Source organism: Panthera leo, chromosome B1 (assembly GCF_018350215.1).
Source record: "Panthera leo isolate Ple1 chromosome B1, P.leo_Ple1_pat1.1, whole genome shotgun sequence".
Lineage (NCBI taxonomy): Eukaryota > Metazoa > Chordata > Mammalia > Carnivora > Felidae > Panthera > Panthera leo.
Window position 1 is genome coordinate 146,872,562 of NC_056682.1, and position 72,089 is coordinate 146,944,650.

The 72,089-nt window shown below is 35.6% G+C and overlaps 1 pseudogene; it reads left to right on the top strand.

Moving 5' to 3' along the window:
• The first annotated feature begins 9,587 nt into the window (after positions 1–9,587).
• LOC122218485 lies at positions 9,588–34,032 on the top strand (annotated as a pseudogene).
• Positions 34,033–72,089: the final 38,057 nt, after the last annotated feature.

A 72,089-nucleotide genomic window follows, 5' to 3' on the forward strand; every position in this document is an offset into this window, starting at 1 on the left:
AGGTTAATACTTCATTGGTTTTGGAGTTAGCAATTTTTTTCCTTTCCTAACTAGGCATTTTCATTGTTTAAATTATGTCTCTTATTCATTTACTTATTCATTCAAGAAATATTTGTCCAACAACATTGACTGTGTGCCAAGCACAGTGATTAGCCCTGAGGACAGAGTGAAGAAGACTCTCAAAGGACTCACAATATTGTCTTTCAAGAGAATATTTTGGAAACCAATGATATCATTTTTATAAATCACACAGTATAAATCTTCCCAGAGGAAAAAGTGCTCATCTACTGAGTGATGAAACGCTCACCTACCAATGCTGAAGGAATGTTTACCAGAGCAGGCAGCTAACCATCCAGCCAGGCCCCAGAGATTACCGTGGTGAATTTATAAAGGTCTAGGTCACAGCTCTCAACTTCACAGGCTGATAAAAACAATATTGTCAGTGCTCTAAACTCAACCAATGTCAAGAATGCCAATAGCGTTCAAGGAAGCAGGTTATGTAAATGTACTCCATCATAGGGAGAAACTGAAACTTCAGGCAAACTGAACAGTTGTGACAGCTGACACATTCCATGTGGGAAGCCACGTCCTAAATCAATCACCACAAATATTGTTCTCTGGGTCCCTACCTTTTCTAATGCTTTCATCACTGGTCAAACCTTCTTATCTTCAGTCTTTTATCCAGATACAGTGGATATTCATATTATCAGTGAGGTTATACCCTAGCCCTAAGTGGACAGAAAATCACTTGAGACGAAATTAGAAGTTTTATTAACTTTAAGAATTCCTTTTGTTTCTAAAACTTTCTTCTCAGCTTATTGTCTATCAAATGCATGCCTATAATCACTATCTTAGAGACATTTAAAGATTTATAGAGAAGAAACACTTGAGAACCCACCTGAATTTAGACTGATTTAAAATAGCCATAAAAAGCTCTAATCTTGGGGGAACTGAGGTGGCTCAGTCAGTTGAGTGCCTGACTTCAGCTCAGGTCAAGACCTCACAGTGCATGAGTTTGAGCCCTGCACCTGTCTCACTGCTGTCAGTACAGAACCCACTTCAGATCCTCTGTCCCCCTCTCTGCCCTTCCCCTACTACTTTCTCTCTCAAAAATGAATAAACATTTTTAAAAAGGCTCTAATTCTTTAGTTAATGTAAGACCTGTAGTAAATGCCATGCCTATTTTTCCTCAGCTCTATAAATTCATTTAAAAATAAATCTCTTAACTGTGTAGCATCTTTAAAGGTATTTTCTCTGCAGAACTGCCTTTGAGTTCTCATCAGAGGAAATATCTTCTCATCCATTTTCCAGGGGTGCCATTCAGGGGGAAAATATGTAAGTCTTTAAAAATTCTGCTTGCAGGAGCAAAACTTTTTTAAGAAGTAGATACAATTTTTATTTAAGTATAGCAAATATTTGGTAAAGTACATAAATCAAGTTCTATTTGATGGATTTTAACACATTTTTGTAGCAATATATACATTATACTACTTCAGGGGAAATTAAGCACAGTGGAAAACCTGTGTATTTCAGCAAATAAACCCTTTTCTAAAAGCTGCATAAAGCCAACATTTTTAACTTGCGTAAAATATGCTCTAAAGTTTTCTGCTTCCAAAAAAGGAAAAAAAACCCTAAAGCATTTTTTTAGAAATTGAATCTCTATATGATAGGCACAAAAGGCTTCAAAAAGGAAATGAAATTTCTATTAATTTTTCCACTGCCTTTGGGTGTGAAGGTAAGCAGGGATCATTTCCTACAAAATAATTAACATGCTTACATTAGCCACAGTAAAATGAAAAGTATATTTACTAGGTTTAATAGCAGAAGACTTGAGTTCAAATATGTGGTGAATGACACTGAACCTCAGTTTACTCATCTTTAAAATGAGGGTAAAATACACTAATGGTAAGCATAATCTGTAAGAATTAAATGAGATAACGTAGGTGTCATAGAACATACTGCACAGTCCTTGACTGATGGTAATCACACACTAAAAGTTCATGCCCTTGCTCATATCTCTTAACACAGGTATGCTGATTTTTTTTTTTTTTTTTGTATTTTCATGCTGTGATATTAGCAGCCTGCCTGAATTTGGAACTCATTCATAACCCTTTCAACAACATGGTTTTAATAGCTCTAGCAGGATACATTTATCTCATTTGAAATTAGCAAATTTCCTGGCTTCAGTGCAGAGCATTTGAAACTCATATTAGTCTCAAGAATAGCCAAAAGCATATTACTCATATTTTTGCTTTTACTTCTTCAATAAAAGATTAAATTTCCTTAGCAAATTAATGCTATTGTTGTTTGTTTGGTTTTTTTTAAATACTATCTTTAGAGAGAAGAAGAGATAGGAGATGATTGTTAATGAATTATTCTTTTGCCTCCAACAGTACAATGTCACTGAGTCAGTTTATAATTTTATTATTAATCACAATTTGCTATTCCTGCCCCTTCTGCTTCTGACAATACTTATAAAAATTTCAATTTAGTGAACTTCACAGAAATTTATTAATCATCACAGTGTGTGTGTGTGTGTGTTCAGGTTTATGGTTGGATGTAGCAGAATGCCTCCTAATCAGAATTATACTACTTGGATTTTCCTGGAACCTCAGTTTTTAGCAGATATACATTACTGTTTTAAAAATTCTCACTCTAGGGGTGCCTGGGTGGCTCAACTGGTTAAGCGTCTGACTTCGGCTTAGGTCATGATCTCACGGTTCATGAGCCCTGCGTAGGGCTCTGTGCTGACAGCTCAGGGCCTGGAGGCTGCTTCAGATTTTGTCTCCTTCTCTCCCCCCACCCTCCCCCCATGTTCTCGCTCTGTTTCCGTCTCTCAAAAATGAATAAATGTTAAAAAAAAATTCTCATTCTATATACCAGTGAAATTTAATATCCAAATCAAATAATTAACTGTGTATTTATATCTGTTTTGTATATCCTACAGGTTTCTTTTATCAGATATTTTAAAAAAAATGGTTCTTTTTCTTTCTGACATGAGATTATCCCTTTTCACCAACAACACTGCCTGATGCAGGAAGGAAATGAGAAAACTATAGATTTTCTATTTCTGTAAGCTACCTGTTGTTTCTTGCCTTCTCTCCAACCACTCCTGGAAATGGAGAAGGAATTTGTTGCTGGATTGCCTCTTTGTTATTTTTTGCCCTATATAATACATCAAGTCATGGATAATTTTATCATTAAATGTACTCTTGCTAACAACAAGAAGATAGCATCAAGGCTGTTAATTATAATAAGAATATGACAAGGAGTGAAAATTATTTTTGATAATTTTTCATTTTATTTGCCAACAAATTTTGTCATGTTTAGTATAAAGCAATTAAACAGATTGCATAAATTATTTTAACACGTATTAAATATTCCCTTTATAAAATTTCTTAGAATATTAAAAATATCAAACCTCTAGTACTAACCTCAAATAAATAAATCTAATATTAATGATGACAGATATTACTGGAAATGTATAATGGTGCTTATTTTCTTTTGACAAAAAGACTTTGGAGGTTTTAAATGAAGTTTTTCCTTCCCTATTCAACCTCACCCTGTATATTGATAAGTTTTTCCTCATTATATAGAATTGCTCTAGTCTTTTCCTGTGTTTAAAAATTCTTTCACTACAAAATATTGAAAATGAGCAAAGTTGGAAGACTGACACTACCCAACTTCAAGATTTACTATAAAGCTAAAGTAATAAAAAAAAAAAAAAGCACAGTATTGTTGAAAGAATAGACAAATAGATCAACAGAACAGAGAGCCTAGAAATAGAATCACGTAAATACAGTCCACCCATCTTCTACAAAAGAGCAGGCAATACAATGGAGAAGATACAGGCTTTTCAACAAATGATGTTGGAACTGGACATCTACATGCAAGAAGTATACACAGATGAAGACCTTATAGCCTTCATAGAAATTAAATCAAGACCTAATTGTAATCATAGACCTAAATGTAAAACACAAAACAATAAAGCTTCAGGAAGATAGCCTAGAAGAAAATCTAAACAAATTTAGGTATGGTGATGACTTTTTAGACACAACATCAAAGGCATGATTCATGAAAGAAATAACTGATAATCAAGATTTTAATAAAATTAAGAACATTTGCTCTATGAAAGACCATGTCAAGAGAATGAAAAGACAAGCCACAGATTGGGAGAAAACGCTTGCAAAAGACCTATCTGATAAAGGACTAGTATCCAAAATATACAGAGAACTCTTAAAATTCAAAAGTAAGAAACCAGCCCAATGAAAAGATGGGCAAAAGACGCAAATAGACATCTCATGGAAGAAGATATAGAGATGACAGATAAGTATATGAAAAGATGTTTCACATGATATATCATTAAGGAACTGTACATGAAGACAAGGTACACCCTATTACAATGGCCAAAATCCAAAACACTAACGCCAAATGCATGCAAGGATGTTGAACAGCAGGGACTTTTATTCATTGCTGGGAGTAATAAATTGCTGATAAAATGGTATAGCCACTTGAAAGATAGCTTAGTACTTCTTACAAAACTAAACCTAATGTTACCATATTATCCAGCAATTATGCTCTTTTGTATTTACCTAAAAGAGTTGAAAACTCATGTCCAAACAAAAACCTGTACGTGGAGGTTTATAGCAGCTTTTTCGCACAGTTGTCAAAACCCGGAAGCAACAAAGACGTCTTTCAGTAGGTGGATGAATAAACAAACTGTGGTATATCAAGATGACAGAATATTATTCAATATTATTCAAAATGGAGTTATCAAGCCATGGAAAGACATAGAGGGAACTTAAATGCATATTACTAGTGAAAAAGCCAATATGCAAGTCTATATACTATGTGATTCCAATTATATGACATTCAGGAAAAGACAAAACTATGGAGACAGTGAAAAAACATCAGTGGTTTCCAGAAATTAGGGGGGGAGGAAGGAATGCATTGGTAGGGCAAAGAGGATTTTCTAGGGCAATGGAAGTGTTGTATATGTTACTGTAATGATGGACACATGTCAGTATATTTGTCCAAACCCACAGAATGTGCAACACCAAAACAGAACCCTAATGTAAACTATGAACTTTGAGTAAAAATGATGTGTATAGGTTCACTGATTATAACAAGTGTACTACCCTGGTGTGACTATAGAGAGAAGGGTGGGACAGTGTGGGCGGGTGGGTAATAGGAGTATATGGAAACTCTCTGTAGTTGCCACTCAGTTTTGCTGTGAACCTAAAATTGCTCTAAAAATTAAAGTTTAGAATCATTTTTTTTAATCCATGTAACTACAGTTGAAGAGCTTTCACTTAACCTTCAATTGGAAGTGATTGGTCTGCATTGTAAATATATGCTAAGAGGAAAATATCAAGAGAAGCATTTAAAAGAATTCTTAAATTCAGACTTCCAAATGATGAATATTTTCAAAGTAAATCGTATGGTCACAGACTGAGAGCACTATTTGACAATACACATCTGTGTGAAAAGACATTTTTAAAGACAAAACATGTAAAATGCCATTACAGATCAGCACTATTGGTGAATATTTGGAATATATTTTGATAACAAGGAACACTAACTTTGAATCCCAAATAAGCACAATCTGTCCCCCAAAATAGAATTCCACTATTCTCGTTAGATTTGTATTTAAAAAGTTATACTCCATTACCATTATTTGAATTACTTAAATTTCATTTTAAAATTGTGGAAATTAAATTTAAAAAACCCCTTTCTAGACACATGATTCTTTTCTTTTTTGAGTCACTGCTTCTTAAAGTGTGTGTGTGTGTGTGTGTGTTGTTTTGCCTTTCATCTATGTGACTTATTTATAACTGGAAGGCTGGCTTTTTAATCCTCTTCAAAGAGATGTCTTTATTCTCCTCTCTAGTCACACTCAACCTCATCCCTCTGTCTTTCACCACCTTATCTGCACAACACCAACCTGTGTCCTGATAAACTCTTGGGGACCCTGCCACTTTCCCACTACAGCCAGTGGATATTGCCAGTCTTATTTCATTTGCTGTATCATAAGCGTTCCTCTCCTTAAAATGGCCTTTTTCCTGTGGCCATCTCAATATCCTTGACCTTCCTGCTGCTTCTCAGGCTTTTTCCTTGTCTGCCTCTTTTACTTACATGTTCTCCAGAGATGTCTTTTCTGCCCTCATCTCCATCAACATTGCCTCCTGACTGATTTCCTCAATTCCAAAAACTTCAATCTCCAATATCCATCTTGATTGTAGTGAATCCCAAGGATATATTTTTAGGATATATCACACTTTCCCCTGATATAACATATTATCCATATATCTAGCATCCTCATGGTTATCTCCCTTTGGGGGTCTCATAGAATCTCAACCTTGGTATGCCCAAATTTGAGCTTATTATTCTCAACCAGGAATGGTGATTCCTCTTCAATTTCTTCAGTGAAGGACGTTATCATTTCCAGTTATATGGCCACTAACTTGCGGTCACTCTCTTCTTTCTCTCACCACTAACATCCAGTCTGATACTGTTGATTCTTCCTCCTACATATGACATAGAGTCTAGTTCCTCTTTTGTACATCCCCGGGACGTGAGGATCTCACCATCATCTTTTATCTGGATCATGGAAATAGCCTCCTAATTGGTCTCTCTGCCTCTAGCACAGCGTCCACCCTACACCGAGCATTTTATTCTAAAATTTAAATCCTGTGCCGGCCATGCTATTTCCAGGGGGCACTAGAGAAAAGAGAAGATTTATTTGTTATTTCTTAGGTTGTTATGTAAAAGAATTTTTCCCAATACATCCTTGCTCTCTTGCGCTATCCTGCGGCATTCACATCTCCCCAAATAAGTGGAGTTTATTTCCTTGGTGACTTTGGAAAAGCCACTGCTCATTGTGACTCAAATACTTCCCTTCTCATCCTCTTGGGAGTCAGATTCTTACCAAAGGCATCCCTGTTGATCCGTTCCTCCGCTCCTGTTCCTCTAGGAGACTGTGATTTTCTAGTACTGCCTTATATCCATATATCCAATTCTGGCATTCAAAATAAGGAAGCATATATTGTCTGTCTGCATACCTAAGCACCATAGGTCAATCTAACCATTCAGTAATAAAAGGGACATTTCATTTTCAATCTTTCTTACTCCATGTCCAATTTCACAATTAGTAAAAAATTCCTGTGGGATAAGTCTTGCTATTTATTGAGCTCCATCAAGCCCCACATCTGCTGTTTTTTTGCCAGAAAAATTAAGAGACAGACAAGGATGGCATTTGGGAAGAAAAATTATAGATTGGGACTACTGTCAGGAACTCAGTTTTGGTGACCGTTTAACAACTGGGTCACTTTTACCTCAGTTATTTGCCGAGGCTTATGTTGTATCTTATAGTTGTTTTTCACAGGTGTGAGTCTGGCTTTTATCTTGTGCCGTAGGCAGGCAGCTTCAGACAGTCCACCAAAAGCTGTTTTTCTAGAGGCAGAACTGAACTTCTATGAGCAGGTTTATTGAAAGTTTAGCAAATACGAGCCTTATTCTGTGGGCTGTGACAGTCAGGCCTTGGAAAGAGTTGCAGAAAGCCTGCCCAAATTCCATCTCTTTGTAGTTACTTTCTAAATTAAAAAAAACAATATTTATTTTTGAGAGAAAAAGCATGAGCAGGGGAAGGGCAGAGAGAGAGGGAGACACAGAATCCAGAGCAGGCTCCAGGCTCTGAACTGTCAGTGCAGAGCTCCACACAGGATTCGAACTCACGGACCACAAGATCATAATCTGAGCCAAAGTTTGACTGAGCCACCCAGGCGCTCCTCTTTGTGATTACTTTCAAAGTATATTCTGGTCCAGAGGAGGGGACAGTGGAACATCTAATCTTATGGATTCTAGTGATTGAAGGGCCACACTTAGCATGTGATTTCAGATTGGCTCTTGATTTGTTAAGTATAAAATCTTTGAACACGGCTCTAGGATTCTAATGTCCAACATTGTCTTTACCCATAGAATGTTGTATGATTTTATAAATAGACAAATAATAAAGAATAAAGTCCCTTGTTTTGAAAAGAATCTGTGATTTCCTTTTTGTAAATACAAAGACAGTTTACAGAGCCTTTGCCTGAAATGCCATCTCTTTGATGGTTTTAAAAAACACGCTTTGATTTTACTATCAGAACAGAGAATGAGAAAATTAAAATAAAAATAAAATAGGAAGGAAAATCTTTCTTTAGGAAAAAGATTGAGATCTTAAGGAACAGATTAGATAATGGCAATGAGGTTGTGGGATGCCAGGATAGACCTGACAGGCAAATATAACAGGGAAGAAGAAATGTACTAGGACAAATTGGTCTTAATTAAGCTTTTAGAAAATGAGACTATTTCTTCCTTTACTATGTTGGTAACTAATTGAAGGCCTAAATAAATTTGACAGAGGAAAAGAAGCAAAGTCTCTGAGAGCAGTTGTCAGAATCATGAGCACAATGAAGAGTGCCTTCTGGAAGTCACAAGTAGAGCCCATAGTACCAGTTATTAGGGAAGAGATCCTTCAAAGACTGAGGTAGTTATAACAAGAGGTTATAAAACATCAAGCATATTTGTGAAAGGAAAAAAAAGTCAGCATAACATTTTCAAGGTATTATTAGATAAGTCTTTAAAGTAATACAGTCATTGTAAGTAGAATTTACATCCCTAGCCTGGATCACTTCTGTGAACTCCAGATTTATATCAAATGGACTACTTCTATTTCCCTTTGCTCTCAAATAGGCACCTCACTTTTAATATCTCCTGAGCAGATCATATCTATGACTACGATGTCACCCTCAGTCTTTGTCATCGTTAGTTGATCAGGCAAAATCTTTTTTATACCCATACCCAATCTCTCAGCACGGAGTACTGACCAGGCATTCACAACGTGTCTAGAATCTAGCCACTTCTCTTCACCTCCACTGTTGCTATTCTGGTCAAAGCTCAGATGACTATAGTTGCTCCCTGACTAATCTTCCTGCCTCCACCTTTACACCCACATAATTCATCCTTAGCAGAGGGGCCAGACTGGAGCTTTGAAAGCAGATCATGACACTTGATGCATCTCTGCTCAAAACCTTCCAGTCCCTGCTGTAACTCTTACACATATACAAGAAAAAGTGAAACAAAATTTGTGAAACAAAATTATTCAACATTTTACCTGTATCTACAAAGATAAAAATGTCTGCATATTCTTTGACCTAGTAGTTCTACTCCTAGGTATATAACCAATACAAATGTGTACAAAATATATGTGCAAGAATATGTATAGCATCACAAATAGCTCTAAACTGGGAACAAACACAAATATCCATTTATAGCAGAATATATGTATGAATTGGGGAACATGTTGATTTATATCACTCACTATGAGAGATTTTACAAGAGAAACATTGGGCATGGCAAAAAAATAAAAAGCACTAAATTACAGAAAATAGTAATTGCTTTAAAGGTATTAGAAAAAGAAAGAAACGAACTTACGCATATTAGAGTATTTGAAATTCAACTGAGCCCTCTCACAAGTAATGGGGGACAGCATAATGGAACAACAACAACAACCCCAAAAAACACTTAAGTAAATGAGTGCAGAAAACATGGACCATAAAGAAACGCAGCTTAAAGATCTGGAATGTAAATACAGGGAAGAAAACAGTGTGCGAGAAGAACATGACAGAGTTAGTGGTCCCCAGCAAGTACTTAAGGTTCCAAACCCTTCATTGTAGCTGTAGATTAGGATTCTGATTAAGTTTGGGAATATTTTCAGTTTGGAGAAATGTGGGATCAGGAAGGAAATCTCAAGGCATTAGGTTTTACAGGTCTAAGCAACCTCCTGTGCAGCAAGAGCATTCGACTATGCCACTGTGTCAGAAGACACAAGATATTCACAAGACACAATAAAGACTCTGTGGCCAGTAGAGCCCACCTCAGTATCACAACAGGCTGCCAGAAGTATGGAGTTCAATGAGGAAGTGGGAAAGAAATGGGAAAGAAAGGCATATCTAAAAAGACTTGGTAACTGTGGTGGCCACCACTGAAAATGTGTAAACATCAATAAGGCAGATACTATTCTTTCACAGCAAAAAGAGCATGCAGGTAGTTTTTTCCTCTACATCTGTGAAATTTCTAATACAAAATTATCTTCTTGATGAGATATTTCCCTACACTGAATATAAGTTCACTGGGCATGAATTCCAGACATCTGCCAAGGCTGAACAGAGAAAATTTTCTCCTTTATTCCCATGTTCCTTTCCCCAGCACATTCTTAAGATTACCAACTGTAAAGTCAACACAGCTGTCATGGATGCCAGGGAGGGAAGAATGGAGCTGGGGAGAAGAGTGTTTACATGAATATTTCAGGCAGAATCACTAAGCCATAATTTTTATTACTTAAACCAGAAATAGTGGAAAATGAGTAAGCATTCCAGTATTTCAGGATTTTATTATACACATCACCACTCAGCTGCCATACAGAAGTAAACACTGGCATTTTACAAGCAAAATAACTCCAAGTTGTGACAAACCAATAGTTTTTGTCCGCAGTGATACCACACAGCAATTGCCACATGAGCTGTTTCTCTTTGCCTTTTACTTTTATACACATAATTTTGTCATTCTTGGAACAAAATTAGTGCCCAAATAAATATGTAAATTCTAGCTGACCATTTGAAAGTTTTTTGAGAATCCTTATAATAGTGAAATAAATAGAATTTCTTTTTTTTTCTAAAACCAGTCTGAAAATAAATAAAACCTAACATTACAGGCTTTGGGTATTAGAGATTAGAAAATTTCGATTTTTTATTTAAACCACTAATTTTCAGATCCCTGTTTTCTTAATATATTTTATATGAACATATAAATTTGTATTCATATCCACTTCAGAAATGAACCCCTTAAAATTACATGCATTTGTAAAATAAAACATGCATTTATCTGAAAAGATAAACAAAACTGGTAAACCCTTAGCCAGACTCATCAAGAAAAAAAGAGAAAGGACTCAAATAAGAAGTGAGAGAGAAGTAACAACTTATATCATAGAAATACAAAGGGCTACAGAGAGTACTATGAAACATTATACACCAACAAATTGGACCTCCTAGAAGAAATGGATCAATTCCTAGAAACATACAGTCTTCCAAAATGGGATCGAGAAGAAATAGAAAATCTGAATAGACTGATTTCAGGTAATGAAATTGAATTGGTAATCAAAAAAAAGTACCAAAAAATGAAAGTCCTGGATCAGAGGGATTCACAGGTGAATTCTACCAACCATTTAAAAAAGAGTTAATATCCATTCTTCTCAAACTATTTTAAAAAAAACAAAACAAACAAACAAAAAAACTGGGAAAGAAGGAAACCTTCCAAACACATTCTACAAGGCCAGCATTGCCCTGATACCCAAACTGGACAAAGACACCACAAAAAAAGAGGACTATAGGTCAAAAACTGTTATAAATGCAAAAATCCTCAACAAAATATTAGCAAACTGCATACAACAATACATTAAAAAGATCCCCTTCATCATGATCAAGTGGGATTTATTGAAGAAGTGTAAGGATGGTCCAGTATTCACAAATCAATGTGATACACATTAACAAAATGAAGGATAAACAATCGTATGATAATCTCAATAGATGAAGAAAAAACATTTGACAAAATTCAACATCTATTCATGAAATAAATTTCAACAAAATGGCATTAGATGCAATATACCTCAACATAATAAAGGCCACATTGAAAACTCAAGACTAACATCATACTAAATGGTGAAAAAATGAGAGCTTTTCCTCTAAAATGAAGAACAAGACAAGGATGTCCACTGTCATCACTTTTATGAGACACAGTACTAGAAGTCCTAGCCACAGCAATAAGAAATAAGAAGCATCCATTTGGTAAGGAAGAAGTTAAACTGCCACTATTTGTAGATAACATAATACTGTACATAGAAAATCCTAAAGCCTCGATCAAAAATTAGAAATAATAAACGAATTCAGTAAAGTTGCTAGATACAAAATTAACACCCAGAAATCAGTAGCATTTCTACACTAATAGTGAAGTAGCAGAAGGAGAAATTAAGAAAACCATTCTCTTTGCAGTTGCACCAAATATAATGAAATATCTAGGAATAAACTTAACCAAAGAGGTAAAAGACCAGGACTCTGAAAGCCATAAAATAATGATGAAGAATATGGAAGATAACACAAATGGAAAGATATTCCATGCTCATGGATAGGAAGAATAAATATTGTTAAAATGTCCATATTAGTCAAAGATTACATACAGATTTCATGCAATCCCTATCAAAATAATAATAACATTTTTCACAGAACTAGAACAAGTAATACTAAAATTTGTATGAAACCACAAAAGACCCTGAATAGTCAAAGAAATCTTAAGAAAGAACAAAGCTGAAGGTGTCACAATCCCAGATTTCAAGATATTCTACAAAGCGGTAGTAACCAAAACAGCATGGAATTGGCATAAAAATAGACTCATAGATCAACAGAACAGAATAGGGAGCCCAGAAATAAACCCACACTTAGATGGTCAATTAATCTATGCCAAAGGAGACAAGAAAATACAATCGGGAAAAGACAGTCTCTTCAATAAATGGTGCTAGGAAAACTAGACAGCCACCTGTATAAGAATGAAACTGGATCCCTACACATAAATAAATTTGAAATGGATGAAAGACCTAAATGTGAGACAGGAAACTATCAAAATCCTAGAAGAGAACACAGGCAATAATTTCTTTGACATAAACCATAACAACATTTTTCTAGATTTGTCTTCTAAGGTGAGAGAAACAAAAGCAAAAATGAACTATTGGGACTACATCAAAATAAAAGATTTTGCACAACAAAGGAAACCATCAACAAAACCAAAAGGAAACCCACTGAATGGGAGAAGATAGCAAATGCTATAGCAAATGCTATATCCAATAAGATATTAATATCCAAAATATATAAAGAACTTACACAAATCAACACCAAAACAAAAATAATCTCATTAAAAAATGGACAAAGAACCTGAATAGAATTCTTCCAGAGAAGATGTGTAGAGGGCCAAAGACACACAAAACAATGCTCAACATCATTAATCAAAAGGAAAATGCAAATCAAAACCACAATGAAATATCACATTTTACCTGTCAGAATGGCTAGAATCAAAAGACAAAAAGTAAGAATTGGCAAGGATGTGGAGAAAAGAAACCCTTATGCACTGTTGGTGAGAACATAAATTGGTGCAGCACTGTGGAAAATAGTATGAGCTTCTTCAAAAAATTAAAAATAGAAAGGTGCCTAGGTGGCTCAGTTGATTGAGTATCCAACTCTTGATTTCTGCTCAGGTCATGATCCCAAGTTTCTGGAATCAAGCCCTACATCAGGCTCCATACTGCGTGTGGAGCCTGCTTTAAGATTCTCTCTCTCTCTCTCTCTCTCTCTCTCTGCCCCTCTCCCCCATTTGCACTCTCATAAAAAATAAGCATACAAATAAATAATTAGAAATGCCATATGATCCAGTGATTCCACTACTGGATACTCACCCAAAGAAAACAAAAACACTAATTTGAGAAGATATATATGCTCTTACAGATATTGAAGCATTATTTATAATAGTGAAGATATGGAAGCAACCTAAGTGTCCACTGATAGATGAATGGATAAAGATGTGGTCTGTGTGGCGCCTGGGTGGCTCAGTCGGTTGAGCGTCTGACTTCGGCTCAGGTCATCATCTCATGGTCTGTGAGTTCAAGCCCTGCGTCGGGCTCTGTGCTGACAGCTCAGAGCCTGGAGCCTGCTTCCGATTCTGCCTCTCCCTCTCTCTCTGCCCCTCCCCCGCTCATGCTCTCTCTGCCAAAAATAAATAAACATTAAAAAGAAAAAAAAAATTAAAAAAAAAAAGATGTGGTCTGTATGTACACATACACACACACACACACATGAATGCAACAGAATATTATGTAGATATAAAAAAGGATGAGATCATGCCATTTGAAACAACATGGATGGATTTAAGGGTATTATGCTAAGTGAAATAAGTCAGACTGAGAAACACAAACATACAATTTTACTCTTGTGGAATCTAAAAAACAAAACAAATGCACAAACAAAATGCAGAATCAGATCTATAAGAGGAGAAATTGATGGTTGCCAAAGGGAAGTGGGGGTGGGTAGGCTAAATGGGTGAAGGAGAGGAAGAGACATAGACTTCCATTTATAGAATGAGTAAGTCACGGAAATAAAAGTCACTACATAGGGAATACAGTCAGTGATACTGTAATAGTATTGTGTGATGATGTAGGTTATCTACACTTGTGGTGAGCACAGCATAATGTCTAGAGATGTTGAATCATTATGTTGTACACCTGAAACTAATGTAACATTGTGTGCCAAGTGTACTTTAAAAAAAAGTGTAAACCACAAAAAAACATGGATTTATCTAATATATGTCAAAATAAAATAGATATATCAAATTTCAGTTTTACTGATATATATATATATCAATTATTGGCAAATTATTAATGAAAATATTTCAACAGATTGATGATATTCCAACATTATGTGATTTTATAATCTAAGTTTGGAAGCTAATGGAGATAAGAGGCTTATAGTTTTTTGAGTTAATTCATTCCATTAGACAATTATTTTTTTAAGGTTTATTTATTTTTGAGAGAAAGAGAGAGAGAGCGAGCAAACAATCATGAGCAAAATAGGGGCAAAGAGAGAGAGGAACAGAGGATCCAAAGCAGGCTCTGTGCTGACAGCAGAGAGCCAGATGCAGGGCTTGAACTCATGAACTGTGAGATCGTAACCTGAGCCGAAGTTGACGCTTAACCGACTGAGCCGTCCAGGTATCCCCCATTAGACAATTCTTAAAATGAGTGAATTCCTTAAGTAGAGATTATTTCTGGTAAATATCCACCTAGTAATGTGTCCTCTATTGTTTACAGTAACAGATGTAAAATCTGCTTCTTCTGCCATAAAAATAGTCTGTCATTATATAAAAGCAGATAATACAATCCTGGAATTCCAGAATATTGGTTATTTAGCCAAAGTCCCTCTTAAGTTGAAAGCATAACCAGATACAGTCTTTCATATGTAGTGTGACCAGTGTGGGGTTCAAAGGACTAGTCTCATCCCCTGCGCCATACTGCTATCAAATATAAACTCCATAGTACTTTGTAGTGTACTGTCAGTACACTAATAAACAAATTCAGTAAAGTTTCAGGGTATATACTAGCAATCAATAATCCAAAAAGGAAATTAAGAAAACAATGTCATTTATAATAGCATTAGAAAGCATAAAATACTTATGGATAAACCTAAGCAAGAAGGTGAAAGCCTAGGGTGCCTGAGCGGCTCAGTTGGTGAAGTGTCTGACTCTTGATTTCAACTCAGATCATGATCTCACCCTTGAGATTGAGCCCCAAGTCTGGCTCTGCGCTGACAGAGTGGAATCTCCTCTTTCTCTGTCCCTCCCTCACGGATATGTGATCTCTCTCTCAAAATAGTAAACAAACTTTTAAAAAAAGATGAAAGCCTAAAAACTACAAAATATTGATAAAACAAGTTTAAAAAGACACAAATTAATGGCAAGACATCCTGTGTTCATGGACTGGAAGACATAATATTGTTAAAATGTCCATACTACCCAAAGTGATCTAAGAATCAATGCAATCCCTATCAAATTTTTTCAAGAAGAAAAATCTATTCTAAAATACATTTAGAATTTCAAGGGACTACAAATAACCAAAGCAAGCATTAAAAAGAACAATGTTGGAGGGGCTCCTGGGTGGCTCAGTCGGTTGAGCGGCCGACTTCGGCTCAGGTCACGATCTCGCGGTCCGTGAGTTCAAGCCCCGCGTCGGTCTCTGTGCTGACAGCTCAGAGCCTGGAGCCTGTTTCAGATTCTGTGTCTCCCTCTCTCTGACTCTCCCCCATTCATGCTCTGTCTCTCTCTGTCTCAAAGATAAATAAACGTTAAAAAAAAAATTAAGAAAAAAAAAAAGAACAATGTTGGAGGTTTCACACTTCCTTATTCCCTAAAACATTACAAAGCTACAGTTATTAAAAGACAAAGTTGGATCAAACTATATACTAAAATTAACTCAAATGGGTTAAAAACCTAAATGAAAGACCCAAAAACTGTAAGATCCTAGAATAAAACATAAAGAAAATCTTCACGACATTGAATGTGACAAAGATTTCTTGGACTTGACACTGAGAGCATAGGAAATAAAAGCAAAAATAGAGAAATGGGGCTACATTATACTTAAAAACTTCTGTGCAAAGGACACAATCAATGGAGTGAAAAGACAACCAACCTATGGAGTAGGGGAAAATATTGGCAAATCATGTATCTGATAAAGCGTTAGTATCCATAATATACAAAGAACTCCTATAACTCAACTACAAAAAAGTAAGTAGTGTGATTAAAAACTGAGCCAAAAACCTGAATAGGCAGAAGTGCTGCTGAAGATATAGAAAGGGATAGAAAACGTGGAACCTCTGTGCACTTTCGGTGGGATTATGAAATGGCAAAACTCACTTTACCTCTAAAACAGTATAACAGTTCCTTAAAAAAAATTAAGAATAGAATTAACATAAGATCCAGCAATACCACTTCTAAATATCTATCCAAAAGAGTTGAAAGCTGTGTCTTGAAGAGATATTTGCACATCATGTTCACAACAACATCATCCACAATAGCCCACTAGAAACAATCCAAATACCCATCAACAGCAATAGCACAATGGAAAGTTATTCAGTCTTAAAAGGAAAGGAAATCCTGTTACATGTTACAACATGAATGAATCTTGAGGACATTATGCTAAGTGAAGTACGTCACAAAAGACAAATTCTATGCTTCCACTTATATGAGGAATCTAAAGGAGTCATATTGATTAGAAACAAAAAGTAGAATGTCAGGTACTAGGGGCTAAGGGGAGGAAGAAAGAGGGAGTATTGTTAAATGGCATAGAGTTCAGTTTTGCAAGGTGAGAAAAGTTCCAGAGATGTTACACAACAACATGAGTATATAGGTCAACACCTTTGAATTGGGCCCTTAAAAATGGTGAAGATGGTAATTTTATACTATATGTTTTTTAGCACAATTTTTTTCATGTTTTTATTTTAATTCCAGTTAGTTAACATACAGTGTAATACTAGTTTCAGATGTGGAATTTCATGATTCGTCACTTACATACAACACCCAGTGCTCATCATAAGAAGTGCCCTCCTTAATACCCATCACCCATTTAATCCATACCCCTGCTCACTTTCCCTCCAGCAACCCTCAGTTTGTTCTCCACAGCTAAGAGTCTGTCTTCTGGTTTGCATCTTTTTTTTTTCTCCAATGTTTATCTGTTTTGTTTCTTACATTCCACATGAGTGAAATCACATGGTATTTGTCTTCCTGACTGACTTATTTCACTTAGCGCCATACACTCTAGGTCCACCCGTATCATTGCCAATGGTAAGATTTCATTCTTTTTTATGGCTAATGTTCCACTGGATATGTATAAATTACATCTTCTTTATTCATTCATCAGTTAATGGGCCTTTGGGCTCTTTCCCTAATTAGGTTATTATTAATAATGCTTCTATAAATATTGGGGTGCATGTATCCCTTCAAATCAGTATTTTTGTATCCTCTGGATAAACACCTAATAGTGCAATTGCTGGATTGTAGCATAGCTCTATTTCTAATTTTTTGAGGAACCTCCATAACTCTTCTCCAGGGTGGCTGCACCAGTTTGCATTCCTACCAACAGTGTGGGAGAATTCTCATTTCTTCACATCCTCACCAACACCTGTTGTTTCTTGTGCTGTTGATTTTAGCCATTTTGATAGGTGGGAGGTGATATTTTATTTTACTTTTGATGTGCATCTTCCTGATAAGTGATGCTGAGCATCTTTTCAGGTGTCTGTTGGCCATGCGTATGTCTTCTTTTAGAAAATGTCTGTTCACGTCTCCTGATATTTTAATTGGATTATTCATTTTTGGGGTGTTGAGTTTCAAAAGTTCTTTAGATATTTTAGATTCTAACCCTTTATCAGATTTGTCATTTGCAAATCTCTTCTCCCATTCCGAAGGTTGCCTTTAGTTGTGTTGATTGTTTCCTTTGCTGTGCAGAAGCTTTTTACCCTGATGAAGTCCCAGTAGTTTATTTTTGCTTTTGTTTTTCATGCCTCAGGAGACATACCTGGTAAGAAGTTGCTATGAACTGATGTCAAAGAGCTTACTTACTGCCTATGTTCTCCTCTAGGATTTTGATGGTTTCCTGTCTCATATTTAGGTTTTTAAGCCATTTTGAAATTATTTTTGTGTATGGTATAAGAAAGGGGTCCAGTTTCACTCTTTTTCAGGTTGCTGTCCAGTTTTCCAAACACCACTTTTTGAGGAGACTTTTTCCATTAGGTATACTTCTATCCTTTGTCAAAGGTTAGTTGACCATATAGTTGTGGGTTCATTTCTGAGTTTTCTATTCTTTCCATTGGCCTATGTGTCTGTTTTCATGCCAGTACCATACTGTTTTGATCACTACATCTTTGTAATATAACTTGAAGTCTGCAATTGTGATGCCTCCAGCTTTGCTTTTCTTTTTCAAGAATGCTCTGGCTTTCAGGGTCTTTTGCGGTTCCATACAAATTTTAGGATTGTTTGTTCTAGCTCTGTGAAAAATTTTAGCACAATTTTTAAAAACCCTGTTATACTTGATGTTCACTAAGAACATGCACCCATAAAATATGTTAGTTTATTATGTATGAATTGTTATCCAGTTTTCCAAAGCAGAAATCATTCTTTTTTTATTCCCATTTCTTCTTTATCCAGGCTGGGACTGTAGTCAAGGTAAATGTCTCTGATGCAAAGTTTAATGAGGTGTCAAAGAACTCAATAATTATGAGAGGTAGTATTTTAGTGCATTATGTTTAAAAACATCCAAATTAATGCTGAAAGTTCCATCATGAACAGAATTTTGACGTTTATATAAAGACAAGATCAGTGAAAGTACCATGCCAACCCATATTGGAGCCTAAGGCAAAAAGAAAAATAGATACTATTGATCCAGGGTTAAATCTTTTTCTCTCTATCCACTCTTAGATGACTTTGCCCCAAACCTACTCATAAGACTGAATTCATCTGATCTAAACCTCATCCCTTTCCTCCTCTTCACTTTAGAACCCAGAATCCACTTTTCCTTTATTCTCATCTCTGAGATGTTCCCCCTGCAAGAATTTGGTACACTTGGACTCCTCTTCTGTCCCAGTGTCAGTCTTTCCTTTATTACGTATTTCTGTTCATGGTACAACCACACTCTCAGATACTCAAGAATACAAGTCTGAATCTGCTGAATATATATATATATATATATAATATAATATATTATATATATTATAATATATATTATATTATATATATTATATATATTATATATATTATAAATATAATATATATATTATATATATATATTATAATATATATATATTATAATATATATATATGAATTCATCTGAATCTGCTGAATCTGAGCCTTAAATCTGCTAATAAGTCTGCTTTCTCTGTCAGCAGCTATAATAACCAGTAAATTGTAAATTCTAACTTTAACTCCAGATTCTAACCCAATTCAACATTTCTGTTCCTGCTGATGCTCGCTCCTTATTTTATGTAATGGTTGTGTTTGCAACCACCCTTACCAACACAGTCTGCAATGTGTTGCCAGTTAAACACTGTTAAGGTACCTACTTTCCCATGTCATGCATTCATGGCTACAGGGCAATCTCTGGAAGGAATTTTCTTTTTCTCTTCACTTCTGGCCATTTTAACTACTTCCCAAGAGCTAGCCACCTCTTCTATTAAATCTTCAGGGATAAATAAAGCTAGAAATAACCTCCCTGCCTCTATAGGACTATGGGATTTTTGCATTAGTCACGTGTAGTTTATTTGTTTGCTTATTTATTTGTTTATTTCAGAGAAAGGGGGGAGGGGCAGAGAGAGAGAGGGAGAGAAAAAATCCCAAGCAGATTCTGTACTGTCAGTGTGGAGCCCAGCTCAGGGCTCAGACTCACAAACCATGAGATCATAACCTGAGCTGAAAGCAAGAGTCAGACGTTTAACTAACCGAGCTACCCAGGTGCCCCTAGTCGCATGCAGTTTAAATTACTAGTTTTGATCTTATTTATGAAATGTCTCATCTCTTATAAATTGTAAGCTCTCAAAAGGCATATATATATATATATATATATATATATATATATATATATATATATATATATATAAAAGGCACGTATATATATATACACACATATATAGTAAAACCTCACTTTGCAAGCATCATTCCAGAAACATGCTTGTAATCCAAAGCACTTGTGTATCAAAGTGAATTTCCCCATAAGAAAAAGTGGAAACTCTGATGATTCATTCCACAACCCCAAAATATTCATATAAAAATGATTGCAGGGGCACCTGGGTGGCTCAGTCGGTTAAGCATCCGACTTCAGCTCAGGTCATGATCTCACGGTCCGTGAGTTCGAGCCCCGCGTCAGGCTCTGTGCTGACAGCTCAGAGCCTGGAGCCTGTTTCAGATTCTGTGTGTGTCTCTCTCTCTGCCCCTCCCCTGTTCATGCTCTGTCTCTGTCTCAAAAATAAATAAACGTTAAAAAAAAAAAATTAAAAAAAAAATGATTGCAATACTGTAATTAATACAAAATAGCAAATAAAATACAAAATATAAAGAAATATAAACAAATGAACCTGCACTTCCCTTTGAAAACCTTCGTGGCTTGTGTGAAGGAGACGAGAGAGGAGAGTTATTGTCTAGGATGACTTTCTCTATCACTAATGGATGTTGACTATAGTACAGTATTAATAAACTCTTATCATATACTGTATTTAATGTAACTGGCAATAAGACAGCAGAGGGAAGTGGCTCTATCTGGAAGCAGCCTAACCTGGAATGAAGCAAAGCATTCCTAACATTACTCTTGTATGGAAAAGCAAAGGACTGTCCATAGGTGCTTTGAAGTAACAAAAAAAATACACTAGTACCAGTTGTGGGCACATTGCAACATTCTGAAAAATCATTGATTTCTGCCAAATACCGCGGCCAGAGATAAGCATCTGAGCATGGGAGACGATCACCCATATCCCACAGCGAGAGAGAAAGATCAGAACCATTGGCTCAGTTGTGATCATATGATATTTGGCATCACATGCTACTCATATTGCAAGACATCACTTGTTTATCTAATAAGTAAAATTTCTTAGAAATGTTTTCTCATTTTGCAGAACACTCACAGAACAAGTTACTCCCAATCCAAGGTTTTACTGTACCTTCAATGTCAAGCTAAGTGTTGAAACTTCCTCTGTGTGCGTGAGAGAAAGATAAATGAGACAATAATAACTTTGAATCTCCTCATCTCATAGTTTCCCCACATTATAGGTTATATAGCACTAGCCACTTAAATGCTGTGGGTCCTGAGGAGAAAACGGAGAGCAGTTCATAAAACTTCAGAAATAAAATGTCTCCCTAGGGAATTAAACATTTTTTTTTATTTGTTTACAGGTTAGAAAGCTAAAATGTTCAACATGTTTTCAGCCCAAGGGAAACACTAGAGTGCAACCAAATACATTAACACTGTCACTTTAAAACAAATTGGATATTTTTCAAGCTTTGGATGATTATCTCAGGTATGCTTCTGAGAACATGAAAGAATTTTTACATTAATGTAATTAATGTAAAATAACATTCTATCAAAAATTTTTACTTGGATATAATATTATCCATATTAGTATCCATGCTTATAACCATACAAACCAAAAACTGTTATCTTCCACAGAATAAGTGGGCTTATACTGCAGATGGAGAAATAGCTTTTGTACTTTCTCAGATATTCCAGGGAAAAAATTACTCCTTAAAAAGGGAGCCGTCCAGAAAAAAATGGCTTAGAGACTTCTAACTGCAGTTTTAAGAAACAGCCAGTTATTTGACAAGTTTTTATTGAGCTGCTCTACTGACCCCTCTACCAGGGTGGGAGCTATATACAGGAAGGAGAAACCATGATCCCCGCTTTCAAAGAGCCTACAGTTTTGGGTGAACAAAATCCTAAACCATGATATCTATGATGTCTAGTCAGAAAGAGTAAGAGGCGGCTAGCACACTGGAAGTCCTGGTCAAACTGTGCTTCAGAAAATAGGAGATTAACCAAATGAAGAGTCAATTAATTTCATAGGAGTCCACTGGTGAGGAATCCACTGGCATCACCTCAGAATTAGTATTAGACAAATTTCTGCATCTTGCATGCCCTCCTTAATTTAAAGGAAGCAGCTCGATAATGGTAGGCATCTTTACATTCTGGAGGCAATTCATTGCACACCTAGTGTCAGTTGCATTGACACTAAAAGCTGTCAGCTTGAGTAGAGCCTGGAGCAAAAAGAGCCCTATAGCAGATTCAAACTGTGCTGGAAGCAGATTTTCCACTTAGGCTATACAATAGGGCAGAATCTATGGACTCAGATGTGGAAGGGCTATTGAGATACAGTGTTAAGTTTATGTCAGGCTCCATTAAGATAATCACAGTGCAGATTGTTAGGTTGTGCAGGTTCTGCAATAAGGCTACTCCATCTGCAGCAGTGAATCAGGTGCCTTTTGAAAAACAAATCCTGGCATGCTCCCGACCCTGATAACATGGCAATGGAACATTAATTCAACACGTGACCACAGTATCCATTTGAGCTGGATTATGTTGACATGCCGAGTCATAAATATGGATATTGTAAGCAGTAGTCCATTAAAAGAATATATGAGTAGATAACCCAGACCCCATTTCACCCCATAGAGTTGTACCAGCACCCCACATTTAGGTCCTATTTACAGGCACGTGTGTGGGAGTGTTCTATAGGTGCAGCTGAAAAAGAAGAAAAAGCTCTGAGCTTGGATTTCAGATAGTTCAAGTTAGTATATGGATGTAAGCTAAAAATGAATGGCAGCTGAATTATAGCCACACGCAGGGGTGACTTTGAGAGACAATGAAAGGGAAAATATTCCCAATGGACGACCTTTAAATGGTGCACCTGGCATCCACTTTGTGTGGAAACAGAAGTAGGCAGAAATGGAAACTATATATAGATTCCTGGAAAGTGACCAGAAGCCTGGCCAGCTGGCCAGGAACCTGGAAGGAAAACACTGGAATATTGGACACAAAGAGTTCTGAAGTGGAAACATATGGGTGTACATATGGCAATGGGCAGAATGTCCCTCCGGAATGCAGTACACAAACTACAGCTAAAAACTCTATGTGGTTGTCTCTGTAGAAGAAAGACTATGTGGGCCTAGGAATCAAACGTTGACGTGTTAAGTAGTCCCACTCACCATCTTTCCCAATGACTCACTGGGGGAATTTGTGCTTTCATCCACCTCTCTGGGTTTTGTAGAATTACAGGTCCTGACTCCTATGGTGGGGTGAACTCCTGCCAAAAAAAAAAAAACACAGTGAGGGTTTTTTTGAACCGTAAGCTATGGCTATCCTTTCAGCATTTTGAACTTCTCTTGTCTGGAAACCAGCAAGCAAGAAGAGACTTCAATATCTTGGAAGAGATAATTTGCCTTGATGATGAAGAGGAGGTAGGGCTGCTTTTACTAAGTGGGAAAGAATGTGTAAAATTCCATTGATCCACTTGGTTATCTCTTGGGACTCCCTTGCCCAATTATAACTGAATGGACACATGCCTAAAAAGTAAATAGTTTCCAAGGGCTGAGATCCTTCAAGAATGACAGTTTGGGTCATACCACCAGGTAAGCCAACATGACATGCAGATAAAAGCTAAGGATGAGGAGCATTTAGAATGGACAGTGGTGGAAGGAGACAGTGAGTACTTGCGTAGGCCCCAAAACCAACCTCAAAGGCAGAGTCTGCAGTTAGTTCACTAAGCCCTCTCTTCTAAGTTCCCCCTCAAGAAGATAGACCCATGGGGAGCTGCTCCATGTACATGTATGGAGAAGTGGAATTATAATTTGTAAGGTTTAGACTATGGCAGCCATGGAGTTGGGTCCCTCAAGTCTCTTTTCAAGAGAGCATTTGTTGCAAACAGTGTAGTTAACCTCCAGACATAGCATCTTCCATATCCCTTCTGCTGCAGACCAAAAACTGTCGTTAGCCAGAAAGCTAGGGTAAGTGTAGAATTCACTTTATGCATTCCCCCTCTTGCAGTGACCAGTCTTGCACTGCCTGCTGTCAAAGTCTGAAAAATAGCTCTCATAATTTGTCCAGTATTTTAGCTGTTTTACATGGGAGAATAATTTCCATACCAATTAATCCTACTTGGTTGGAAACAGAAAGCCACTGAGATCTTAACGCCATGTTTAATAACAGCTTCATCAGAAATCACAGTATGTCTAAATGCATTCAAATTATAGTAAGAATGAAATTCCCAAGTGTTAACTCTACTTTGGTTGCTTTGATTCAGAGGATCATGCATATAATCTCTAAAACATTTCTTATCCATAAATCTATACTTAGATGAACATTAGGATAATTTGAACACACCATGTCGCTTTGTTATTGAAAGTTATTTGAATAAATCCTGCTGTTAAAGTAATACCTGATAATACCCACAGCTAAAAAATTCACAGAAATGTTGGAAAATACAAACATACAACTTTTTCAGAAAACTACCTAATTCAAATTGATATACAAGTCAACCAAATATCAGCTCCTGAAAATTTTTAAATGGATCATAATGGCACACAATGGAGATTAAATGCAGCCCTAAGAAATTGCAATGTCATTAAATCATTTAATGATCATATAACAGAGAAATTGATTTGGAAGGAAATCTAAAGATCACCAACCCAATTTCTCTTATTTTTATTTATCAATGTTTTGAGGTTTTCTGGTTTTGACTTTGTAAGTATTTATTCATTTTTTTAAGAAAGAAAGAGGGTGCATGTGTGCATGCAAGAAGGGGAGGGACAGAGAAAGAGGGAAAGAGAGAATCTCAGGCAGATTCCATGCCCAGCACAGAGCACCAAGCCAGACTCAGTCTCATGACCATGAAATTATGACCTGAACTGAAAAAAAGAATCAGATGCTTAACCAACTGAGCCACCCAGGCACCCTGTAAAGTTCATTTTGAATTTAACTGAAATTAATATTTAAACATTCTTACATTAAGCCATGATTGGACGTGTCAACACAGATAAAAACAGAAAGCTCAGTTCACTGTGGCTCATTTTAGTCAATCTATTTCTTGTAGTGCTGTTGGAATTGTTTGAGCCACTAAATATTAAAAATTAGCTAAGGTAATCAGCTGATTAATCTAGTGATAAAGTGGTATATTTGTGCAAAGTTTATAAAGTCGACATGTAAGCTTCTTGGGTTTAATATTAAATTGTGCTTTATTTTATCAGTTTCTATGATTCCATTATTGACCTGATCAAGTAGGTAACATTGTGATCTTACTATAATTTTTAAATTAAAATTAACTTCAATTAATTCAAAATGGATTTTACTTTAATGTCAGAAGATTCCAATGCCAATTTTAAAAATAACATACAATTGTTTTTCATGTAAATTCTCAAACCTCTTTGGTTGTATACTTGTAATTTGGATTCCTTCCATCCATGTTTTATAATAGTGAGATTATCTCATAGTAATATACAAAACAAGTTTCTTTGTAAGAAACAAATATCAAATATGTTAAAAAGAAAAAACAATTCTGTCAATACATTAAAATATGCTCTAATATTCCCTCCAAAATTAGCATATTTATCATAACCTGCCTATATTTTGTTATCTCATTTCTTTACAAACATCAGTTTTCATATACAAAACATGAAAATAATGTTTGACATAAAAAATTCAAGAGTGGGTTTTTGCAGTATCTTTTGTTGATGAACTATTTGTTATGATCACACTATTTTTTTTAAATGTTTACTTATTTATGTTTGAGAGAGAGCAAGGGAGTGTGAGCAGGGGAGAGGCAGAGAGAGAGAGAGAGAGAGAGAGAGAGAGAGAGAGAGAGAGAGAGAGAGAATCCCAAGCAGGCTCTGCACTGCCAGCATGGAAGCCGATGTGGGGCTCAAAACTCATGAACCACGAGATCATTACCTGAGCTGAAATCAAGAGTGAGACACTTAACCAAATGAACCACTGAGACACCCTAAACCAAATATATTCAAAAGAGAAAAAATTTATACACACAAAGCATCTCAATAGATACTGATAAGAAATTTTTAAATATGGATGTTTGGCAATATTCAACATTCACTCATTTAAAACTATCTTGGTTAAGTGAAAATATAAGCTATGTACTGAATATGATAATACATCATCTCAAAGCAAAATTCAACCCTATGTGTATACTAAAATTAAAAAAGACCCTCCCACTAATGTAAAAAAGACTTGAGTATCTATTTTCATGTTTCTAACTGTATTTAGAAATACTGTCTCTTAGGCGCGACTGGGTGGTTCAGTCGGTTGAGCATCGAACTTCAGTTCACATCATGATCTCACAGTCTGTGAGTTCAAGCCCCGCATCGGGCTCTGTGCTGACAGCTCAGAGCCTGGAGCCTGCTTCGGATTCTGTGTCTCCTTCTCTCTCTGCACCCCCCCTCCACTCACGCTCTCTCTCTCCTTCAAAAATAAATAAACATTAAAAAAATTTTTTAAATAAAAAAAGAGAAATACTGTCTCTTCAATATTACAAGAAAAATAGATTTTGAAAAATATTTTCACAAGATATGATTATTATCTAAAGAAGTAAGTACACATAGTAAGAAAACTGTTTAAGTTTTTAAGGTAGTCATTTGTTAAATACCTAGACAAAAATCCATGCCATTTTCTACATATCCATGTCATAATTTTGAAAACACGTTGACAACAAACTCATGGTAAAAATGGGATGGGACTTTGGAGTTATTGAGGAATTTAAAATTTTTGAAGGTGCAAAACAGATGAAAATTTATTTCACAAATGAAATAAAGCGAGCTGAGGAAGCCAGAGATATATGAATACGTATCGAAGTGTTGAACTGAAATTTGGATTCAATCTGCCTACAAGAATCTTTATGAGGCTGACAACTCCGAATGAGTAGAGAAGAGTGAGAAAGTTGCAGGTAACCAGTTTCCAATGTGCCCTCCCTACGTGCTGCACAACCCAGGAATCCAGACCTACAGGCAGCCTAATGTTGATCCCCACAAAGCACAGATAAATACTAGAGAACTAGAGAGGATTACAGTCTGAAGGTGCATTTTTGAGAAAAAGTTTCTAGAAGCCTATGCGGTGATGAGCTGTCTCCCCTCATTTCTGTAACACATATTGTTCTACCCTATACCACGGTGGTATATGCACCCAGATCCTGTCAACTGGCAGCAGAGCGTAATTGTGTGAAGTCTGGGGAAAACCGATCTGGCCAAATTTGGGCAGGAGAGTCTGGGCTGTGAACAGGTGACAGGCCACACGTGAGAGGATGCACATTTCCCAGGATGTTATCAGAGTAGCAACTGACACCACAGTCACAAATTCTTTGCCAAAGAAGAAATTTCCTTGACACAGTAGACCAAGGTTTATGAAGTTATAAATTTACAATTCTTAGAGAAATTTTTAACAGGCAAATCCTGCTTTTTAGTAACTTTGTTCTAAGTAACCTTACTAAATAATGCTTATTATGAAATTAAATTTATTAAAAATTAAGTCAAATGATTGAACATAATTTATTACATTGGTAATATGGATGGGACTGTGGAAAAGGACATTAGGTAAAAACTAAGGAAATACAAACAAAATATGGACTTTAGTCAATAATAATATTGGTTCATTAATTATAACACATTTATCATACAAATGTAAGTATTGTTATGGGAACTTTCTATGCTACCCTCAAATAATTTTCCATAAATCTAAAACTGTTCTTAAAAAATGCAGTTTATAAGAAAATTATAACTAAAACTTTGGTATGATTAAATTATGAATTGGGTTTACCCATGGGTATGCCTTAGGGCAAATTCACACTCAGTTCATCATTTTTCTTTTGTTTTTGTGAAACCTATCAATTTATTTCATGTTAAAGTGTAGCAAAATCTCTCTCTCTCTCTCTCTCTCTCTCTCTCTCTCTCTCTCACACACACACACACACACACACACACACCCCTACGCACCCCACTAAAAAGTAATCTTTCACATGGTTAGAAGAATATTAAAAGATGAAAAGACTTTTCCAATCTGGTATCTGATTGATAATATTTACTGGGCCTTTGCAATGTTCCAAGCACAATTCTAAAAGTTTGGTTCTGTTTTATGTTAGCAATTCACTGTGCCAATTAAAATCCCTATGAGGATGTCCATCCTTTGTTACAATGTAGAAAGTTGCAAGGGCCTGTTGCTTTCACCCTAGCAATAAGAGTAAGATATGCTACAACGTCACAGTTTTTTTTTCCATTTATAGCCCTGATGATACAAAGAAACATATACAGATTCCAAACAGCAAAGAGTCTTCTCTAGAAGGAAAGAAACATGAATGTTTTTATTTCTGCCAGAGCTGTAGAAATACGCCATCGAAATCTTCACATAGAAGTTAACTGGTTGAATGTAGAGTGTGCTTTTAGTGGCTGCCATATGTATTAGATTCCTTGAGGAGCCCCAGCAACTCAGTAAATCTGCAGACACACACGCAGACTCTTTCCCTTGGACTGTCCTGGAATATGCTGCAGGCTGGTAGAAAGACACAAAAGCTGAGAAAGAGTGCACTGAAATCCATAGTGCAAGCCAGCAGCCCACTGAAAACAGAGGAGCAGAAGAACTGAGAAAGAGGCCTGTATGTGCTCCAGGTCTTAACCAAATGCACTTCCCTCAGTGGTCCCTAAAGCCTGGAAGCAGGGCATAGAGCAGAAAATAAACTCCCTAAGTTCAGAAAACTGAGAGTAGAATGGAAAAATTAAAGAGCCCCCTAGCTAGAAATATTTTAGAAAAAATAAAACTGTCTTTATTAGCAGATGACATGATTGTGAGAAAAATCCTGAGCAATCTACAAGAGGCTACAGTAAATAAATTTAGTAAGGTGTCAGGATACAAGTTCAATGTACAAAAATCAATTGTATTCTTACATACTAACAACAGTTGAAAAATAAAAATTTTAAAATCCATCTCATAATAGTTTGAAAATTACTTAGAAATGAACTGAACAAAAGACATGAACGACATGCATTAGAAACAATTATGGACATCATGTAGGAACTAAGGGCAGGCTGCCCCAAAAATATGCCACATTGGCATATTGATTAAATAAGAAACAACCCATGCAAAACCACCCAAGCTCTTCCTCTGACTCCCTGAAAGCAGGAAGCAGAGCTCCCATATGAAAAACATCCTCCCTATACTACGAAGTAAAAAGACATCCTTATCACCAGAGATAGAGACTTTAAAGCTGAGAAAATTGTAAACACAAACCTTATTTAATCACCTGCTACCTCAGCCCAAATTCTGCTTAGAATTCCTTACTCATTAAAGGTCCTAAACATCTGATTTACTTATCCTAGAAATTCTCACAGATTCATGGTCTCTTTATCCAAAATGTATAAAAACTGCCTGCCTTGGTTATTTCCTTAGGTCCAATTATCGGGCCACTGTGCACACATAATAAAACTTCATGTTTTTTCTCCTCTTAACCTGTCTCATGTAAATTTAATTCTTAGTCCAACTGAAAGACCTTGAGGGTAAAAGAAGAATTCTCTCCCCACAACAGGCAGAGAGAAATGAAAATAAAACCCAAATAAATGGAGATATATTGTTGTCCCTGAATTAGAGATACAGTATAAGTAATCTCATCAGTTCTTTCCAAACTGATTATAGATTCGTTATAATCTCAGTCGTGATTTCAGCAGGCTTCTAATAGAATTTGGCAAGATAATTTTAAATGTTATAAAGAAATACAAAGAATATGGAGTAGATGATAACAATTTTTGAAAAACAAGAGTTTTAGGCTATACCTACATGACTATACTACTTGATTTCAATACCCTCTATCAATTCCCTATGGTATTAGCCTTAGGATAGACATATAGATGAAAAGGAAAGAATAGTAAATCCATCGTAGACCACAACTGAAAAAAATCAGGTAATTTTTCAAAATAGACTTATTTAGAACACTTTCAAATTTAAAGAAAAACTGAGAAGACAGGGGCACCTGGGCGGTTCAGTCAGTTAAGCATTTCATTCTTGATTTCGGCTCAGGTCATGATTTCACAGTTTCATGGGTTTGAACTCCATGTCAGATTCTGTGCTGACCCTGAAGAACCTGCTTGGGATTCTCACGCTCTCTCTGCCCTCCCCTGCTCACATTCTCTCTCAAAATAAATTAAAAAAAAAAATAGAGAAGATAGTATGTGAGTTCCCATATAACCCACATCCAATTACTCCTACTATTAACGTCTAACATTAGTATGCTATATTTGTTATAATAAATCAATATTCATACATAATTAACTAAACTCCATATTTTACTCACATTTCTTTAGTTTTTATCTAACATCCTTTTCCTGTTGAGAGTCCCACTCATAATATCACATTACATTTAGTTGCCGTATCTCCATAGGCTCCTCTTAGCTGTGATAGTTTCTCCACTTTCCTTGCTTTTGATGATCTTAATAGATTTGAAGGCTACTGGTTAGGTATTTTGTAGGATGCCTTCTATCGAGACTTGTCTGATGTCCTTCTAATCATTAGACTGGAGTTATGGTTTTTTGAAAGGAAGACCACAGTGGGTAAGTACCATTTTCATCATTATATCAAGCCTACCTAATACTAAGATGACTTACTCTTGATATTAATATTAATCACCTGGTTGAGGCAGTGTTTGCCAGATCTCTCTACTACAGGCTTGTTCTTTTTCCCTTTTCCATATTGTACTCTTAAGAAGGAAGTCACTATGTATGGCCTACACATAAAGGGTGGGATGTCAGGTACCATCTCCTTAAGAGAAAACATTTACTTAAATCTGGAATTTTTCTGCACAGATTTCCCTCTTCCCCATTTAATTCCTTTATGAATCATTTATTTATAGCAGAATAGTTATTTTATACTTTGGGTTATAATCCAGTACTACTTTGTTTTTTTTCTCAGATTGCTCTAGCTCTGGCCATCAGGAACTCTTTTGTTTGGCTTTCATATACCTTTGACATACGTCTCTCAATAAGGGCTTTGAGAACTTCCTGACTTGCAGATACTCTAGGGTACTCCAGTTCATCTTGTGTATTTCCTGCCCCAGTTTTAGAATGAGACTTTTCTCTAAGGAGCCCAGGTTTCTTTTATTGGAGAATATTAGAAACCAAGTTCTGAGTTGTTATTGGCACATCAGGCTTTTCCAGTTGACAGAGATAGGAAACACACGTATGTCTACTAACATATACATGATATACATAAAATATACATGTACACACAAACCCTAAAATGTTCTACATATGTGCTTGTATGTATAGTATACATATACTATACACACATAAGTATTTCTATGTGTAACCATCTGTGTCTGTATTAGGTAGGATGGAAGTCTTAAGCCACTGATATAAAGCCTACTCTAGGCAATGGTCTCAGAAGTCTGATGAGGACAGCAACAGAATTACTGGAAAGGGAAGGGTGAATATACAGAGTATAAAAAAAGTAAGTGGCCAGCTGCCCACTGAAGACCAAATTAAAATTCTAAATCATACAAGGAAATCTGATAAGGCAACAAAATAAATAATTGAGGCTCACAAAACTCAAGTAATAGAAAATAAATGAGACTTTAAAATAAGTATGCTTAAAATTCACAGAGAGATCAACATGGAATATTAAAACTATGTCTGTTACAAACAGATGAAAATGTTGGATAAATGAGATAAAAAAAATAAACATAGTAACGTGGCCTGGCAGGAGCTAAACTGTGGCTTTACTGGAGTGTTAGTACAGAAGCAGAAAGTAAGGAATTTGGCTTCTGGAAGGTGAAAAGAACCAAAATATCACAGCAAGAAATGGTGGAACAGACACAGGAGGAAGCCAGAAAAGAGGCAAGCCCACAATATGTTAAAGGGTAAAAATTCTCCCCAAATCTCTATGATACTGACAGGGGCTAGACAGGCAGACAGCACACAGTCGGCCTCTTAGGAACTGAGCCAAAGCACCTGCTGTTTCCATGAGCACCTCTGTCAGAGCCCCAAATCCCTACAGGGCTGGTAATGCCAAGCCATGATTATTCAGCCTTGTTGTGCACTGTAAAGAAGGATATACTAATCAATATCCCAGTAGGATCTTTAACATTTTTAGATAATTTTTTCCAGCAGCAATAAGTTAGTAGTGTCAACAAATAAGGACAAATGACCAGATGGCAGGTACACGAGGCTTGCTGGACTAGCATTCATTGGGGGAAAAACTCAGGAAGTCAGGATCAGTAGCAGGCTTGCGTGGCCCCCATTGCCCGCCACAAGATTGGCAGGTGCAGAGCAACCTGGCAAAACCAGTCATCAGACTCCAGCAGGGAGATCCTGCTGCTTGGGCCATGGGGCTTCAAGATAGCTCATTAACAAAGCTCTAATCAATTACTCTGGTGTTCTCACGGGTTGTGATAGAACATCAATACAACGTAAGAGAATGTTCCTCCTGACATCTCCAGCCTATCCAGGTGTGATCAGGGGCTGGTGTCCATGACTAACAGTTACTGGTATTCAGTGATAGAAGCAGGTTGCAGGATTTACCATATCAGTGTTCATGGCTGGATATGAGCTATCCTCCTTCCTTGGCACTAACAGGGAGCCCAAGTTTTGTGGTTAGCTGGAGTTTGTGGTCCTAAACAGCTGGTGGCAAAAGTAACCTACAGCGGCAAGGTGGAGTGATCTCCGGAGATGCCTGACGGTCTGTTCTGAGGAGCAGCCAACAGTGCAAGCCAGGGAGCCAGCCAGGGAGCCAGCCAGGGACTGCCTACACTGGAGACAGACCACAGAAAAGCACAGGATGTACCAGAGGTGGAAGTCCAAGTCAAACATAGAAGGACAGCCTCACTAAGCAACCAAGAGGGTCAGCTTTACCCAAGGCGATCTCAGCAGCAAGTACCCATGGCAAGTTTCCAGGCAGAACTGAGACAAGCATTCTCATCTGAGACAGTAAGAGATGGTAACAGTCATATTGGAACATCTAGGTAGCTGATTTCCACATGAAACACCAGGTTCTATCAACTGTTTGAAGCTTCTGTCCCAACTTGCACTGGTTGTGGTAGTGCCTGCATCATACCTTTATCTGTAGTCTTCACTAAGCTGTAGGTATTAAGGATCCTGAAATCGACATTGGATTTGGTGCTGTTTTGGAACACCAACTACGACTGTGGGAAAGCGAGTTGCAGCAGCACATTGACCATAGAATGAGATGTATCCTGCAAGATGGCCAAATCTTCATTGGCCATTGGCACCTTTAAAGCTTTTGACAAGCATATGAACCTGATCCTCTGTGATTGTGATGAATTCAGGAAGATCAAGCCAAAGAATGTGAAGCATCTGGAGCGTGAAGAAAAGCGGATCTTGGGTCTGGTGTTGCTGTGTGGGGAGAACTTGGTTTCCATGACTGTGGAAGGACCACCCCCCTCCCAAAGTACCCAAATGCCCAAAGGCATTTCTCAGGTACCATTTGCTGGAGGCCCTGAGGTTGGCAGAAGATCTGGCAGAGGAATGCCAGCTGGTGTTCCAGTTCCCCAGGCTCCTGCTGGATTAGCAGAGCCTGTCCGAGGGTTTGGGGGCCTTCCACAGGGAAGAGGCACTGTAGCAGCTACTCTTGTTGCTATGACTGGCAGCATTGTTGGAGCCCCAGCTCAGTATCCACCAGGATGGGGGACACCACCCATTCCTTTGGTCAAGGAATACCACCTCCAGACATTATGGTTCCTCCACCTGATATGAGACCCACCCATGGGCCCACCAACAAGCTTCCCTCTGCTCGAGGGATGCCAGTAGGCATGCCCTCTCCAGGAATGAGACCCCTATGTCCCCAGGAATGCATCCATGAAGACCCTAGGATACTTTGATCCTTCTTAAGTTACTTTTTCCCCTGCCATGTGTCTTGTGAAACTCTGTAGAGTGTTTGTGAGCTTTTGTTTCCTATTTGCTGCATTAATACTAGCTAATAAATGTACAGATGCACAGAGCAATTAAACTGCAGAAAATAAGGTAACCTATAGTGTTAGAAGTCAGGACAAGTTGTTCTTGGAGCGCTATTGATATGTGAGCATATGAGGATATGAGGGAGCTTCTGGAATGCTGCTAAAATTCTCTTTCTTGATCTGGATGCTCGTTACACAGGTGAGCTTAACCTTATGATAAGCTGTCGAAATGTGTACTTATAATTTGTACACCTTTAGATGCATATTATTTTTCAACATAAAATTTAACATTAAAAAAGAAATAGCTCGACCACATCTAGATGAGATAAAGTACAAAGCAAGGGACAAACACTTTCACCAAGATCAACTGGGGGGAAAAAAGAATAACTGCAGTGGATTGTAGCAAATCAGATATGTTAAGATTGGTGAGTTTACAATATTTATTTTTTAAAGGTAAATAGTCCTATGGACCAGGAGGATTTAATTATTTTAAATTTGTAGGCACCTAATAAAATTTCTTCTAAATAAATGAGGAAACAAAATCTATGAAAACTGATAAAAACAAAATTGACAAAAGTGAAGTGAGAAATAGATCTGTACTTAAAGTGGCTATATTTTAATAAACTATTTTTAGTTATTGATGGAATGGGCTTCAAAGATAAGATTTTGTAAATATGAATTAACATATGTTATGAATTAATATACTGAATAATACAATGTTACATATATATATCACATCAATAACTGCAGTATATACATTCTTTTCAACCATAAAAGGAACTTTTTATAAAAATTGACCTTGAATAGGACATAAAGCAAAGTAACAAATTTAGAAGGATGAAATCACTCAATGCATGCTTTCTGAACATAATGCAATTTTACTAAAATTCAGTAATGCAAATATACCTAGATGATAGCCATATGTTTGAATTAAGGAAATTCTTAACGGAAATTAAGAGAAAATATTTTACCTTATAATGTAAGGAAAACAACATATATCAAAACTAATCTGCACTGTGTCAACATGAGTCTTCTACACCTAACGTGGGAAAGAAGCAATGTGCAACAATGCCTACCCCATGATCCCATTTTGAAAATTCAAAAATGTGTACTAACAAGAAGTTTGTAGAGAAAACAAATATGTAATTAATATTCAAATACCTTTGAAAAGGTCAACAGAACATAATTTCTTATAAGAAATGCCTTAAAACTGAAGTTATTTTATTAGTAACTAATAAAATAACAGCCCAAATTGTTCTACAGACAAATTTGACTAAAAAATCAAGAAGCTCTTAGCTCCAAATTTTAAAAAATTGTTTTTAATGTTTATTTATTTTTGAGAGAGAGAGAGAGAGACAGAGACAGAGTGCAAGCAGGGGAGGGGCAGAGAGAGGAGACACAGAATCCGAAGCAGGCTCCAGGCTCTGAGCTGTCAGCACAGAGCCTGACACGGGACTCAAACCCACAAACCGCGAGATCATGACCTGAGCCAAAGTCGGAAGCTTAACTGACTAAGCCATCCAGGTGCCCCTTAACTCCAAACTTAACACTCTTTTATGGAATACAAAAAAGAAACATTACTCAATTCTAATAATATACTGCTATAACCATAAATGACAGCATAAGTGGTACAAGATAATAAAGCTACAAGCCAGTCTCATTCATAGTCTTAGACCTATCTAAATTATTTAAAAACTGAAGCCAGCAACATATAAAAGAGATAATACATCATAGCAATTTGTGTTTTTATAAGGAATATAAATTTGAATTATCAAATAGAAGTAGAAAGGTCATAATCATGTCAAAACTTGCAAATCCCATTTAATAAAATTCAACATTAATAAGCACAACTATTTATAAACTTAGACAAGAAGAAAGCTCTCTACATGATCAAGAGTGTTCACAAAAAACTGCCATAAACACTGTATTCAATAGTAAAAATCAGTATCAGCAAGGATCCAACTTTTAATTCTATTACTATACTGGAGATCCTGGCCAACTTAGTAAGATTAGAAAAAGGGATTAAAGGGACACCTGGTGGCTCAGTTGGTTAAGCGCCGACTTAGGCTAAGGTCATGATCTCATGGTTCATGGGCTCAAGCCCCCCCATCAGGCTCTGTGCTGACACTCAGAGCCCGGAGCCTGCTTCGGAGTCTATGTTTGTGTCTTTCTCTCTGCCCCTCCCCAACTCATGCTCACTCTCTATCTCAAAAATAAACACTAAATTTTTTTTAAAGAAAAATTAAAGAGCATGAAACTAATTCAAGAAATAAACATGTCATAATCTACAGATGACATAACAAAGAAAACAAAAAAATTTACAAAAAATATATTGGAATAGAAGAGTTTACCAACGTTGCTAGATACAAAGTCAGTCAATAACTAGAGAGCAACTGCATGCATTAGCAGAAAGGAAAGGATAAAGATCCCACATTTGTACTTTCTGTATTTGTACTGAGTCTATCTTCTTCTTAGATCTCCTTTTCCATAGGGACAAGGGCTCAATGTAAGAGCAACCCTAATCTTTGAAGGATAATTAATCCACTTGGACACCAGGTGATCTGGACTTGGATGCAACTGTTATTTGAGTGTTGCCTGGGAAAGTGAGTTGCCTGCAACAGGGCAAGAAAGTATTTCCTAATACAGAGGGAAAGAAAAGGTCTTATAGAGAATTCTGCTTAAGTCCAGTCCCTCCAGGTTGAAGAAGGGTAAGGGTCCTAGGGCCCAAGCCAGTTTGTTGTCCTTTCATTCTTCTGTCGTCTTACTGACTCAAATGCTCACTTTATGCCTCATGGGACAGTGGTCATCTTGTAATAATGAGGATGAAAGCAATACTGTCACAACGAACAAACATGAAGTTAAAAGAGTCTGGTCCTCAATGAAACCACTGAGCCACTATCACAGCCCTAGACTGTCTCCCTCCAGGCTCCTTATTGCAAATACATCCTTTCATTTTTTTAGCCACTGCAGTATAATCTTAGCATGTAGCAGACTTAAAACTAATGTGTACAATTGTCTATATATAAAATCAAAGACACTCAAGGGACCAAATATTAGAGTAAGAGTATCTGTTAAGAGCTCTGAATACAAGATCAACATAGGAAACTAAATAGCATTCTTCTATAAAAGTAGCACATATTTAAAATGAAATATAAAAAGTATCCATTGTCAATAGCAAGCAATAAAAAAATTGCCCATTTTGTTGGAATAAAATCAAAGTAGAATAAAATCACACAAAAAGGTTTGAAACGTCTACAAAAATATTAACCAAAATTACTGAAGAACAAAAAACATCTTAATAAATGGAGAGAGATACCATGCTTACAGAAGACTCAATATTATAAAACCTAATTCTCTCAAATCAACCTCTGAAATCAGGGCAATTTCAATAAAATGACCAACAAAGCTTTACATGAATTTATAACAGATGATCTTTAAGAAAAAACAAATTTAATATTTATTTATTATTGAGAGACAGAGAAAGACAAGAATGAGCATGGGAGGGGCAGAGAGAGGAGGAAACACAGAATCCAAAGCAGGCTCCAGGCTCTGAGCTGTCAGCACAGAGCTCTACATGGGGCTTGAACTCACAAACTGTGAGATCATGATCTGAGTGGAAGTCGGACGCCTAACTGACTGAGCCACCCAGGCACCCCTATAGCAGATGATCTTAAAACAATTCATATGGAAGCATAAAAAGCCCAATAGAGACAAGAAAAGTTTTTTGAAGATGATCAAGCCTAACTATAAATCTATAAATAGTATTTAATAGTATAAAACTATAAATAGTATTTAAAGAGATATTCTTGTACAAACAGACAAAATCATCATTAGAATGGAACAGAGAGCCCAAAAACAAACCTTACCTCACACCAAACACAAATATTAATTTTATACAGCCTAACAACCAGAGAAAAGCAAAACTTTAAAATTGAGGGGAAAAGTTGTAGAATAGATTTATGTCCATCATCAGGATAAAGTATTCTTAGATAATCACAAAAGACCTATATAAAAAGGAAACTATTGACATATTTAACCACATTAAATTTGAAGTTTCTGGAACAAATACTACATAGAAAATGGAAACACAAGCTGCAGAATGTGAGACTATCAGCAGTGCATAAAACTAACAAAGAATTGGTATCCCAAGTGTATATAGGATATCTGCTTATCAATAAGACAAAAAAACAATTTTTAAAGAAAATTTGACAAAGAATATTAAAAGACAGTTCACAGAAGTTAAAAGGTCATTGGCCAATAAAGAAACCAGATTTTCTTTCACATCACAAAGTGTAAAGATAGGTTTCTTAAAATTGATTCAGTAACTCAATGAAATTAGGCACAACAACTCCATTATTAACAAACACAAATCTCCCCTAAAACCCCCAATAGACTTCTGCTTACATTATATTATTCAAAATTCAATATCCTCACCTCCACAAGCTATAAGAAAGGATGCGAAAATGAGTATTTTTCTGAAGGTGGCCATATGTTTCTTCCCCTTAACCAAAAAATACAATTTGTATTCATAAGGAAGAAGATACATGTATTCATAAGTGTTTGCCATAACTAGTAATTTTTATTCAACATGTAACAAATAGCAAAATGTGTAAGGAAGTAGTATTAGGAATTTACCTAAATGCATTGCAAAGGGGTAATATCGAATAGCACACAAATTGAGACATATGGAAGGAATTGAGAGGCTCCAATATATATCTGACACTCTAGAAGTAGAAACCAGAAAGAAGCAATATATGAAAAAAAAAATAGTTTGATAGATTTTTCTGGAAATGAAGAGACACTGGAGGGTTTTTTGTGTTTGGTTGGTTGGTTGGTTTTGGTTGTTGTTGTTGCTGTTTTAGAGAAGGACACAGAGTAGGAATATTTTTCCCTCTTTCAAATGAGAAGAAATCAGTAGAATACTATTTCTATCTCTGTCCCTTTATTCACTCCACCTCAAAGTACCATGACTTATCTATTGAGTATATTTGAGGAAAATCACTAAGCATGTTCAGGTCAGCAACTCTGCTCCCTTGCTATCAGGAGGGACTCTTCATCTGGGGAGGTCCACTTGTCTGGGCCTAAAAGGGAAAATGTGGTCAGTTCTGGAGTTCAGTAATTAGCACACACTACCAGACTAATCTAAAATTAATTAACCTCCATGTTGGCCTTTACCTATAATAAAGATGACATTTTGGCCTCAATCGTTACTTCGAAACTTGTTCAAAACCCACATGAGATGGAGATCAGCTACTTACTGAGGCTGCTTTAGAAACCTCAAGAGCATCCTTGTATTTAGAGGTTACATTTAGTGCCAAACAAAAACAATTCTCTGACACATAGTAAAATGTAGCACCTCAGTTATAACATCTTAGAAACTATCAGAAAGAAACAAAAGAGACAGAGAAATGATGGTCAAAAGAGTAACTGTTAAACTAACACCAGGAGAAAGAAAATGTAAAAGCAAAAGCAGAGTTAGGAATGCACAGGGCTGGTTTTCAGATTATCAAGCATTTCGTGTAATACTGGAGGGTTCATATAGGGCAACCAGAGGAAGAGAAGAGGACTTGGGTAATTGGACCATATTGCCGAGAACTTTGCAGGAAACCATGGCAAAACACAAAAGGCTTTATAAGAATAAGGATTTAACTGGAAGCAAGGAGGAAAATAATCTATGAGAAACAAAAGTCAAGGAGGAAAAGAAGAGATAGAGCAATACTGGAATTTGTAGTCTAGAACTAAATGTATGGAGTGGCGATGTGTTTCCACTATTTTTTTTTTTCCTTTCCAACTTTGTGCTTTTGCCCATACTATTATTAGGCTATTCTTCACCTACTGCTCTTGAACATGGATACACCAGAGTGGGTATAGTGTTCAAATCTTTCTGAATTTTACAAAAAACCTAGACTCTGAGTGGAATGAAGAAGACATTAAGGCTTAGGCAAAACATTTGAGGTTTAACGAGTGAAACCTAAGTTATCACCACGCCACATTCAAGTTTAGGATAAATTACCCTAGGCTGAAAGGAGGAGAAAACAAGAGATGGACAGTTGATTATAAAAGAATGGTAAAGCCAGACCTTGAAAACCTAGCCTCTTGCATTTGGAATGAGATTGCAGCAGGTGGTTTCATGAGAGTCAGGTGCGCATATCCTCCGATGACACAGGTGTCCACACAAAAAAAGCACCATATATCAGTTTCTTTTACACAAAAGGTATTTTTAAAGAACAATTAAATTTAAGGTGCAAGAAAAATCAACAAAGGAGCCCAGAAGTGGGAAGATGATGAGGAGAATATTTTTATTCACACAATTATCCAGTAAGTTGGTTGTACACCTGGTTCAGAGGTCTTGTGAAGTCCTGGGGTGAAAAGCAGTGCAAATAAATATACTAATAAGGTTGAAGACATCTGTGTGAATTCATATTTAGCTTAATACAGATACAGATTATTATATAGAAAAATATTTATGGTTATATGCAAATACAGCTAGTATCACATATATAGTTCCTTCCTATATTGAAAGATCCTACAAGCACCCACACCTAGTGACTATCAGATCCTTGCTTCTAAAACCATTCCAATAAAGACAAGGGAAACAAAAGCAAAAAATGAATTATTGGGACCTCATCAAGATAAGAGGCTCTGCACAGTGAAGGAAACAATAGCAAAACTAAAAGGCAACTGACAAAATGGGTGAAGATATTTCCAAATGACATATCAGATAAAGGGTTAATATCCAAAATCTATAAAGACCTTATCAAACTCAACATCCAAAACAAAGAATCCAGTGAAGAAATGGGCAAAAGACATGAACAGACACTTCTCCAAAGAAGACATCCAGATGGCTAACAGACACATGAAAAGATGCTCAACATCATTCATCATCAGGGAAATACACATCAAAATCACAATGAGATACCACCTCACACCAGTCAGGATGGCTAAAATTAACAACTCAGGCAACCACAGATGTTGGCAAAGATGTGGACAGAAGGGAACCCTTTTGCACTGCTGGTGGGAATGCAAACTGGTACAGCCACTCTGGAAAATAGTATGAAGGTTGCTCAAAAAATAAAAAAAATACCCTATGACCCAGCAATTGCACTACTAGGTATTTATCTAAAGGATAAAAAATTTATGATTCAAAATGGCACATGCACCCCAATGTTTATAGCAGCACTATTGACAATAGCTAAAGTATAGAAAGAGCCCAAATGTCCATCAACTGATGAATGGATAAAGAAGATGTGGTACATATATACAATGGAATATTATTCAGTGATCAAAAAGAACGAAATCTTGCCATTTGCAACAACATGGATAGAACTAGAGTGTATTATGCCAAGCAAAATAAGTCAGTCAGAGAAAGACAAATATATAACTTCACTCATATGTGGAATTTAAGAAATATAACAGATGAACATACGGGAAGGGAAGAAAAAATAAGATAAAAACAGAGAGGGAAACAAACCATAAGAGACTCTTAAATACAGAGAACAGGGTTGCTGGCGGGGTGTTTGGTGGGGGGGGAGAATGGGCTAAATTGGTGAATGACATTAAGGAGAGCACTTGTTCAGATGAGCACTGGGTGTTATATGTAAGTGATGAATCACTAAATTCTATTCCTGAAGTCATTATTACACTATGTGTTAACTAACTTGGACTTAAATTAAAAAATTGTTTTAAAAAAATCTCCAATAAAAAAAGCAATGTTCCTTGTAGAAATGGCTGATTCTACTACTGAGGTAGGAAATATATGAGTCTATAGCATCTTGTAGTCTCAGAAAGTAAGGAAGTCCTAACACACACACCATACACTAAACGGTATATGTCAAAAGAACACAGAAGGCAAGTGAAAGAGCTTCTAAAAGCTAAAGCTGAAATATCTGAGGAACAAAATAAAGTATAACTGTATTATAACACAAAATGTAAAACAAGTATCCATGAGTCCATACTTATATAAAAGATTGCATAAATAAATGCATGGGGAAGAAGAGGCAAATCTCTAATGCAGAATCCTAAATAATCAATGTATATTCATCATCCTCCAGGAGGTGGATCATAGCTCCCTACTCCCTACTTATGGGCTGTGTACATGGATATCATCCCAGAGAATACAGTATGAAAAGGAGCTGAGGGAACAGTAATTTTATAGTGGCCAAACCTTAAAAATATTACCTCTACCAAGTGATCAAGGTCAACATTAAAGTAATCATGTACCCTGGATATAATGCAGTAAAAATAACTTTTTTATTTTTATATTCCAACACAAATTCAGTGTAATCAGTATAATCATAAGGGAAATTCTACAGATGAATCCCAATTGAGGGACATTCTACAAAATAGCCATCATTCCTCAGAAGTGTCAAAATTATCAAAAACTAGGAACTTTGGGAAATTGTCACAGCCAAGAAGAGCTTAATGACAATTAAATGTAACTTACCCTGGATGGAATACCTAAACAAAAAAGGGATCTTAGGTAAAAACTAAGAAAGCATGGAAACTCCCTACTCTATTTACAATTTTCTGTAGATCAAAAACTCTTCTAAAATAAAAAGCATAGATAGAGTACATGCTTAGGATAGAAATAAATAGTAATAATAATTATGAGAAAATTTGGAACATTTTCTTGTCAGACGGAGTTCCAGAGAAGTTTAGGATAAAAATTAATCATATAGTATTCAAACGACATACATTTGCTAGAAAATTATGAGTACTATAAGGTGAAAGGAATAAAACTATAAATAAGCTTCTGGTGGCTTTAAAGATACAACTAACGTGAATAAAAACTCAATGTACTCACTTGAGAAAAAAAATTCTTCATTTCTTTTTTTAAATAAGTTACCTTTTTAAATTTTTATTTTTTTTATTTGAGAGAGAGAGAGCATGAAAAATAGGGGGAAGGAGCAGAGGGGGAGGGGGAGGGAGGGAGGGGGGGGGAGAGAGAGAGAGAGAGGGAGGGAGGGAGGGAATCCCAAGCAGGCTCCACACTCAACATGGAGCCTGACATGGGGCTTGATCCAATGACCCTGGGATCAAGACCTGAACCAAAATCAAGAGTCAGACACTCAACCAATTGAGCCACCCAGGCACCCCTATACCTTCATTTCTAATACATTTCTAATCTTCATTTATAATCCCAAACTATACTGACAGTTATAGTATTTACTACTGAGCACTTGAAAAGTACAATTTAATGGAAACAAAATCTATACAAACTATGCATGGCAAAACTATGGGTAATCATATTGTTAATATGTGTATTTTTAATATTTAATGAAAGTGGCAGCAAAGATTATATATCCAAAATTTAATATGGTATAAAATATATAAAAAGGCCACAGTATCAATATATTTCACTAGACCAAAGGTTAAGAACTTGATTACTTTAACAGAGGCATTGACATTTGTAAAAGGTCTACTAAGTCACAGCCCAAAGACAGTCTCCTCTTTAAAGTGACAGTTCAGGGCAAGGCACATTTAAAAAAACAGTCAATATTCTGCCAACCTGAATTACCATCACTGTGTGTGGCCTGGTAACTCAATGTGTCAATAGAGTACAGGTCTGTGTGCTATCCTGAGGCTGGTTTCTAGCTGTAGTCCCCACTGTTTTGAATCATACCATGGGCCTCGTATGAGTGGGTGGTCAGATAGAAAGAAGAAAAGATATAGAAGACATATTCCTACATGTTTGCTTTTAACATTATTCTATTTATTTAAAATATCACAGAGTATCTCACAATAAGTACATCTTTATTATATTCTTATGTTCACTGAATACATCCAATAAAGTTTTTGTTCTTTTTAGTTTGTTTTGAGTTCCCATGAGTTCCCATCATTTTATAAGGACTGTAAGTTCTAGGGAATAAAAGAGTGAATAAAACTGACAAAAATCCTTGTCTCATGGCTTACATTCATTTGGGGAAACAGACAATAAGCCAATAAGTAGACACATACAGAAAACATAGGTTAGTGGTAATAAGTGTTAAGGAGAAAGCCAAAGCAAAGAAAGGGAATGTAGGGGATGGAGTTTTAATTCTGAATTGAATGGTCAAGGAAAGTCTCACTGAGATGGCTAAGTATGAGTAAAGAAATACAGGAGATGAGGGAGCCAGCTAAATGGATATGCATTTATCCATTTGCATTTTCCAATGGAAAAAGGACTCTAGGTATATATAAATATCTTAAAGAGAAAACAGCTAGGCCAATGTGGCTTGAATGGAATGAGCAAGGAGAGAATGATAGAAGATAAACTCAGAGTGAGGCCAGAACCTATAAATCCTTATATGAGCCATTAAAAAGTTTTGAGTAGAACATGTTTTGACTCATTTTATACTCTGGCTGCTGAGCCCCGGATAGAAGCTGTTGCAATAATACACAGGAGATGTGATGGAGGATAGAATCAAGATGATAGCAGTGGAAATGGTGATGCATGGTCAGACTCTGGACACTTTGGAAGTTGAATCTACAGGATTTGTTGAAGGATTGGATTTATGGGGGAAAGAGTAGAGTCTAATTGGCCTGAACCACTGGAAGAAATGGATTGCCATAGACTAGATTTTTTAAAAAGACCAAAAACCACATTTGAACAGAACATTAACAAGGAGTTGCTGAGAGCCACTTCCCATTCCCCACCACTAACTGTTGATCTCATTCTAATACCATTATTTGTAACAGATGACAGGTGTCGTAAGTAAAGGAGACCCCCTAAGCTGATCAAACCTTTGGCAACCATGGAATAGTAGGAGAGGTGAATCTGGGAAGATTCAAACTAGAAATTAAAGAGAGAGAGAGAGAGAGAGAGAGAGAGAGAGAGAGAGAGAGAGAGAGAGAGAGAGAGAACCCTTAATCAGGAACTCTCATGACAATGGATTTCATGAAGAGGATCTCAGAGGAATTCACTTCATTTCCTGAGTCAACGAATAACCAAATATTGAAAATGTGAAACTTACCATCAATAATGGCTGGACAACTCTTCATTATGTGAATTGTTATATTCCCACAGACAATTGCCTGCTCTGAACATAAAAGTTAATGTGACCTGTCTAGATAAGTTTCACTTTCAAAGTATGTCTGGCAGATTTTGCCATAATTCTACAAGTTTTCTACTTCGTATATAAAACCTAATCTGAAATTTATCACTTCATTGCTCGAGATGGCAAGAGAAGGAAATCAAAGAAAATAGTACACAGAGAGATAAAAAGACATGCAACAGAAATCGGTACATTATCAACCAAGAGAGGAGAGTCTTTTATTTATTTTTAACGTTTATTTATTTTTCAGACAGAGAGAGACACAGCATGAACGGGGGAGGGGCAGAGAGAGAGGGAAACACAGAATCTGAATCAGGCTCCAGGCTCTAAGCCATCAGCCCAGAGCCCGACGCGGGGCTCGAACCCGCGGACCGCGAGATCGTGACCTTAGCGAAGTCGGACGCTTAACCGACTGAGCCACCCAGGCGCCCTGAGAGTCTTTTAATAAGAAGGAAGTGATCACAGAGAAAGAAGTATGCAAAATATAGTGGGCCAAGCAGTTAGCCATGGAGGACCCAAACTGCCTCAATAGGATGAGTCTTGCTTTAGCCTTCTTTTGCATGACCCACCTCAAAATCTTTGAGGCTTTGGAGACTTGTTATGTACATAGAAATCTGGCGTTTGGGTGTGAAGATGTGGAAAAGGCAGGAGAATAGCATATAGTCCCAATTCTGCTGCTCACTCTTCATATCCTTGAATATATGACTGCTACTTTCTGGCCTTCAGTTTCCATTAAAAAAATGTGATAATAATATCCCCTGTGAATAAATGAAATGTTGATGTGAAAGTGTTTGCAGGTCACAAAGAAATGAACATGATATGAAACACAAACATTCATCTCAAAGCCAGTCTTAAGCATCCCTAGCTCTCTAATAGAACACTAAAAGAATGAATGAGTAAATGGAGTTCTGGTCATAATAAAACAAAAGTACTTGAAAAAATTTTTGACAAATTAAATTTTGGTAGGACAAAGATGAATGTTAGTGTAAGAGATATCTGAAGATCACAATCTCATCCAGAAGCCGAGAAGGATAGTCAAAGGAATATGAACTTGAAGAAAGAAAAAAAAAGAAGTATGAACTTGTAAGCAGAGGGCAGGAATCTGTGTCTTTGTGAACAAAACAGGCAGAATAAAGCAACTCTAATGGCTTTGACCTAGAGATATATTCTAGATAATAAATAAGGGGCTTACAGTGTTTATCTTTATAGTTAATATCTATCTCAATGTTTTTGATTATGTATTCCCTAAGGCAAACTTTGAGCTAGACATTAAGAGGAAGGTGCATGTAATTCAATATGATTCTAATAATGTCATAAAGTAGCCAAGAGACCAGAAGAATTCAAGACCGCAGCTAACGTCAAGGTCTTGGATACTCAGATAATATATGGAACATAGTGAACGTAAAAGATAAAAAGGGGCAAAATATTAGAAAATGGTAGCTACAATTTATTGTAACTTTCTTTAGTTTTTGCAATAATTTATTTCAACCTCAATTCTCATTCTTTCTACCTCTTAGAGGAAAGCAAATCAGGTTCATACTCAGTTTGACTTTTGTTTTTAAAATTCTTTTAAAATGCAGCAAGTGATTCAGTTAACAATAGTGGGTAAAAGCTATTTCTATTCCATTCCATTATTAAACCACTCAAAATCAGTACAAAGATTGCAAAACAGAATATTTAATGATAAAGGTCAAAATCATAAACTGTGATGAATATTTGACAAATACAATAAAGGTCCTCTTGCCTTTAGATCTGAGCCCATAGCAATTTCCTTACACACAATTTCTCTGATTGTAGATCCAGGCTGATCTGTCTTTCTTAAATAGTTCACCCTTACAATATATTACCTATGATTTCCAATTTCATTTTTTTTTTAACTGGAGCAAGAAATCAGATACCTGCAAAACAACCTGAGTTCAGAATCCTTTTAGATTTCTTTGGGTTCTTATACCAAACTTAGAGTAATTTTTAGTGGCTACACCTTATCACTTCCTCACAAAGCATTCAACCAGGTTTCAATAAAACCACCCTTTTTGTATTTACATAGTACCATGATGACATAGCATTTCAAGTAAATTACCAGGTACCAGTAAAATATAAATGGCATAAACAGATTTGTATAAACACACTGATTTTGGTAAACAGCTAAGAAGAGCAGGGAAGCCTAAGCACACTAGAGAACTACTCTCTATCCATCAGCCATAAAATCAGAGCAGCCAGGATCATGAAGTCACCACATGGAAGAGATCTACACTGGATAATCACACAGACTCACATATTTTGTGTAAGCAACAAATACACTTATGTCAAGCTACTATGTGTTTGGAGTCAAATGCTAACTCAGCATCACCTAGCTATCCTTTGTATCATAGCAATCCTAAAAACACTAGTACTTCTGCCATACGTTAAACTTATCTACTCTTGCAGCTAGGTATGCCAAATTTCAAAGTTCTGTCCAATGAAAGCTAAGAGAGTATCTATAGGAGGCATCCAGGAAAACTTTTACTTTTCGTATTAAAATCCCAGATGCAGCTGGTTCTGCATTTTACTGACTTAATTGTAAATATCTTTTGACCATAGGTGACAACCTGAGGATAAAGATCAGCATGCTAAGGATGGCAAAGGGCAGAGAAGGAAGAGTCTGATCTGTTGAGTAGTTTTACCAATGTCAACAAGCAAATGCTTACCTCTGAACTTGTTATTTGAGGGAAGATCTTTTTTAAAGCCTATTTGATGAAATAAAAATTGATCAGATAGTCTGCTAGAGCTGAACAGTCCTAACAAATACAAGGATCCAACCCTGTCCTATTTAAAATTTGATTGATTTGTAATGAATAAGTTTGTGTCAGAATGTAAATCATCTATATCCCTAAGCATGTTGGCTTGTCATACCAATACTTTTTTGAACTAAGCAGAGTGATGATTTATATTTTAGTGCATGCTTCTTAAAACTTTCTAAACTGCTAACAGTCAGTTATGGACTAGCTACTTAAAGTAGCACAGTTCTAACAATCCCTCTGAAAATTTTTGAAATACCATTTTTATAATCTGTGCTCCTGTTCTAGGACTATGCAAGCTAATAGCATATTTCAAGGTATACTCAATGATAAAGAAAATTCTGGGATTTTTTTCTGGTATGTTTAACATATTTCACTGCCTTTAATTGTACTTTCTGTGAAAAGTAATCTTTTTGTATACAATATTTTCATTTCTTTGGATCAAAGAATTTTTTTCTATGGTGGCTCTCTATCAAATATCTCTATTCCCTTTTTAATTTTAATCTTAGTTAATATACAGTGCAATACTGGTTTCAGGAGTAAAACTCAGTGATTCAGCACTTAACACACAACACCCAGTGCTCATCACAAGTGACCTCCTTAATACCCATCACCCATCTAGCCCATCTCCCAATCACCTCTCTCCATCAACCCTCAGTTTGTTCTCTGTCATTAAGAGGCTCTTGTGGTTTGTTCTGTCTCTTCTCTTCCCACACCTCACTTCCTTTATGTTCATCTGTTTTGTTTCTTAAATTCCACGAATGAAATCATATTATATTTGTCTTTCTGATTGACTTATTTCACTTAGCATAATACATTCCAGCTCCATCCACGCCACTGCAAATGGCAAGATTTCATTCTTTCTGATGGCTAATACTCCATTGTGTATGTGTGTCTGTGCACATGTATGTACATATGTATATATACATATGTATATGCGTATGTACATGTATGTATGCGTATCACCTCTGCTTTATCCATTCATCAGGAGATGGAGATTTGGGCTCTCTCCATAGTTTGGTTATTGTTGATAATAATGCCATAAACATTGGGGTGGATGTTCCCTTTCAAATCTGTATTTTTGTATTCTTTGGGTAAATACCTAACAGTGCTATTGCTAGATTATAGGGTAGTTTTATTTTCAGTTTCTTGAGGAACCTCCATACAGTTCTCCAGAGTGCTGTACCAGTCTGCATTCCTACCAACAGTGCAAGAGGGTTCTTCTTTCTTTGCATCCTGGACAACACCTGTTGTTTCTTGTGTTGTTAATTTTAACCATTCTGACAGGTGTGAGGTGTTATCTCATCGCGGTTTTGGTTTGTATTTCCCTGATGATGAGTGATATTGAGCATCTTTTCACGTGTCTGTTAGCCATCTGGATATCTTTTTTGGAAACATGTCCATTCATGTCTTCTGCCCATTTCTTACTCTGGATTATTCATTGTTTGGATGTTGAGTTTAACAAGTTCTTTATTGATTTTGGATACTAACCCTTTATCAGATATTTTGTTTGCAAATATCTTCTCCCAATCTGTAAGCTGCTTTTTAGTTTTGTTATTGTTTCCTTCACTGTGCAGAAGCTTTTTATCTTGAAGTCCCAATAGTTCACGTGTGCTCTTATTTCCCTTGTCTTCAGCAACATGTCTGGTAAGAAGTTGCTGCAGCCAAGTTCACAGACGTTGCTGGCTGTGTTCTCCTCTAGGATTTTGATGGTTTCCTGTCTCACATCTAGGTCTTTCATCTATTTTGATTTTATTTTTTGTATGGTGTAAGAAAGTGGTCCAGTTTTGTTTTTCTGCATGTCGTTGTCCAGTTTTCCCAACACCATGGGTAGAAGAGACTGTCTTTTTTTCCCAATAGATATTCTTTCCTACTTTGTCAAAGATTAGTTGACCATATAGTAGGGGGTCCATTTCTAGGTTTTCTTTTCTGTTCCAGTGATCTATGTGTCTGTTTTTGTGCAAGTACCATACTGTCTTGATGATTACGGCTTTGTAACATAGCTTGAAATTTGGAATCACGATGCCTCCAGCTTTGCTATTCTTTTCCAGAATTGCTTTGGCTATTTGTGGTCTTTTGTGATTCCATACAAATTTTAGGACTGTTTCTTCTAGCTCTGTGAAAAATGCTCACGGTATTTTGATAGGGATTGCATTAAATGTGTATATTGCTTTGGGTAGTATAAACATCTTAACAATGTTTTTCCAATCCATGAGCATGGAATGTTTTTGTTTGTGTCCCCTTCATTTTTTTTTTCATTAGTGTTCTATTGTTTTCAGAGTATATACCTTTTACTTCTTTAGTTAGGCTTGTTCCTAGGTCTCTTATTGTTTTGGTGCAATTGTGAATGGGATCCATTCCTTGATTTCTGTTTCCGCTGCTTCACTATTGGTGTATAGAAATGCAACAGATTTCTACACAATTTTATATCCTTTGACTTTGCTGAATTCATGTATTAGTTCTAGCAGTTTTTTGGTGGGGTCTTTGGGTTTTTTACATAGAGTATCATGTGGCCTGCAAATAGTGAAAGTTTGACTTCTTCCTTCCCAATTTAGATGCATTTTATTTCTTTTTCTTGTCTGATTGCTGAGGCTAAGATTTCTAGTACTATGTAAAATAGTAATGTTGAGAGTAGAAATCCTTGTTCCTGACCATGGGGAGAGACTGTTTTATCCCATCGAGAATGGTATTAGCTGTGGGTCTCTCGTAAATGGCCTTTATGATGTTAAGTTATATTCCACCTATTCCTACTTTGTTGAGGATTTTTATCAGGAATGGATACTGTATTTTGTCAAATGCTTTTTCTGTTTCTATTAACAAGATTATTTGGTTCTTATCCTTTTTTTTTTAATGTGGCATATCACATTGATTTGTGAATGAACCAGTACTGCAGTCCAGAAATAAATCCCACTTGGTCATGGTGAATAATTCTTTTAATGTACTGTTAAATTCAACTTGCTAGTATCTTGTGGAGAATTTTTGCATCCATGTTCATCAGGGATATTGGCCTGTAATTCTTTTTAGTTGGGTCATTGTCTAGTTTTGGAATCAAGGTAATGCTGGATTTTTAGAATGAATTTGGAAGCTTTCCTTCAATTTCTACTTTTTTAAACAGTTTTAGAAGGATAGGTATTAACTCTTCTTTAAATGTCTGGTAGAATTCCCCTGGGAAGCCATCTGTCACAAGACTTTTGTTTGGAGATTTTTTTTTATCACTGACCCAATTTCTTTGCTGGTTATGGGTCTGTTCAAATTTTCTATTTCTTGTTTCAATTTAGTAGTTTATGAGTTTCTATAAATTTATCCATTTCTTACACATTGTCCAGTTTGTTGGCATATAATTTTTCATAGTATTCTAATTGTATTTCTGTGGTGTTAGTTGTGATCTCTCCTCTTTGTGATTTTGTTTATTGGGGTCCTGTACTATTATTTTTTAATAAGTCTAGGGGGTTACCAATTTTGGTAATTCTTTCCAAGAACAAGCTCAGCATTTCATTGATCTGTTCTGTTTCTCTATCATTTATTTCTGCTCTAAGCTTTACTATTTTCCTTGTTCTGCTGGCATTAGGCTTCATTTGCTGTCCTTTTCTAGCTCCTCTAGGTGTAAGATTAGATTGTGTATTTGGGACCTTTCTTACTTCTTGAGATAGCATGATTTGCAATATACTTCCCTCTTAGGACTGCCTTTGCTGCATCCGATTGGGTTTGTGTTTCCATTTTCATTTGCTTCCATGTATTTTTTTTTTTAATTTCCTGGTTAACCCATTCATTCTTTAGTAGGATGTTCTTTAACCTCCATGTATTTGAGGGCTTTCCAATTTTTTTTTTTTTTGTGGTTGATTTTAAGTTTTATAATGTTGTGGTCCAAAAGTGTGAGTGGTAGGATTTCCATCTTCTTGTACTTGAGGGCTGATTTGTGACCCAGTATGTGATCTATTCTGAAGAATGTTCCGTGTGCACTAAAAAAGAATGTGTATTCTGTTGCTTTAGATGAAATGTTCTAAATACATCTGTTAAGTCCATCTAGTCCAGTGTGTCATTCAAAGCCATTATTTCCTTGGTGGTTTTCTGCTTAGGCAATCTGTCTATTACTGGGAGTGGGGTGTTAAAGTCCCCTACTGTATTATTTTCAATGAGCTTTATGTTATTGATTTACGAATTTGTGTGCTCACAATTTGAAGGCATATTTATAATTGTTAGATCCTCTTGATGGATGGACCCTTAATTATGATCTAATGCTCTTCTTCATCTCATTACTTTTTTTTTTTTTTTTTAATCTAGCTTGTCTGACATAGTATGGCTACTCTGGCTTTGTTTTGACATTTAGTAGCATAACAGATGGTTCTCTATCCCCTCACTTTCAATCTGAAGGTGTCTTTAGGTCTAAAATGAGTTTCTTGTAGGCAGCATATTGATGGATCTTTTTTTATTCATTCTGATAACCTATGACTTTTGACTGGAGCATTTAGTCCATTTACATTTAGAGTTATTCAAAAATATGAATTTAGTGTCATTGTGTTACCTGTAGAGTTGGTGTTTCTGGTAATGTTCTCTGGTCCTTTCTAGTCTTTGTTACTTTTGGTCTTTTTTTCTCTCCACTCAAAGAGTCTCCCTTAAAATTTCTCATAGGGCTGGTTTATTGGCCACAAACTCCTTTAGTTTTAGTTTGTCTGGGAAACTCTATCTCTCACTCTATTTTGAAGAACAGCCTTGTTGGATAGAATATTCTTGGCTGCATTTTTTTTTCTGTTCAGCACATTGAATGTATTTTGCCACTCATTTCTGGCCTGCCAAGTTTCTGTGGACAGATCTGCTGCAAACCTGATCTGTCCTTCCCTTTCATGTTAAAGGCTCCCCCCACCCCCAACCTTGCTGCTTCCAGGTTTTTTTGTCTGTATTTTGTGCATTTGACTATAATATGTCTTGGCCATGACTGGCTTTTGTTGAATTTAGTGGGAATTTTCTGTGTTTCTGGGATTTTGATGTATCCTTCCCCAGATTAGGGAAGTTTTTAGCGATAATTTGCTCACATAAACCTTTTGCCTCTTTTTCTCTCTTTTCATCTTCTGGGATTCCTATGATAAACATGTTATTATGTTTTAATAAATTCCCTAAATCTGCCTTTGTGATCCCTGACCTTTGTTTCCCTCTTCTTTTCAGTGTCATTATTTTCCATAATTTTATTTTCTATTTGCTAATTTGCTTCTCTGCCTCATCCATCCTCATTTTTATGGCCTTCATTTGGGTTTGCATTTTGGTTATAGCATTTTTAATTTCATCCTGACTAGATTTTAGTTCTTTTATCTCTGCAGAAAGGGATTCTCTGGTGTCTTCTATACTTTTTTCAAACTCAGCTAGTATCCCTCTAATTGTTGCTTTAAATTCTAGTTCAGACATTTTACTTATACCTGAATTAATTAAATCCCTGGCCTTTATTTTTTCCTGTTCTCTTTTGAGGTGAATTTTCCCATCTTGTCATTTTGGAGGAAGAAAACAACAACAACATAATAGTAATAGAATGAAATAAAAATTTTAAAAATTAAAAAATCAAATAAAGGAAACTAGATCCTTGGTGTGTTTCAGTCTGCTTGTTAAGAGGAGCTGCCACGTTCTCTCCCTCAAATTATACAGATTGTTCTCTTAATCCTCAGGTTGATTTCAAACCATCAAAACGGTTTGATGTTGATTTAACTGTGTTCAAGATAGGAGAAAAGCCCAGGGTCCCCTTACTACTCTGCCATCTTAACTCCTCTTCTCCAGAAAATAATTTTTAAAGACATTTCAAGAAAGAATTAGAGGTCAAATTAAGGAACTATATGACAAAAATGTAATAAAAATAACTAAAATGGCAACTATTCATATTATGCAGCCATGACAATTATATCAAATGAATTCCTTTGTTGAGTGTATGGAAACACTTCTTTGATATTTACCAAAGGATATATCTTTATATCAGAATGCAAAAATAGAAAACTGGTCTAAAGTTGAGACAATACAGTTATGTTGTTCAAGAATTGTGTCCAAACAATTCAGAGAAAAAGGGAAACTTCATGATAATAGTTTCATTTTAGTTTCCTTTTTTAATCAGTGTCCTTTGAGTCTTCAATATTATCATCACTGTTGTAAAGTTAAAAATACTTAAATATAAACTATTGGCTATATCACCAAAAATTCTAGAATCTAAACATCTATGTAGATGAAAGAGGCATGGCTTTGATAAAGTGCTTTCTCAAAATGGGATGTGAGAATAGCTTAAGAATATTAAGTAATTCTAGAGCAATACAATTTTTCAAAAGAATTCCAATAAGAAAATAATTAAAATACTTTTAATTGATTTCAAAAATATTATTAATTCCACATAAATTGATAGAGATAATACTTCTTCAACCATTTCTGGTGAAGGACCAGTTTAATTTTTAATCTCTCAAGATCAATACCTTTGTAAAATAAAAAAAAATTTTTCTAGAAAAAAAACTGATCACGTGTTTATATGTCACAGCAAAGCCAAATTTCCATAAAAGTTCTAAATGCATATGTTTAATTTCTATACTTCCTTATCCATGGACTGAGAACCAATAATTTACAAATTGGCACCGCAGACCACACTTTGAGTACTAGTTTGTTTTCTGTTGGTGACCAAAGAACATTGATGATCCTTACACAGTTCTTATACTATTATTGCCACACTTGTGCTCTGCCATAAAAATAAAAATAGACAATAGACAATGATGCTTTCCATAGGCATCTATGAGGTAAAGTCTATAATAATTATTTTGTCTCAAAAAGATGCAGAGAAAGTGAAACAATCAAGAGTGAAAAAGCAATCTACAGAATGGCAGATAATATTTGCAAACCATTATCTACTAAGGTGTTAGTATCCAAAATATGTAAGAAACTTGTACAACTCAATAGGAAAAAACTGAGGCCAAAAAACTAATATCCTGATTGAAAAATAAGCAAAGGACTTAAATAGATATTTCTACAAAGAAAACATACAAATAACCAACAAGTATCTAAAAAGATGCTGAATATCACTAATCATCAGAGAAGTGCAAATCAAATCTACAAGGAGATATCACCTCAGTTACCAGTTAGGAAAACCAGTATCAAAAATATTAAATAATAAATGTTGGCAAAAAAAAAATTGAAAAAAATGGAACCATGGTGCACTGTTGATAGGAATGTAAAAGGTGCAGTTGCTATGGAAGGCAGTATGGAGGTTCCTCAAAAATTAAAAATAGAACTACCAGATAAGCCAGGATCCCACCTTGGGTATTTACACAAAATAACTTATATCAGAATGCCAAGGTGATATTTGCAGTCTTATGCTCACTATAGCATCGTTAACAATAGTCAAGATGTACAAGCAATGTAAATGTTCATTGACAGATGAAAAGATAAAGAGAATGTGGTGTATACACACACACACACACACACACACACACACACGAACAATGGAATATCCTTCAACCTTATAAAAGAAGGAAATTATGTCATATGCAACAACATGGATTAGATGCAGGAGCATTAAATTTAGTAAAATAAACCAGTCTCAGAAAAGCAAATATAAATGGATTCCACTTATAGGAGATAGCTAAAGTAATCAAACTCATAGAAGCAAAAAGTAGAATGCTGCTTGCCAAGGGTTGGGAGAGGGAGTAATGGGGATTTGCTGTTCAATGCATGTAAATTCCATTTATGCTAGATGAAAAAGCTCTGCTGTACATAATTGTGCTCAAAGGAATAACAACACAGTTAAGTGTACTGTATACTTAACGTTTGTTAAGAGGGTATATCTCATGCTATGCTTTGTACCACAATTTAAGAAATAAAGCTAATAGCAATGATTTATATATATATATAATATATATATATATTTTATATATATATATATTATATATATAATATATATATATATTTTATATATATATATATATATTATATATATAATATATATATGTATGTGTGTGTGTGTCAGAAGAGAAGGGTGAGATTGGTAGGACACTGGACCCTTAACTCTATCCTAATCTTTGAGTTGGTATTTATCATTCATTATAAACAAACAACAAGAACAAAGAAAACTAAGGAAAGAACATTGGTAATCTTTTGAAAAACATACTCCATATATTTAAGAAGGTGGAGGAAATATGAACATGATAAATAAAAAAATGGGAAAATATTTTTTAAATGACACAATTAGAATTTCAAGAAAAAAAATACCTGAAATAAAAAATGTATTGTATGGAACTGATAACACTAGAAAAGAAAAAAATATCACTCAAATTGAATGCACAGTGACGGAAAACATCCAAAATGCAGCACAACTAGAAAAAACAGAAAATGAATGGGCTTCAGTGATGGTTGACAATATACATACAAATGGAATCCCAGGAGGAGAGAAGGTGAGGGAACAGGACAAGTATTTGGAAAAAAAAAAAAAATGATTTCCAAAACATGTTTCTAATATTATGAAAAGAATAAGCCCACTGGTCAAAGTGGCCAACAAACCATAATAAACATAAGGAAGAATAAACATAAGGAAAATCATATTGAGGTACATCCTAAATTACTGAAAAACAGTGAAAATTTGACAATCTCAAAAGCAGCCAAAGGAGGGGGTAAAAAAAAAAAAAAAAAAAACATTTTAAGTACAGAGATACAAACATAAGGATAATAAAATTCTTATCTTATTTTCATGTACAAAATTATCAAATAGCTTGATCAGATAATTATAGAACACTTGATCCAACAAAATATATATTATTTTCAACTACACACAAAACATTTACCAAGCTACACCATATTCTAAGCCATAAAAGAATTCTCAATAAGTTTCAAACTACTGAAATCATAAAAGTAATGCTCTTAAAACACTTTTTTTTAAGCTTCTTAATGTTTATTTTTGAGAGAGAGAAAGGCAGAGTGCAATAAGGGGAGGGGTAGGGGAGGGGGAGAGAGAGAGGGAGAGGGAGGGAGTGGGGGAGAGGGAGAGAGAGAGGGAGAGAGAGAGAGAATATCTGAGGCAGGCTCCAGGCCCTGAGCTGTCAGCACAGAGACCCACACAGGGCTCAAACCCATGAACCAGGAGACCATGACCTGAGCCCAAATCGGAAGCTTAACCAACTGAGCCACCCAGGCACCCCAAAAGTAATGGTCTTAAATATGGCAGAATTAAACTAGAAATCAATAAGAAAGGTATTTGGAAAATGTCCCCAATATTTAGAAATTAAATAACATACTCTAAGTGACTCACACGTCAAAAAAGGAATCATAGAAGAAAGTAAAATATATTTTGGAGAGACCTAATTTTTTCAAAGGCTAACAGAAGTTGGCAGATGCCCCAAAAGCAATGTTCAAAGGGAAAACTATTGCATTAACTACTTATATTATTAGAAAAGAAGATCTAAAAATCAGTGGTAAAAGCTTCTATTTAAAAAAAAAAACATGGAAAGGGAAAGCAAATTAAATACAAAGTCTGAAGAAAGAGGAGTAACTGATAAGATTTAACAGGAAAAAAATAGAGAAAATCAATGAAATCAAATGCTGGCTTGTAAAGATTGATAAAATTTATAAACTTCGAACCATAAACATAAGGAAAAATAAGGCAACAAAAATCATAATATCAGGAATGAGAGGTGACATCACTATATATTCTACAGATGTTAAACATTATTATGAAAACTTTAGGACAATCAATTTGACAACTTAGATAAAGTTGGAAAATTCCCTCAAAGTACCAGAGCTTAAACAAGATACAGATAACCTGAATAATCCTATACAGCTAAAAAATTAAATTTGCACTTAAAAAAATCCCTACAAAGAAAACTTTAGATGACTTCACTGGTGAATTCTACCAAATACTGAAGAAGGAAATACTACCAATTTTACAAAAACGTCCCCCCAAAAATAAAGAGATACTTCCCAACTCACTGTGCGAGGCCAGCATTAACAATGCTAGTCCCAAAATTAGACCAAATAATTGCAAGAAAAGACAATTAGAGAGTAATCTCAATCATAACCATAGATACAAAAATTTTAATAGCATTTAGTAAATCAAACTCACCAATGTACAAAAAGAATAATTCATTCAAATGACCAAATACAGTGTATCTGAGGAATGGTTTAACATTGAAAAATCAATGTAGTTTGCCATATAAACAAATGTTGAAAGAAAAACCACATAATAGAAAAGGCATTTGACAAAATCCACTACCTATTCCAGATTTTTTTTAAAAAATTCTCAGCAAACTAATAACACAAGTTTCTCAACATGAAATACAGTCATCATTGAAATGTTTAACAGTTAATGTTGCCTCCTAATATCAGGAGGCAAGTTCTAATCAACATTGTACTAGAAGATCTGGTCAATGCAATCAGGCAAGGCAAAGGAAAAAAGATACTCATGTTGGAAAAAAAGAAGTAAACTTTATTTACTGATACAACATGATTGTATATATGGAAAATTCACTGGAACCTATAAATAAGCTATTAAGCTAATTAGCACATTTACAAGGTGTGAAGTAATTCTGTACCAAAATCCATTCTATTTCTATCACTACCAACAAATAATTGAAAATTGAAATTTGAAAAACATCATGTATAATAACATTAAGAAATGTGAAGTACTTAAGAACAGGTCTGGTAAAATGTGCAATATATGCACACCAGAACCCACAAAATATTGTTAAAAATAAACGTTAAAATATTTAAATAGAGAGTTCTACCACATTCATGAATTAATATTGTGAAGACGTCAATTGTCCCTAAATTTATCTACAGAGTCAACTCAATCCTAAAAGCAAACAAACAAAACCAGCAAGCACTTTTTTGGTATTTAAAAAAAAAAGATTAAGTGATTCTTAAATTAATTTGGAAATACAAAAGACCTACTATGACCAAACAGCTGTAAGAAAAGAAGTTGAAGAACTAATACTATCCAATCTCAAGATATTATGAATCTACAGTAATTGAGGCAAAGTGGTATTAACATAACATTAGGTAAGTAGATCAGTGAAACAGAAGAAATAAACCCACAAATGTAAGTCCAACTAATTTTTTTTTTTTTTTACCAAAGTGCAAAGAAAATTCTGTGGAAAAATGCTCTTTTCAACAAAAGGTGTTTAAAAAATTAGATATCTATATGCAAAAAAAGTACTTTGATACCTAGCACCAAATACAAAACGTAACTTAAAATGAAACATAGGCCTAAATGTAAAAATTAGAACTTGAAAAATGTTTTAACTAAGGAGAAAATTTTTATGACCTTGGCTTGCCAAAGTTTTCTTGGATTCAACACAAAAGCATGATCCACAAAAGAAAAAAACTAAGTTGTGTTAGTTTAGAAAACTATGATAAATGTTGGGATTTTAAATCTACTCCATTTAAAATTTCCTTGCACGAAACAATGTATCAGACAGCACAGAGAAGGCAAAGTAAATATTTAATCTCTTTTCTACATTATCTAGGTCCAAAGTTCACAAATGATGAAACAGGTTTGCAATATGGTGATCAATAAGCTCTCAAGAGCCTAGCCTCAATTTAATCCTTTTATTTTAACTAAAAATCTTTTAATTACTTCATTCTTTATTACATTAACTCTAACCATGAACTTCTCCAGAACTTCATCCAAGGGAGACATCAGTGGACATCTGTACTTACCTCAAATGACTTTCATTTTAACATGTTCCACATTCTATATTTATTACAAACATTAATTCTACAAAGTCACGGACTTGGACTTTCTACTCTGTTAGATCAAACTGCAGCAATGTTTCTTGTTCCACCCTTGTGGTAAGAATGGAGACCATCTGCAGAATATTATTTTTTCTGTTTCCATAAGGTCCTGGTAACTTTCCATGTCCCTTGAACTCACTGACCCCACATACTCTAATTCTACCCAAATTTTTTTTGTTTAGTTCCTTTACCCAATTCTGCTATATTAACAGCATTTTGATTGGGACTGCAGAAGACTCATTGCTCAAATTCAGAAGATTAACATATGTAGACTAGTGAATGTTCCAATTCATAAACAGCCTTCAATTTACATAGGTCAACTTTCTGTCAAGTAGTAGGAAATTGATATTCTTAAAAATACTGTGGTAGTGTTTTCATTTTCTAAATATTTTCCAGCATGTCAAAATACAATGAATTTTTTGCATGCTGTCCTTGTAACTAATCTTGTTAAACTAAAGAATGCATGTACAATAAGATATGTATAGATTAATTTATTACCAATTCATATCTCCTTTGAATACTAATTTCTTCCGTTTCATATATCATTCCTTTATTTCACTTTTATTTATTGTGCTGGTTATGAGTGCATTATTGAGTAGAAAAAGTGTACCAAACATTCTTGTCTCATTCTTGATGTCAGAAGGAAAGCTTTGTGTACGGTTATTTTGTCTTTCTTAACTGTTTGGTATAATTCTCAATAGGACTCCTGAATCATATTCTTAGGGAGGTTTTTTAATTTTGGATTTTTAAAATAATTACTAGAAAACTCAGATTTTATTTTATTCTTATGTGAGCTTTGATCATTTATATGGAGGCTTTATACATATTTTGGCATTTTCTATTTAAATTCATTGGCAAAAAATTGTTATAACAACTTCTTGTATTAATCCAAATTCTATAGGTTTTGCAGTTATCTCCCTTTTTCTTCCCGATATTTGTAATTAACACTGTCTTTTTCATGAATTTGGTTTTTAAGTGTTTCTTCATAAAAACAACTCTGCCTGCTCTTAGGGACATGCTTAAGAAGACATTGTTGTTTTATCATTTAGCCCTTGGTTTCCTAGATTTTCATTGCTACAAAGATTATATTTATAGTCCTCATAAAACAAGGAGAAATTTCTTACTGAAACTTTGATTTATTAACTCACACAGCATATTCTTACAACTGAGAAATTTGCCTTAAACATAATTTTTAATAACATCCACATGCTTTGACCTAAATATCTATTATTCTCTGTAAGCTTTGGCTCAGATTTCCTTCCTTCATGAGGATAAAGTTATCTGGTGGAAAAATGAGAACTGGGGTTGTATTTGTCATGACATGTTAAATTATGTTATCATAACAAACCTCAAAATCCTAATGGCTTAAAATAACAGGTTTTTTTCTTGGTCATGGTATAGATCCTTTGCTGGTCAGGAGGGGGCTCTGTTGCTCGCTGTTACTCAAACCAATGGACTAGTCATTTGGTAAGCTGTTGTTTATCACGTAAGATGGGAAAGGAATGTTTCCATTTACAAATAAATGATCTGACTCCATAAGAGCATGGGCATGCATCACTTCTGATTAAAACTCATTGTTCAGACTTTCTCACACATGACCTTAGCTGACCAAAGGTACACAAAGTGAAATACTCCCATATGCTTAGAAGTGAATGGAATTAAAATTATCTGGTAAGTAGCACTTATTGGTTCAGAAAGATCCACTTTTGTTTCCATTGAGAATAATGTTCTTACCAATTAGCATTAAATGTCTATATTTATGACTTTTTTTTAAGTGTTCTGCACATAGGAGTACAAGAGATATGGGACTTAAAAACCACTGTTATCAGCAATTATTTCTGTGTCAGTTATCAGTGATGTATATACTTTCGTCTTTGCTTATGTGTTTTTCCAAAATTTTTTTTAGTATTCGTTTTTTAAAAATAAAGTTAAAACACAAAAAGAGACTAAATTGACCTTGAAATCAAGTGTTCCATTTTTCTGCATACTTCTCCATTTTTCTCCTTTCAACATCCTGACTTCAGTCAATTTGAACCACCAAGGTACATGTGGAGTGGAGAAAACCCTCAAGATAGATTGAAAAGCAATCACTGGTCAAGGCAGATATTAAAAATTCACTGTTACACTTCATCCACCATTACACATAATATTAAAAAAAAAAAGTATTGTGCTCTGTTTCATGTACACAGAAGGAATTGATAATTGAAATGTTATTGATACAAACTCAGGAGAAACATCACATCACAAATTAATTCACAGTAAAATTTGAGAACTAAGAAATCAAGTTGTATTGAATGTGAATAGAAATTCAATGTTATCTACCAACTGCTGTTTAATGAGTGTTAACACCATTATAGACTTATTAAAATTTGTATTTATAGATTGGGCCTCTTATACTGACTGAGCTCTAAGTAGTAGGCTTTTCACTCACCCAAATGCACATTGTGAGAGATGACTTTGGAGACTGCGACGATTTTAAATATATGAGCCTCTTAAGAAGAGTCCTATTCTGAAATACAGACACTCTGCATTAATTTAATAGAAAATGATATACCTCTCATTTATTTTATTTGAGAGAGAGAGCGAGTGGGGGAGAGGGGCAGAGGGAGAGAGAATGAATATCTTAAGCAGCTCCATGCTCAGCGCAAAGCCTTATGTGGGACTCAAACCCATGACCCTGGCGTCATGACCTGAGCCAAAACCAAGAGCTGGACCCTCAACCAACCCAGGCACCCCCCTAAAGTTTTTAAATTTAAAAATATAAAACTTCTGCACTTACATAATTTTATCAAACTTCTTCATTAAATTCTATACCCCTGACAAAAATTTCCAAATATCCATCTAAACTTTTGACAAAATCAGCTGGAATTAAGGTCTGTTAAATCAGTTGGTAAGACTAGTCTTAACCTCTATTAAGTTCCTTTAGTTATTCTGTGTGTGGGGGGGGGGGGGGTGGGTGTGTGTATGAATGAAAAGAATTTGAGTTTACTTATGAGACTAAAATTTTTAACTGCTGGTTGGGGGTGCATGGACTTTCCCACCCATGGTCTCTATGATGATATCAAACAGATCTGGATTCAAGTCCTCCAGCTGTATAACTTACAAGCTAGAAAAATTTACTTAACCTTGAAGTTCTATAAAAGGCAAAATAGCTAATCTGTTTCATTAACATGAAAATGTTAACATAAAATATCTAACAATTTTCATGGTAGTTAGAATAGACTAAGCACTCAATAACTTTTATGTATATACTACCAACAAAAATAAGCATTTTTATTATTAAGCTGTAAAATGTTCTTGGTGGCTTCTGTGAAGCAAAGAAGATATGCATATTTTCCAGTCTGTTAATATTTATCTTGATAAAAGCCCAAGATCTAGAAATTTCAAGTTACTTTTTCAGAGAAAGTGGTTTTCTACTGGATAGCATTAGCTTTTTTTAAGATAAGAGGGTTAAATTTTGATTGGCTTTCCCTAACCCATTTCTGGTGAATCAGGATGTCTACAACATTTCCCTATTTTAAACTGTATTTATTAAATATCTGCAGCAATAGCTTATAAAGACATTTTTAAGGCACATGCAAGCAACTTTATGAACTTTGGTTGCACACAGAAGAAAAGCTAAAATCCACTCCTACTGACCAGGTCAGACTGGTCCTTAACTAGAATGTTCAAAAGTGATTTAGAGTTTCTAAAGAAATGCTACATTATCCATTTTAATCATAAATCCATTATTATCGTCTCTTTTGTTGCACTCACCCACCAGAAATGTGTTTTTCTTCTCCTTGACCTAGTTTCTGGAAATTAAATTGAATATTCTCTGTATCAATGGACCCCATGAAAACTTCTAGAATCAGAGCCTCTCAGTAATCCTGTTGATTAAATCAAATCAGAGCATATCTCTCCACCATGTGCTGACATTGACAGACATGATGGCAATTATCTGTAGTAATTGCCTGTCAACTATAATTGGAAGAATTAGAAATTAAAACTATATGCGTTTTATAGTGCTTAGATTATGATATCATTCACAGCTTTGCTCAATTTTCATTCCTAGTTAAAAATAAATACGATTCAGGTTTATCCAATCCCCAACAAATTACAGAGCACTTAAATTGAACATAGTATAGGCTCTGTGACTACAAAAAGGAATGGAACCACAATTCCTTCCTTGGAGTCACTCATGGCATCATGGCATGGATTGAACAAAATGGAAAAAGTGATCATAGAATGTTTTCCAATGCAAATCACATTGTAAACCTATAAATAACCTAATGTTTCCCCTTGAATCCCATCAGTGATAAAATAGTGAAGAGTGTCAGAAAAAAATAATTGTTGATAATTGCTATATGCTGAGACCATGCTAAGTGTTTAAATATTTCATTAAACAGTTATAACAACATTGCAAGACAGAGATAATTCTTATTTGATAAAGAAATTTTCTTATTTAATAAATGAGGTAACTAATACTCAGGATTCAGTAGCTTGCTCAAGATCACAAAGCTAGTAAGTCGTAAATTGAAAACATGAATTGAAGGTATGATGTAGTAATGAAATAAGAAATTAGGTTACAACCTCTGCAACCATGCATGGGGACAAAGGAAGAGTGGAAATAAGCCACCAATGTAATCCCCCAAAGCATGGTAGTCATCTCATTTTCTCTATCAAGCACCTAGATCACTGAATTATAACTTTCTGATTTACTTTTCTTCTTCACTAGATCATGAGCTCAGTGAAAGCAAAGACAGGGTCATGTTCATCTTTGTAATTTTTTTTTTGCCTTGAATTCTGCTCACTAAATGACTTCTGAATAATATTTGAACTACTTAAGCATTTATTCTTCTATACAAGAGCTATCTTTTGATATTTCAAAGCAACCACTTGAAGGAGGCATGTAAGTTTCAGAGGCCAATTCTTGGGTCACAATTCTATTCTGCTGTAACACTTAAATGTGTACTTGAAATGCAACATAGAAGTTCCATCTTTCAGTAAAAGAAGTATCTTGCTGAAATATGACAAGTTCATTTTTTATTTTTATATTTATTGCATGCAACAGTCACTATTATGCTACCAGTTCCCTCAAAAGTTCACCATATTAAAAATTCCTATTAAAGCTTTACATATTCATTAGTCAAATGAAGACTGATATATTGTTCTCATTCTCAATTCTCCCCAATAACTTTTGTATTATAGAAATAATTAGATACCGATATCTTTAGGAAGATTTTCTCATAGCAAGGATTTTAATATGTCAAAGACATAGAATTCAAGGAGATGTCTCTTCAGTTTCCTATAGTTCTACATGTTTTAATTATTCCCACTCGTGGATTTGAATCTATTCATAAATTAAGGGGATTTTTATTGAGCTATTTCTGTAGATGGAGAAGAAAAAGACATTCTCCTGCCTTAAATAAGTTCACAATAGAGTTATAGAAGCCAACAAACTAAAAAAATGAGTTTTTAAAAAAGAACTCATGATTTTTTTTAAAAAAAGTATGTGAATAAAAGATAAACAGAAGAGAGAGTCTCAAATTTGAAAGGGATTTTAGGGAGACTCCAAAAAACAATTAAGTTGGGTCTTGGAGGATGAATAGGAATACGACAGGTAGCTAAAGGGATAAAGATATTCTAAGTAAAAGGATCACAATGCACAAAGGCACAGAAAGCGTGGTGAAGAAAACCATGAGACAAAAGGAAAATGATATTTTTAATTTTTTTAACGTTTATTTATTTTTGAGACAGAGACAGAGCACGAACGGGGGAGGGGCAGAGAGAGAGGGAGACATAGAATCTGAAACAGGCTCCAGGCTCCGAGCAGTCAGCACAGAGCCGGACGCGGGGCTCGAACTCACGGACCGCAAGATCGTGACCTGAGCCGAAGTAGGACGCCTAACCGACTGAGCCACCCAGGCGCCCCGGAAAATGAAATTTTAAGCCATTCTGAGCAGGTGACTTCCTTTGGGATCAGGTCTTAATCATTCTTTGCACATAAGAAATAGGTATTTTTCTTATTTTGAATATTACTTAAAATTTATAAACAAAGGAAAATTAGATTTATAAACAAAGGAAAGCTACAAAGATATGGATACCAAAGTCTTCCTATATTCCATGATTTGAACAGGGATAAACAACAGTGATGCCTGTAGAATGGACATGTCTGCTGATTTAGAGACTCAACTCTGCCAAACCACTTTGAACCACTCTATCAGTGCCTCAACTAACAGATGGACCACTGTTCCTGCCAAGATCTCTTATTCTCCCTTCCATATCAAAAGTTGTACTAACAATCCAAAGTGAATTTACCGAATAGGCAAGACTTTTCTCTCTGTAGTGTTCAAAATTACACTGTACATTCTGATGTGGTCACATAATTCAATTCATTCAATAAATCTGTGTTTGACTCTACAGCCATGGACCATGGTAACACTTATAGGTTATTAGGGGTTATAGATAACTAAACAAGAATTCACTGTATCATGTGACAGTACTAGAGGAGTTTTGAGAAGCTAGAAAACACTTCCCAGAGGAAGTCTGACCTAAACTAGGACCTGAAGAACGTATAGTTATAGATCAGTTAGAAGAGATGTGTAGAGAACAAGAAATAAACAAGGTTACCAGGTTAGTGAGAAGGTATTCAAACCATTGACTCTATGTTAAATTAGAGAATTCATCCAGTTGATTTTAAAATGTTTTAATAGTCTGGCTTCACTTTGAAATAACTATATTCAAGCACTTGGATAGGCATTAGCGGTCTACAGTGGAGGACACTAGCCTTCTAGACACAAGTGCAAATGCATCATAGAATGACAACAGCACTAAGAGACTCATGTTACGGGTCAAGGTTGTCCTAAACATTAAGTCTCTTATGGAGAGGCAGATTCATTCACCTTCAGAGTATGAGTCACACTCTTCTGATTTAAGTGTCTTACTGACCACATGGAGAAAGGAAAGGGCACAAAAGTGCACTCAGGACTAGATTTAACAAAATAAGCAATACTAAAAAAAAAAAAAAAAAAAAATCTAACTTGGTAGTTTAGGACTAAAATTCTTTTTTGACTATTCTTTTGGATAATTCCCTAAGTCACAGAGAAGTAGGGTGACAATATAATTTGACATCTGAACCAGCACTATGTTGTCAGTTAAAGGAGATGATATTATTAATTAGGATAGGAAAACAAGAGGGCAGTGGGAAAGTCTTGGGCAAACCAGGGCATGTGGTCTCCTAGGGAAAAGAAGAATTATTTGAAATGAATATATGATGCCAAAGACTTCAGAATTCACAGATGGTGTTTTAACTAGAATGAAAGGTTACCTAAAATCATGTACTTAAAAGTCTTCATAGACTGCACCTGTTACTATACCAAGACACTACCTAAATTCCACTACAAATGTATCAATGTTAAAGGTTTAATGAAGTATACCATTTCCAAGATATATTTTAGTCCCCTATTTTGTCAGGGGAAAAAAAAAGTTTATTCTAACTTAATTTCATGAAAAGTAAAAATGATTATGTTCAAAATGCATCACATTAAGACAAGTGCAATTACTTCGTTAGATTTGTTAGTATTTAATGTTCCCCTTATACATAACATCTCTACACTGCATTTTAGTTGACATTATTTAAAATATTAATATAGATTATGCATACATTACAATCGAACATTATATATGCTTACAAATTAATTGCATGTTTAATTTGTTTTGATATAACTTTATGAAGCATGCTGGGTTTTAAATTCCATTTGCATTTTCAATGTCCAGCATATAGCTATCAAAGTTAAACAAGTCTTTGTTATAATGAATCCCATGTTTTAAGTATGTTTAATGCTTAGTTCCATTACTATAATCTGATTAAAGCCAGGGCAAATCAGCCTGGGGTACCATTTGCAATAGCTCTAAAGCACAATTTCATTTTTCAAATAAATAGGCTTTCTCTTTTATCAAAGAATACTTACAAATAATTTAGAAACTTGAAAAGCACTAATCAGTTTATAAAGATAACTATAAGTTCCGTCCCATCCATCCTCATTTCCTAAGACCTTTAGCCCAAAGCAACTATTGTAGGTGTTTCTTCCAGTTGTTACCTCTATGTTTTTAACAAGGTGCAAGCTATTTTCTTTTTTAAATTTTAGACATTATTTGCTGACCTCCTGCAAAGCAAAATTTTATTCTATTAGCATTAGTATGCCTATACTACCCTCGTCCCCACTCCCAATATACTGTAGGCATATCAAATATTGAAACCAGAATTTTAAGTATGCAAATATTGCTTCTTGGAGACTCACAGAGTATACTATAATTGTATTTTACTTGCGGAATTCTTGTTTGTTACCTGGGTTAATAAATGGCCTTGTTCTAAATCTTGTTAGGTTTCGATGCATCTATTATTGTTCCTCCTTAGATTCTGTGGCTTAACTCTAACATGCCTCTAAACAAGGTCCAAGACATTGATCAGCTTACTACTTTTGAGAAATACCTCTGGGAATTCTCATATCTTTGTATGCAAAATACCTTGTATCCTGCTCTAATCACAACCAATTTGTTCTCTAGATCTATAGCACAGATACAGTCCTGGGAGAGCTCTTTACTTTTTGGGCATTCTCTGTTTCTTCTGAGATTTGGTTTCTAATATCCATCTTTACTTCTGTCTTGCAATATTCCCTTGTTTTGGAAGAGCAGTAGCTTTCCCAATAAAAGGTTGCATATTTTTGAAGACAAAGTTTATTTTACCCTCACAGTTGATTAGGAGTTTGCCTGTTCCCTCAGCATCTGATTGTGTCATGGATGCACTACTTTCTCTTAACTCTATGAGGATATTAATTAAATGGTTTGTTTTACTTCCTGCACCATCATGGACTTCTCCAAGATACTTTATGTTATTGCGGTATTTTGGTGAATTCTCCAAATTAAAGCTCTTTGATAGGGATAGGGAAAAATTTGTTATAAGATGGCTGACAGGACTGATAGGGAAATTCCAGTTCCCCACCAAAGACCCCACTCCCCTTCCAGGTTCTTCTTCCTACCCCACTTGCTGCAGGCACCAAATTCCTACTAATGTGGAATGTGGAAGTAACAGACTATAAATTGATCCCTCTGCTTATGCTTGGGACTCAGATCTCTGGAGAGTGATCTCTTCTGATTCCCCGCCCCCCCACATGAAATAAACCTCTTGCCTTCCAGGATCTCCGAGTGTTGTTGGGTTCTTACACCAGGTGATTCAGACCGGTTCTGTAGGTTCTGTAACACTAACTTGTTTGTTCATATTTGTTTTGTTTTTTTTTTTTAAAGAGAAAATTATTTTAAGGAGAGAGTTCAAGTGGGGGAGGGGCAGAGGGAGATCTTAAAGCAGGGCTTCTCTTAAAAGAGAAGATCTTAAAAGAGAAGATCTTATGGGGCGCCTGGGTGGCTCAGTCGGTTAAGCGTCGGACTTCAGCTCAGGTCATGATCTCGCGGTCCGTGAGTTCGAGCCCCGCGTCGGGCTCTGGGCTGATGGCTCAGAGCCTGGAGCCTGCTTCCGATTCTGTGTCTCCCTCTCTCTCTCTGCCCCTCCCCCGTTCATGCTCTGTCTCTGTCTCAAAAATAAATAAAACGTTAAAAAAAAAAATTTAAAAAAAAAAGAGAGAGAAGATCTTAAAAGATCTTCTCTTAAACCCAATGCAGGGCTCAATCCTATGACCCTCAGATCATGATCTGAGCTGAAATCAAGAGTCGTATGCCCAATTTACTGAATCACAAGGCACCCCTTTTTGTTCATATATGAATGAAGCTCTACAAAGCCTGATTCAGAATTTGTGTCATGCATGGACTTGTGGACTAGTAGAATTTTCTATAGTGTACCTGAAGCACAAGATGGCTATTATTCTTTTTTTTTTTTTAATATTTATTTTTGACAGAGAGAGACAGAGCATGAGTCGGGGAGGGGCAGAGAGAGAGAGAGGGAGACACAGAATCTGAACACACTCCAGGCTCTGAGCTGTCAGCACAGAGCCCAATGCAGGGCTTGAACTCACGGACAGGGAGATCATGACCTGAGCCAAAGTCGGACACTCAACCGACTGAGCTACCCAGGTGCCCCTCAAGATGACTGTTTTCTTATAGTCTCCTAAATGTCAGTATTTATAGGTTCTTCCCTTGGGACAGGTGGTTTCTTCAGAAAGAAATATTTTACTTCCTGTTTGGGTGACATAAGAAAGTTTTCCAGCATTCTATAAGCCAAGTGGACAGCATAGCAGAAGCATTTTGTGTGATAATGGTGAGGGAGACTGTAAATTCATTCTACTTTACAGAAACTTTTATTTAATCCTCCTGATTTAAGTAAAACACAGTAAAACTATTCTCCATTGTGCTGATATATAAACCGCGAAACTTACTCTTGAGAACAAACCTTTCTTCTTCAGTGACAGAGAAGGTGAATTCAACTGGCTATGAGGGCTTAAGAAGAGAATCAGTCATTATAATTAATGCTTCCTTAGTACTTCTCAAAGACCCGTGAAAGTTTGAACAATGATATGACCAAGGCTATTAGTACTCCATCCCAGGGCCAGCCAACATGTAATTCAGTTCCAAAATTTGATTTTATTTTAGAGTTCTTAGAGTTTGCTCCTAGAACCATCCTCAGCAGCATCTGCTATAGGTTGGATTCCCTGAGATTCTGAGACAGAAATTTGCAGGTGATTGCAGAGACAGGAAGAGGAGAAGAAGGGATGTGATTTCAGGAACAGCACCTGTAAGGATGTGACAGCAGCAAAATAGAATGAAGGCAAAGGTGAACTCCAATGCAGCTTCAGTTGAGACTTTAGCCAGTCTCACAGGGAATTCTTGATCCTGGGATGCCCTTCAGATATTCTGATTTGAGGTAAGAAGCCTAAGTCTTTATGCCCCTATGTTGGCCAGTTATTAGATGCAAGCTGCTGTCCACAAGGAGGCCTTATCCTTAAGTGTGTTCCTCCCTTTGGCCATTGCAATTTCTGGTTGTTAGCAAGCAATACTCTGAGCAGTGGGGAGAAATAAATTTCTTGGTCCAAAAGAGGGGATCAGAATAATGCATAACATCCACAGTATGCAGTTCAGCTGGACACTTCTGCATTACACTGTTACCTGGTCCTGCCAATCCACCTGCAAGTACCTCTCAGTTCCAATCCACAATTAGGTTTGGGCCAAGGAAATATACATCTTTCCCCACCACTGGCAATCATGCAGATCTGTTGCCATGACCACCCTTCCTCCTCCTTTTAATATCAAACACAAAGCCATCATCTTTTCTCTGTAGGTAGGGATTGGACACTGGCCTATGTGAACCTCAAACTCCAGACCCTCAAGTAAAACTATGTTCATGGTGACCTCAAATCTGGGTGCCCCTCATTGGGATTAAGGTTGGAAAATTCCTTTAAAATATTCCTCACACACTGTTTTCCTATTGAGTAGACCAATGATAGTGACAGAAGGGAAGAGGAGGATTTAGAAATCATTCAGCAAGTCTGACAGTATACATAGCATTTCTTTTTCAACTGATGGACCCTCAATCTTCACCATCATCACATTAAATATCTTGTTATATTCTGAGTCCAATTAAGTCTGCAATTTCCACTGCTTCAAACTCTCTGCTATAAAAGTTTCTTTGAGGAATATTTGAACTATCTGCACGAAAGTGGACACAGCTCTTTACATCTTTACCATAAATGAAGACGCAATTGCTTTTTGATATAAATAATATTGGAATTACTGAAATTTTTCATCTTAACATTAAAAGACCTAATTATGGAGTATCCCACAAATGTTGTTTTTCTGAGGTTTATCTTTATATTTTCAGATAGTTGCATTTGTCTATCTTCTTTGAGTCAATAGGCTTCAGCAAATATTTTCAAAATCAAATAACTTAGGATCAAAAATTAATTAGGTAACAATGACAGAAACTAGACTCTATAGTAATAAAAGTGCTCGGGATTCACATGAGAATATGACTAAGTATGGAGCCAAATATTAGGAATAACCTGTCCTTGTTGATCATTTATGTTGTTTGTGAACTACATTATATTAATTTCTCACAGCTATATTTATATATTTTCACTCTGGAACAGGAAATGTTCTAAATTATTTATATGTATTAATGCTTTTAATCCATAATAGGCCAGCAATTTGTCACGTCTCTTGTTTAAACTATAAGACCTATTACATTTCGATACCCTAAACCTCTCCTGGAGTATGGAGAAACAATGGCTAAAGTAATTCCACTCTATCACATCATTCCCAAGTTTATTAAGCTAGCATGAATCCAAATTAAGGGACTAAAAGTGATAAATTTCAATGTCTCTTTAAGACAAAAAATGAGATGATCCATTAATCTGGAAGAGTTGTTATTCAATACATTGTTTCCACTGTCTAGTGAATCAGATAGGACATGCTGTATGACCTGAATTGGATTTTGATATCCTCTCATAACTTT